The sequence below is a fragment of the Amborella trichopoda genome, chromosome 9 (assembly GCF_054954075.1).
Source record: "Amborella trichopoda isolate Santa Cruz 75 chromosome 9, AtrichopodaSantaCruz75HAP2 v2.0, whole genome shotgun sequence".
Lineage (NCBI taxonomy): Eukaryota > Viridiplantae > Streptophyta > Magnoliopsida > Amborellales > Amborellaceae > Amborella > Amborella trichopoda.
Window position 1 is genome coordinate 26,726,309 of NC_142344.1, and position 72,089 is coordinate 26,798,397.

The 72,089-nt window shown below is 39.4% G+C and overlaps 1 long non-coding RNA gene across 6 annotated transcripts; it reads left to right on the forward strand.

Annotated features, from left to right (window-relative positions):
* The first annotated feature begins 1,378 nt into the window (after window positions 1-1,378).
* LOC110006919 (uncharacterized) lies at window positions 1,379-50,602 on the forward strand. Of its 6 annotated transcripts, none has more exons than XR_016041709.1 (6): window positions 1,381-1,849; window positions 34,871-34,932; window positions 36,280-36,399; window positions 37,854-37,953; window positions 49,960-50,230; window positions 50,352-50,602. It is a non-coding gene; the product is annotated as an uncharacterized LOC110006919 (long non-coding RNA). The 6 variants fall into 6 exon arrangements; XR_002280303.2 differs by having other exon boundaries at window positions 36,287-36,399; XR_002280304.2 differs by lacking the exon at window positions 37,854-37,953 and having other exon boundaries at window positions 1,379-1,849; window positions 36,287-36,399.
* The last annotated feature ends 21,487 nt before the right edge of the window (window positions 50,603-72,089 follow it).

Genomic DNA, 72,089 nt, shown 5'->3' on the forward strand with positions numbered 1-72,089 from the left:
CTTCTTCTTTTGTGGAGAATTTATCTGTGTTTCACAAAAGCATCCAAGTTTTATGTCCCTCATTTAATCAAATAATCAGTAAGAAGCAAGAAGAGACCACCTCAAAGAAGAAGGCAACCTCCAATTTACATTGTTCGCAAATATGGACTACAACTCTCTATTTATAACACCTGGTGGAACTGATATTCTAGAAACCAAGAATTTGATGTTTTAAAATGAGTGCAATTATGATTTGTAATTTAAGTCACTTATAGGATTTGCTTCTTTCATTTTATTTATTTAATCATAGGGAAATAAAAGGTCATGATATATTTTTGGAAATTATTTATTTTTTTATTTAAATTTAAGGCATTTGAAAAATAATTTACATTAACGCCATGTTACTAATAGATAAGGTCTGTTTGCATGCACGTAAAAGATAAATATTAACTTAACAAATGATTTTTTTGGATGTCAAAATTTAACCATTTAAAAAATATTTTCTAGCGATAAGTGATTGGTAGGGATATCTCCTTATATCATCATGAATAAAATTTACATGTGTATAGGACTAGGATTAAATTACTTTTATAAATATTAAAATAAGTCTATGTAACTTCTTAATTTTTTTAATTTTCTACCAAAGAATTTTAATTTTAATGAAAATACAATTTTATACTAAGGGATTTGAAAAATATTCTCTCTATATAAAGTAGTAATTTTTGTTCACCAAAAATTTCGATTTGCATTTTGTTAATATTATTATCCCATAATAATAAAATACAATCCTTCCCAAATGGCCCACAGGGCAGATTAAGGAAAACCACGTGAATTTTGTGTGTTGTGGTTTTTGGCTTATGGTCCGTAGAGAGTTGTAAGTTTGCATATTAAATTTTTCTTGTTGCAATTATGTTTCTTGAGATCTAACTTTAAGTTGGTTAGAGATGTCGAATTTGTTATGCCAAAATAATTCATCCTCTTGGGGGAATATATTGTCCATCTACCAGAGCAAAACATATACCAGAAAAATCTTTTGGATCACCAAATTTGGGGATATAATCTCAAAAGCCCTGTGACGAACCTCAAAGAAAAAACAAAAAATTAACATACCTAAACTGTATTTTTGAACTTTATGCCAATTTAAAGTTATCTAATTTGAGAAGTGAAATGTAACAACGGTTAATGATCTTGTAATAATGATAAATAGGGTCAAGGCACACAAACCCTTTGGATTTTAGTGGATTTGGAGTATGCTATCGTTAGAGACATCTTAACCATTTTTGCCCTTTAGAGATGATAAGGACAAAAAGTACGTACAACACGTATAGCCTCAAGGCACACAATCCCTCTCTCTCTCTCTCTTCCGATAGCCTCTACTTTAAACATAGAAAAGAGAATTCAGGTCAAATGCATTTGTCTCATCTTTACGTACGACCCCAACCACTCTCTCTCTCTATTCAGTCGAGCTTTCTTTATACAAACCCCTCTTTTCAACAACACAAGAACCCAACATCTTCCCTGAAAGCATCTAGGGTTTACCTTTCAAGCAAGTCGCCTTAATTTCCTCAACCGATTCTTCTGGTTTAAAACTGAGCTTTTTACTATAACTTTTGTTTCAACACGAATCGCCGATGTACCGTCGACGGTCTCCATGGCTGCTATTTTATCCACTGATCGCTTGTTCTTGGAAGGGCGCATGCACATTGGGGATTCACTTTGAATCCATGGGCTTTCTATGTGAAGGAGCGTGTTCTTCTAACTATTTTTGCAAATGCAGGTGCTGAATCTGTTTTTGCTATACATATTGTGAGTGCAGTGAAGATATTTTATAAGGAAGCCCTCTTGTTTTTTCATGACCATGACAATACAGGTGAGTTAAGGTTTTCTTTCTTACATTTTCTTACTTTTTCTTTATCTGGTTTTAAATTGCTAAAATAGGTATTTATATATGTGTGTATGTGTTTTTTTTTCCACTTCTCTCAAGAAAATGGGGTTTTTCCTTGTCACTATTTTACCTTTTATAGTGATGGTATAATATGATCATATGGTCATCACAACTCCATTGCTTAAGTTGAACCGTAATAGAAGCACTTAGTCTACCTCACACCTTAATTAAATGAACAATTGAATTAAATAAATTGTTTGTCTATCCCATTTATTTGAAAGTGATAAACCCCATGGTCGTGATTAGGGCTGCTAATTAGGTCGGGCCTACGGCCAACAAGCTAGGCTCGGACTGGGCATACTGGCCGAAACAATTATCTGTCTGTGCCAAGGTCATCCTTGGCCCGCCAAGATATCTTATGTAATATTCACTTTTGCATTTATTAGCAGTGAAACGGGCTTCGCAAGTTTTAAGCCACGTATTTTTTCCTTAGGTGAAAATGATATATTCTCAAAAATTTATTGTTACAGAGAGATTCAAAGCCATATTCTTTGTTCACTCTTGTGCTCTATCAAAAGACAAAAAGGTTTTAAGAAAATGTTTTATGATGTAAATTTGATGTTCTTCATGTTAACTAGGAAGTTGTTGAAAGTAGGTTCCAATATGATAGCAAATGCTTGTACTGAATCTATTAAGAGAAGGTCAGGTTAACAAATATTGAGTGTCTCGTTGTACGAAGAAATATAAATACACTGTTGGGATATTGTGGGACTAAATTAGAATACACTGAGTAAACATTAAAAATTGGGCCCTCAAGTATGAGGGATGATTTGATTATTGTATAAATGAAGATTTTTCTTTTTTTTCCTCCTTTTTTTTATTTTATTTTATTCTGCAACTTTTGTTTTTAGTAGTACCCTCTATAAAGTACAACTTTATAAATTACATGAGAGAAAAGTCTCGGGATGGAACTTCTATAAAAAAATTAGGGAAAATTACATACATATCCGTTATACTTTGCGTTATTACAGATGTACGAAATAGTTTTTGTTATTACATGTATGTCCATTTTTTACCTTTTATAACGTTATTTTTTTAAAATATTACAGAGTAGATCCACATCGTGCTCTCATGGGAACATAGAATTTTTGAACAGGGTAGCCCTGATATTAGCTTTGGTTTGAAGCTTTTAAAGTATTACGGTACTACTCCCTTGCTCAAGAACCCTTATTTAAGCATGTTTTCATTCTAAATTGTTAAGAATCATATAAAAATTATGTAGAGATTATATCCTAAAAGTTTGAGATTTGAAAAATTAGAGCTAGCGTGGATATTTGTCGAGGGAGTAAATAAATAGTAGGCCCGAGAGAGTAAAAAATCTTTCGTGTTGAGTTGGGCAATATTACGGTACTTAAATTACCGTAATACTACTTTAAAGTATTACGGTGTTTTAGTTACTGTAATAATCAATGTTATTATGGTAATTAAAGCACCGTAATAGATGTTTATGTTATCACAGTACTAGAAGTATCGTATTCTATCTCTATTTACAATAGTATTTTAATTATTGTAATGGTCGCAATGCATTATGGTAAAAACACTACCACAAAAGCTATTTTCATCCAAAAAATGACGAAAATGGGGAAAAGGGGTGTGGGTAAGGTTTTGGGAAGTTTAAGGTTTTTTTGTGATTTTCTTAAAATTAAGGTATATTAGCAATAATTTCACATTTTTTTTATATGGATTACCTTTTTTATATTTTAATAGGTGGCGGCTTGATAAGAAGAACACACGCCTAAAATTTAAAGTGATTTGGATTTGTAGAAAATAACTAAAATTCAAATCCTATCGGCCATCCATGATCGTCAGATCAACCCAGATTCAATTTGGACCCTTGGGCTCATTTTTACTTGTGAGCCCACTGGCTCACAGAATCATTTTATATATATATATAAATTTTTTTTTTTTCAAACCAATTTGTAAAATGAATCGATTTAGGGTATTTTTAGGGTTTAAATTTAAATTGTTTTTCAATTTGGAGGTTTAGAATACCACAAACACCTTTTTTGGCATATGTTTTAGGTCAAATTGACCCAAATTGCCCTTAGGACTTTCTTTATCTGCACAAAAAAGGGCCCAGGCTCTAGGCACTCAGCTTGTCCACTTGGGCAGGCACATCGGTACTGGCGCCCAGGGATGGCTGCCTAGGCCTAGGTGCTTAGCGGTCAATTTTAGAAAATGGACATGATGGAAAGCTAAGCTCTCCCTTTCTCTCTAAAATAAGGTAGATTTTACTTTTCTTCCTCTCTCTGATTGAGCTCTCCTATTATCTCTATGATACAAGAGCCTCTCTCACAAATGCAGGGCCCTATTGAGCTCACCCCCTCTCTAAACCAACCCAAGACTAAGTGTGCAGCGTAAGGCCCTTTGGCCGCCTAGGCGTTGGGCGGCTTGATTTTAAATAATGCACATGATAGAAAGCTTAGCTATCAATTTCTCTCTGTAAAATAGGGTAGAGTTTGCGTCCCTTCCTCTCACCAAGATACGACTGGTTGAGCTCTCGCATTATCTTTCTAGTACAGGAATCTCTCTCACAAATAAGGGACCTGTTGAGATCACCCTCTCACTAAAACCACACACACTCTCTCTCCCACCAAACCACAATAGAAACCCGATCTATCCTTTCTTTGAAATAAGGTATGTTGAACAAACCACATCTCTTTTCCAAAAAAGGAAAATTTGAGTTCTTCCTTTGTTTCTCTAACATTGAGCTTGCTCATTCTCTCTAGAACCACTCTCACCCTCTTTATTTGTATAGTGGTGTGGAGTTGGCAATCGACGTCACGACTCTGACTCTTCATACTTTATGTTGTCTCCATATGGGGTGCTCACCATTTCCTCTGAATTCTTCATAAGAAGAGGTTTTTGAAATAGTGGAGCATGCTTTCAGGGAGAAAACCATAGATGAAACAACTATGTAAGTTGTAAGTATATAAGAGTTATCAAACAAAGTGGAGGCTCGCTAGCTCTACTCTTGTAGTTAAAGAGCTTAGGTACTTTTTGTTCTCATTGTTATCTCCTCATCGTTTTTCACATTGGTGTGTTGGAAGGTATTTTTCAACATGGGGCTCCCGCTCAATAATGGCCTAGCAAGTAGTGGAAATTCAGACTGTCTCAGAACAGCCCGAGAACTGGCCAAGATCTTCATGAGGTCTCTCAAGAGTCTCCTGTCCTATTTTTTTGCATTCTGACATGTCTAAGGCAGTGTAGACTGAGAACACTTCCGGCAGAATCGGCCTCAAGCATCCTGAAACGAACCCTTATAACTAGAGCTACATTTTCAGCATCGCAAATTGTTGTGGTACCACCACCATTGGATCCTACATGGTTGAAAACCCCCAAGGGTCAAGCTTCATCTCAAACGAATATTCCAATAAGAAGTTATAGGTGAAAGAGTGAAACAGGAGAAGCCGCACGCTATTCCTGTGTGGCCACCCTGCAACACTATACCATTGAAGGGACATTCACGACTAGTAACATTCGATGCTCATATCTCACTCATCCTAAGTCGGATCGCACTCAAATTTGGTGAGCATGTTCGTCTAGTCAAGACGAGCGATTCGATATGTGGCACGCCCTGTGATGATACCCGAGAGTGAAGAAATGCTAGAGAGAAATTGTTGATTTGTGAAGAAAAGTGCAAGAAATTCAGCCACGTCGTGCTCGCTTGAGTGGCCAAATCATACCGCTCGTAAACCCGATTGACACGAGACCAATTCTATTGTCGGCGTATGATCTCAGGCTATCTCTTACCAGAACCCCGTGCATGATTAACGGTCGGATTCTGTACACAAAGCCGACGAACATACTCCATATTCTAAAGTTGAAATCCTTGATTCCGAGCAAAATTCCAAACTTACAAAATCTTCGTTCGTTTATGGAATCAAGCTGTGTTTGGTGCCTTGTGATCGTAGTGTCATGCTCAGTGTGATTCAGCAAAGAAAACACAGAAAAACAATAAGGAACGCACACACTACTGATCCAAAGTTTCAAGATCTACTAAAATTTCATGTCACATGATCGTGCACCAAAAGCACGATTTATGGCTCGAAGTTGGTATCAAATCGATCGCCATGCTGAATCCTAGAAGATAACAATCATCTTACGATCAACCGAGCATCAGAACGACGCCGGATCAGCCATGCAAGATCACGCAAGTCCTACGGTAATACAGGGACTGTTATGGAATTCCACGACTTGTGAGAAACAAGAAAATCTCTCATTTTGCACCCTATAGTTTCTTTTAATTCAATTTAATCTGAATTTTCAGCAATTAGGGTTACTTTTGATCATCCACCCATGTTTGGGGCATACTTTTATATATACGTAGCATCACTATACGCAAAAAAAAAGAAGAGACATAGGCATACACAAACAAGAGGGAGTTTTCACTCAATATAAGTTTTTCTTTCATACCATTGTGGTGCCACATTTGAGAGAGAGAGTGAGGTGAGAGAAATATTTTAACCGGTACCCCTAGGGTTGAGGTAAACCATCTCTCTCTTATTTTTTTTCTTCTTCTCTCTCTCTCTTTTCCCCTCTCTTCTCCCTCTTCTTTGTCTGAGTTCCTTGCAAAGGTCATGCATAGCAGTGGCAGTGTCGTGCATGACTCTCCCTTGGTCCCACAGGTTGTGTCTGGCAACGACAACACCATGCACAAGTCCCCCTCCCCTTCTATTCGTCAATCTCTTTCTTCTAGTGAAGTTTGTAGATGACATTTCCTATCGCCACCCATAAACGCAGCTGTGATTCTCGGCGAAGAACTTAGACGGCGAAGCTTGTTGCTGCCTGCAGGGGTTCTTCCTTTACTGCATGTTTAGTGAAGACGTCGATACCTATCGCTGCCTGCTAGAGGCTTTGGCAACACCTATTGCCGTCCGCGAGCCTCCTCCACGTGCCCAGTGCTCGTCGTTGTTCCCCTTGCATCCTGCGCCTATCATTGTGCGACCTTGGAGAAGTTATCGTCGTGTGCTTCGTCAGGAGTTAGCGCCATTCACAAGGGATGTGTCGTCTCCTTACAGTGTTCACCGCAATGCCTATTGATGCTCAGACTTCCCCTTCTTGTTATCGTCTCGTTCTCTCCTCTTCACCTCTTTCTCCTCTCACTTGATTGAGAGTAGACCTAGCTTATCACCGGCACGTCAATCTTGGTTTGGAGTAGTATTGCCGCCGTGCTAGTCTTAAGAACCATGACCGCCTTGCTACCACTCCGAGTCGGTAATTTCTGGTTGTCATGCTAGTCTCACCCCCACTTCAAGCTCTCTTCTCTTTTATATCTTTCACCGAACCTTGCACTTCATCACCTTCTCATTGAACATGCATTGCCCTAAGATAAGGGTGGGTCCCTTTGACCCACTTGTCTTACAAATTAAACATAGAAGTGTTGTGTAGAAAAAACTAAAGGATTACAGGTCAAGAGAAGCGATTCCGAACCAGCTCAAGCAGCTGGGGGGCTTTCTTCGTGATCTAAGAGGGCGCCTACGCAAGCTAGCTCGAGTAAGTCCCGAGCCCACCTAAAATTCCTCTCTCATTGGTTGGTATACTTGCCCTTGCCCTCGTACAAGGTTCTGAGAGAGCAATCTCCAATCCTGAGTTCATCAGAAACCCGAGACACGTGCCGCCAGATCAACTAGATTCGGAGGGTGAGATCGAGGTACCTAACCAGCTTGGCGACTCCCCTGGGGACTTAATACCCCTTAGTCGGTTCGCTCATGTTTGACCAATTTCTTTTTTACTTTTTGCACCATTTTTTATGGCACCTGGGTTTTCAACCCATTCATCTGGGTCGGGGACTTCCTTATCCCTGCACTCTTGGCTCTCCCAGGGAAGCAACTCGCTCAAGCCTCCTTTCCTACTCTCCTTCTGAGTCAGGACTCACGATCCAGCTCCCCGGTTCTCACCTGGATCGGTACGAGAGGGGACTTAAAGGTTCTTGCCTCCCCACTTTCTCGCCCTGGTGGACTCTCCACCATGGCCCCTTGCTTGGGAAGCACTCCCGCTGTCGCACGCCATCCTACTGGTAAATCTCTTGCCAGTCATACTGTTGTGATACGTCGGAAGGCTGCCCGTCCATCCCTACGAAAGGCAAGCAAACTATCATCGCTCCTAAGGTTCGCATCAAGGCAACTCCCTATGCTCCTTCATTACTCCGAGCCTCCGCACTTAGAGGGTCGGTACAAAGAGGTGGAGGTCCTGAGGTCTTCACCCCTCGCACATACTCAAAGGCTCATTGTCTATCCACTCGAGCCACACCGCAGGGAAACCCTCATGTTGCCTTGAACTTGCTTCTAGGACCGGGCCTTCTTTGGTCGAACCCTAGTCATGCATTCACTTTCCACAACTCAGGGCATCGCTAGCTTTATGCCACCTCGAGCACATGAGGGTCGACCATTCTGTTTTCCTTCCCAGCACACACAGCTTCACCTTGTGAGAGACAAGCTCCTGCCTCGTCCCTCACAAACACAGGCTCGTGGGTCTCTGCCTCCTCAGGTAAAACCCATTGTCCGGCCCCGAGTTGACCCCCAAGTCACCCTGACGACTAACCCTAAAGGTGCACATGCACCATCTTTGCATGTCCCTCTAGGATCCAAACTCAGACAGAGTCATGAACCAGCTTCTTCCTTTGCCGCTTCTCTGGCATCAGGCAAGCACCTCGAGGCCTGGTATTCAAAGATCTTCCTTAAGAGTACCATCTTGAGCTAGCCCCGAGTCAACCGAACACCCGGGCCTCACAAAGGAAATCGGGGCAACGACTTGATGTCAAACAGAGGCCTCTAGCCACCAAGACAAGAACCCAAGCTGCCCTCCATCCTTAGACCCCACTCCCTGCTTCAGCTCAGAGCCATGACCCTCACTTGTTCGAAGAAAACGGGGCAGTCCAGGTCTTAGGCCCGGTTTTGGAATGAGGTCCACAACCGCCTCCGGATCAAGCAGAAAAGATGCTTGCAAATCTTGACAGGGGAAACCTCCAAGGCAGTCGTGGTCACCCCTGACGACCTCCTGCATTGTAATCCCTTCTTCCCTCTTCAAACTTCGGATCCTGAGCAAGTCCAAGAATACTGTTTTGTGATCACCACTCAGAAGTCACGGTGACCGTCAATAACCGGTCCTCACAAGATCGGCATACAAAGCCCAAGTCCAATTGGAGGAAGTTGAGCCCTTGCAAACTGACTTGCTACGCATGGCTTGCCAAACTCAGCAATCCGTTGCATCACCTGACTCAAACCTCCTAAAAATGAACAATGCAGTCTTGCCTCCTAAAAATAGTAAGCGGAATGACTACTAGACCCAGCACCAGAACAAGGTCTACGCCTTTGACATGGAGTGGACCCCTGCACCACTCCAACTGTTGTTAGAACATAACATGATCTAGCTACCAGAGGTTATACCAGAGGTTATAACATGATCCAGCAGGCCCTTGCCACCCCCTAGTCAACCAGACAACCTAGGTGTCTTGCCCGGGGCACGAAAAAACTCTGGTGCCCCTATTACCAAGTATGGGGTCACGAACTCAACGAGTGCACTGGATTTGAGGCCATAGTTGTGGAGAAAGTCTAGTAAGGCCACATCATCTGTGCGATTCTCTCAGGACACATCCAAGCCCTCGCTCCCATTCAAGAGGAAGCCCCGCTACAAACCCTTCATGAGCATCCACCAAACCTTTTAGAGCCTTGGGAAGTCTACCATGGGAGAAGTAGGATCAAATCCCTAAAACGTGAGGCAGTCTACCAAGCTAGGGCCACTCACCAATCTGATGGCATGGTCCAAAGACCCCCTCAGGGATCCTGAAGGAGACAGCGAGCACCTAGGTGAGCCTGTCGAAGGAATCATCTTCCTCAGCCACTAGTAGAGGAAGAATTCCTCAGGCCCCTTTCTCCGCTGCTGACCTAACGGGACTTCATCTCATGCGCAGCTCACCTCATCTTATTGTCCAATCAAGCAAACAGCCCTGAGTTATCAATATCTCAAGAGTCGGCCAAAATGGGTGACGACGTTAAAAGCACCCCACGACAGTCAAAGCCGAGGCATGACCTAAAATACCCCCTGCAAACGTCCAATTCCGATGATGACGTAAAAAGTAGCTCAAAATGTTCTAACTCTTCTTCTCCTATCCCCTCCTCTATTCCCTTAACAGGTATCGCTCGGTGTTGCCCAGATTTAGACACTCTAAACAAAGAGTTCGGAGGCACCAGCCTCACCATGCCGCAACAAGAGCGCCTCATAAAGATGCTAGCCCAAGCGACTGGATTTTCGACAACTATCGATGCCTTGTCAACCCGAGCAAAGACCGAGTCATCCTCGACCTACTCTTCTAAAGAAGCCTCCCACATGGTGCAGATCTTGGAAGTACCAGCTAGAATGGGGAAAATGAGCTTAAGATCGGGAAAGAAGCTACAACCCACACCTCAAATGATCAAGATCCTCAAATTTCCTGATCCTTCACTTTCCCCTAAGACTAAACCTCAAACCTCTTCATCCCTAGTACAAATTCCTATTACTACCCTATCAACCCAGACCGCACCGGCTAAACAAAGTCAACCAATGTCAAAAACCAGAACTCAACCAAAGTTGTTCTTAAGCCTACCTTACCACCTACACCAGTGACTGGATCAGGAACACAGAAGACGAATGAGGGTAAAGTATAATACGACGTAACTGGGCACTTGAGAAAGCTTCCAGTGCTTTTAAGTATCTATGATTCCCTCCTGTTGTCTAGAGACTATCATATGGCTCTGGTCCGAGCTCTTTCTAACCCAGAGGTGTACGAGACCGAGGTGGAACCTATTGAGGTTGACCCAACCATGCTGAGTGGGTGCCTAGCAATATCCTTTTCCGAAGATGACCTTCAGTTGGGAGGCAAATTCCAGAATCGCCCCCTCTTCGTGAATGGTGAACTGGATGCTTACTCCCTTGATCGGATCATGCTGGACGGAGGGTCAGCAGTTAACCTGATCCCAAGAAGGATTCTCATCCGATTGGGATTAGGGTCAGACGACCTCACACATACCCACATCACCTTGCAAGGGTTCAACCAATCAGGAGAAAAGCCAGCTGACACAGTGCATCTTCGCTTGAAGATCGGTGATCTCAATGATTATGCTCATTTCCGCTTAATCAACATCAATACCTCTTACAGTGTCTTGCTTGGTCGTCCTTGGCTTCACGATCAGGGGGTGGTTCTGTCCCCACCAATGTTTCAAGTACAGTCGAGATGGAACGCAACATATGGTCTATGCTGACGACATACCATTCCCTATAGCTAAAACCTACTACGCCGACGCCAAGTACTATTTCACAGACCTTTCAGCATCAAAAAAACCAAAAGGTTATGATCGGAAGTTTGTACGAGAGATAAGAGCTTCGTCTTATGATGACGTTGAGGATCTGGGGCGAATGATCATGGATATGTTCAAAGAAGAGGAAAGACAAGGCAAGATCCTCCCTTTGACCCCCATTCACCTAAGTATACCTTGCCACCTCTCCAAGCTCATGGTATCCTCTCCTGAAGATGAAGCTTCTCCCTCTACTTCTAATTCGCCAGAACAAAATGATGAGATAGAAGTAGCCCCTGAGATCAAGGAAGCCCCAGAGGCAGACCTTCCAACACCAAGGGTATACATCAGGCCAACAAAAGGTTCTGCATGTCCCCATCGCTCTCCTAGAGGTAGAACTGGCGCACCAACACTACGGAAGGTGCTCCAAATTCCATCCTCCTTGAACAAGGAGATCACTGGTAGCCAAAAGAAGGTCTTACACTTCTCCGGGGTTGTCAAGGAAGTACAGGCTGACAAGAGTCAACCCTCTGGCTCTCAGGGACAAGACCCCATGGTGGAGCTGTGAAGCAGGATGCATAACCTCCATAATCATCTAAAGGCTATGCGTGTCGCTTCAAAGCACTTAAAGAATTTTGTCCCTAAGATTAAGACTTATGACGAGATCAAGACTAATACACCTCGAATCGAAGCCAAAACTCCCCCAGACTGCAGCATTTACAGCGAGCAGACCCATCGAATCATGAGAACCATGAATTATGAGCCCCTCTCCAATCAAACACTCAGAGGTGAGGTAGCAACTGCTCCCCTATTCGAGGTCATTGAAGCCACAATAGGCTGTCACAAGATGAAGTAAAGAGTGGACTACTCTTTCTCGTCTCAAACCATGAAAGGGCAGAAGCAATGAAATGAGAAGAAAAAGAGGGAACAAAAGACATGTCATGCACTGGGAAGAGAAAAGAGTCATTTCATTCATCAAAAATGGTTCCAGTTATTAGTGAAAAGGAAAAAAGGGGGATTCTATCGCTATTTGGGTACAAAGAGCTATGAATAGAAATATCCGCTCAAATCCCAAAGCTAAGCCTATAATGGTCCTGTTGCACCCACTTGATCCCGTCCTTCAAAGTGGCCACCTGGAGGAGTGCAAACTTTCTAACCAAAGGAGGATATTCCCCACGCACCAACTGAGATGAAAATGGGTCCTTTCCCACCTTGCTGGCCGCAATAATCAAGCTTTACAAATCATCAATGTTACGTTCAAGAATCGTCATGTCCTCTTCATTTTCAAAACAAACGATTTCTTTAAATATCAAAGGAACCTCTGATGGAAAAATCTCGAAATTAGGGTGAACGAACTGACGCATGAGCACGCTGGTTCTAAGGTTACCCAAGTGTGCCACCGTAGAATCAGTGATAGTTAAATGCCCGAGAAAGAATCCAAGTAAAGGTCTGATAGAGGGATATTCCTCAGTAGAAACTGATTCTTCAAAATACATAACTTCCCTAGCTTGATGAGCCATCTCAATCATTTTCGCTTTGAACAAGTCTGCACAAGGAACATCGAAGTCTAAGAGGTTGTCTATCAGCCTCTTCGCCAAAGAAGAGAACATGATCAACTCAAAGAGAGATTGGTTCCCTTCGAGCAGAAGGTGCGCGGCTCCCTCTCAAGGTGGCAAGAGGGATCGCCTTGTTTCCCATCATTACCAGGTTGTACTCGCTCTCACCTCCGGAGGCAGGATGTTGAGGAGAGGGATGCAGTTCATTCCCAATAATAAGGGGCTCTTTATCCTCAATAACAATGAGGCCCTGTTTGAAGAAACCTGCAACCTGGAAGCTTTAAAGACCTTGGCTGATCGTCGAGAAGGCATTTGTGGGAGGGATTTTATCCAAAAGCACTAACGATTCATGCTGCCATGAAGAAACCGCTCTCACCAGGGCAGGACTTGCGCTGTCTGCCCACTAAGATGCTATCGTCGTCTTGTAGACAAGGGGAGGGCTATCGTCGTCTGCCCACTGAGATGGAATCATCATCGCCACCAGGAGGGAATCGCTGTCTCACTATCAGCCAAGGACTATCGATGCCCCACGAACCAAGGCATATTAATGCCTCGCTCTAGCTGTCAGCACTCGCTGCACGTGTGACCCTTGAAATCCGGACACACCGCCTAATGCTTGCGGCGTGGCCTGTCGCCACGCGTGCGGAGGATGAACGTTCACTGCTACACAACCCTCCATCTTCGCGACTGTTACGGTCCCATGACCCTTTGGGCTCCCACCTGTTTTTCCCCTCTCCGTTAGGAATCCACTCCTGTTCACCAGGAAAATCCTTCCCGCCTTCTGCTCGTTCCTGAAGTTAGCGAAAAACTATTGAAAATCCTCTAGAGCTTTCCTACGACCCTGTGAAGTGCCCTTCTCCCTGGATTCCCACTTCAGCAGTTCACCAAAGCTCACCGGAATTTCGTTAAGTTTCTAGTGAAGTCAATGCAACACCGTCTCCTTCTCCTTCAACAACCAAGGACCTGACAAAGCCCTCTGAACTCTTTGCGACCTCCACTTCAAGCAGCCAAACGGCCAGAGCAGCACTGGAACCCCGGCAAGGTGCCTCTACAAATCCTGTTAAGGCCCCAATAAGCATTGTTCCTTGCTCAGAAAGCCTTGGCACTTTCTAGAAAGGTTTGCAATCATGCTGTGAAGCTTCACTCGTCCATAAGCTTGCTAGAAAAATCCTTAAAGACCTGACCCTACAAGTTTTGGCCAGAAAATGCTCGTCGAAAAATCCTCATCAGAAAGCTTTGACTGTCTCTCTGTAAAACGCTTTCTATTGTTTTACCCTTTGGTAAAACAGTAAATTGCGGTTTCTCCCCTTTTTATACCCCGTAATATCGAGAATTGCCCTCGGCAAACTCAGAATGATGCTCCAGTCCTTAGCTCTTGATGGTGATAAGACCATGCCGGTGCAGGCTAAGCGCGAGACCCGAAGCATCATCATCACGTGCCTCGTCAAGACTTGTGTTGCGTGGCTCATTAGAAGGCTAGTTCTGTTTGCCCCATCAAGACTTTTATCGAGCTCCTCGACCATGAGAATATCGCCGCACATCTCATCCAGAGATTATCTTTGTGCGTCTCGTCCAGGGGTCATCATCGAGCGTGTCTCATCTAAAGATCATTCCCGCATGGAGCATTAGGGCCTACTGCCTTGTGCTTCACTAAGGGACCTAACGCATCACCTAGGCTGACTAATGCATGTTCCACTTCACCATTGGTGCCACACGCATGCCTTAGCACTCCCATCAGGACCATCATCCCTCATCTTCAGGAACTTCATTCCCTGCATGCCAATCTCACTCCTCGGTGAGCCCAGTCTCCGGTCAGGACTCTATCCCCCCACGGAGTCACATCCCCTCACCGCTACCGCCAATTCATTTTGCACGACCTTAAACTACACTGCCACGGTCCATGTTTCACTACCTTAAACTGCACTACTACGGTCTTTGCTGCACGACCTTAAACTGCACTGCCTCAGTCCATGCTGCATGACCCTAAATTGTACAGCCATAGTCCTTGTCACATGACTCAAAACTGTACGACCATAGTCCGAACTATATGACCTTAAACTATAGCGGAGGTCTAGTTGCACACCCTCAAACTGTAAAGACCTTGTCACATGACTTTAAACTTACAACCACGGTATGTGCTGCATGACCTTAAACTGCACTGCCACGGTCCGTGCTAGACGACCTTAAACTGCACTACCCCGGTCCATGCTGCATAACCCTAAACTACACAACCATAGTCCTCGTCCCATGACTCAAAACTGTACGACCATGGTCCAAACTATATGACCTTAAACTATAGCGGAGGTCTAGTTGCACGACCTTAAACTGCAAAGTCCTTGTCACATGACTTTAAACTTACGATCACGATCCATGTTGCATAACCCTAAACTGCACAGCCATAGCCCTTGTCACATGACTCAAAATTGTATGACCATGGTCCGAACTATATGACCTTAAACTATAGCGGAGGTCTAGTTGCACGACCTCAAACTGCAAAGTCCTTGTCACATGACTTTAAACTTACGACCATGGTCCAACTATGCGACCTTAAACCATAGTGCACTTTCTGGCCGCATGACGATAAAAGGCTTAACACCATGGTCCAAACTATCAAACCCCAAACTGTAGCAGAGGTCTAGTTGCACGACCACAAACTGCATGGTTCTAGCTATATGACTTTAAACTACATAGTCATGGTCTGAGCTACAAGACCCTAAAACAATAACGCATTGTAGTCCATACGTATAACTCCAACTAGACCCCCAGTGGAGTTATATGTATACAAGGGTCGTTCTCACCTTGTCATCTTCAGAGAGTTAAGGCCATTCTTACCCCTTCAACCCACGGTGAGGTTCATCTATGCTTTGGCCCGTCAGAGTTCCATGCACACTGATATTCATTATCCCCATGGAGTCACACTTTCCCTCTTAATCCTCAATGAAGCCTCTCCCATTTACTACTTCTCGTAGGGTGACCACCTTCATCTACATCTCTTCACATGTGTATAGACTTAACTACCTTTATTCCCAAGGAGTCAGATTGCTATCCACATACCTACCCCCCCATGCATCCCTACTAACATGGCGATTCTTACTAAGTCCATACTGCATGACCCTAAACTACATAGCCATGGTCGAAACTATATGACCTTAAACTATAGCGGAGGTCTAGTTGCATGACCTTAAACTGCACAGTCCTGGTTGCATGACCTAAAACTGCATAACTACTGTCCAAGATATATGACCTTAAACCATTGTGCGTGTCTTAGCCGCATGACATTAAACTGCCTTGCCCAGGTCTAAGAGGAGCGACCTTAAAACATGCCCCCGTTAATCGCACACCCCTGCCACGTGTATTTTCGTGCATGCTATCTCTAACCGACCCATTTGTGTGCATGTACCCTCTTCTTCTCCCCAAATAGCCTACTTAGGCACACATGCCCTCTACCTGCATTTCCACACATGGCTTCCCTAGCCGGCCCATTCTTGTGCATGAGCCACCTTCACCATCTTTCATCATCCCCCAGTGAGTCTTACCCATGCTCACCAAAAGGAAAGCCATTTTGGCACCCATATTCTCCGTCAGCTAGTGGGTCACCACCTTTTACCTACCATCTAATCAACGCTCCACAGGCAGCTTCATGGCATCCTCCCAAGTGAGTCAAAGTCATCACTAGACTCACTCTGCAGCCTCTACAGACTGCCATTCCTTACTGCTACGGTCCAGCTGTATGACCCTAAACTATAGTGTGCGTCCTGGCTACAAGATGTTAAAAGGATTTGCATAGGTCTCGAAGGCCCAACCTCAATGTCATGGTGATCAACGAGCCGAATGATGCCTAAGCAGAGTGTCTGAATAAGTTTGAGGTGATGATGCAGTCCATTCTCAAAAAGATGGATCACTTGGAGGCCTCCATGTTCCTTGCTTCTCCTCCTCACCATGAGGCCAACTCCCAGCCTGGAGAAGACACAATTCTCAAGTAAACTCCCCCACCAGTCTCCCAAGATAGCTCTGCTCCCTAAACAGTCTCGCAAGCTAATATAGATGCCATGGTGGCCCACAGTCTCAAGAATAGGGTCCCGAGTATGTAAGAGGTGCCACTTTACCAAAATTTGTACCCCTTGTATATCGACCAGGCGTCGTTTCCCCCAAACTATAAAAAAGGGAAGCTCCCCTTGTTCAATGGTACTATATCCTTGCACCAGCATACCGCTCACTTCCAAGCAGCTTGTCGAGAGACAGAAACTGATGGGCGACTCCTCCTTCGTCAATTCGTCACGACTCTCGAAGGGCTATCCTTCCAATGGTATGCTTAACTGCCTCAAAACTCGGTACACACATGGCAAGAAATGGAGTAGTTGTTTTACAAATGCTTCTATAAAGTCTAGAGGAACGTCGAAACCATCGAGCTCCTCACTCTAACTCAATACCTTGGGGAGCCAGTCGATAAGTTCATCACCCGATGGAGAGAGTTGGCAACCTATCATGCCACTCCCATGACTGAAAAAGAAGCAGTCTAGTCCTGCATAAGAAATATGCTACCTGGGATCACCCTGCATGTTGATGCCTCCAACCCACCCTTCATGTCAGAGCTCATCTCTAAAGTGGTTCGTATAAAAGGTCTGTCCAGCACCATGGTGGATCTCATCAGCAATCCTCTAGGTCCTGAAACGACTGGGGCAATACTAGTTCTCGCTCCAACAATTGGGGCAATCAAGAAAAAGCGGTGATTATGCGGCCGTCACCGTGACTGATACTAAGAAAGCTGCCCCTCAGACCTTGGACCTCTCTAAGGCTCTGACACCTCAAGCTGGAGGCAAACAGTAATAGTCCTAAAACAGGGTCCCGCCTCCTAAGAATATTAATCGAAGTGACTACTAGATCGAGCACCAGAACAAGGTGTACCCCTTCGAGAAGGAGTGGGTTCCTGCTTTGCATCGATTACTACTAGAGCAAAACATGATCCAGTTGCCGAAGGCCAAGACCCCAGAACAAGCTAGATAGAAGACACACGAGAGGTACTGTGCCTTTCACAAGAAAGTAAGCCACCCCACTCAAGAGTGTTATATGATCAAAAACATTATGGAAGCCCTTATTAACAAGGGCCCGATAAAGCTCGAAGAGTTAATTCGAGGCAACTGAGGCCTCCCACATAGTGACAATTCAAGAGGATGACGAATCACCTATCGTCTTTCATGCAATATTCTCCATAATGCTCGAAGAAAGACTTATCACGTCGAAGCTGACATGGCAGCCCAAATTCCTGCCCCCAGGAACTGAGACCCTTTGGTGCCCGTATCATTCGATACGAGGCCATGACCTGAGTGTATGCACTGGTTTCCACGAGCTCTTGGCAAAGAAGATGCAGCAGTGCCAAGACATTAGTGGTAACCCAGAGGGACATCCTCAAGTCCCTGTTCCACCAGCACAAGAAGACCTCCAGACACAAGCCCAACAAAGTGAGCTAGACCCTCTGCAGGCCCTCTTTGAGGCGATGCTCCAATAGGGTCTCGTCACTCCCTAACCCGTCAGACAACCTAGGAATCTTGCCCAGGGCACAGAAAATCTCTAGTGCCTATATCACCAGGTATGGGGCCATGAGCTGACGGAATACTCGAGGTTCGAAGCTGTAATCACGGAGAAGGTACAGAAAGGCCACATAGTTTGTGTTGTCCTCCCAGAACGTTTCCAAGTCACTACTCCCATCCATGAGGAAGTCACACTGCAGGTCCCTTACGAGAATACCTCCGACCCTTCAGAACCCTCGACTTCTCAGCCATGGAAAGTCTACCATTGACGAAGTAAGCTCAAGTCCCTGAAGTGTGAGACAGTCCACCAAGCCAGGGTTACTCATCAGCCCGATAGGACGGTCCAAACACCCCCCAAGGGGTCAAAAAAGAGACGAGAACCTAGGTCAGCTCGCCGAAGGAATCATATTCCTCTTCCACCAGTCGAGGAAGAATTTCTCAGGCCCCTTCCTCCACTGCCAACCTTACAGGACTTCATCCCAGGCTCAGCTTGCCTCATCCCTTCGTCCAATCACATGGACATCGCTGAGTCATCAATTGCTCGGGACTCGTCCAATACGGGTGACAACACTAACAGCACCCCACAACGATCAAATCCAGGGCAAGACCTAAAATACCGCCTACAGACATCCAATTCTAGTGATGATATAAAAATCTACCCCAAACCAAACTCTGATTCTTCTCCTCCCACCTCTTCTATTTCTTTCGCAGGTGCAGCTCGACAGTGCCAAAACTTCAACGCTCTAAACAGAGAGCTTGGAGGAACCAACATCAACAAGTCGCAGTGAAAACACCTAAGAAAGATGCTAGCCCATCTGACTGCATTCTTAACCGTTGTCGATGCCCTAGCGGCCCAAGCCAAGACCGAGCATTCTTCAAGCTCTTATTCTAAGGAGGCCTCTCATACGGTGCAGATCTTGGAAGTACCATCCAGCATTGGACAAATAAGCCTAAGATCAGGGAAGAAGTTACAGGCCACACCTCAAAAGCTCAAAGTCCTTAAGTTTCCGGATTCTTCACATTTCCCTAAGACTCAACCTCAAACCTCTAAATAATACAAATTCCTATTATTTCTCCATTAACCCAGACTGCACCGATTGAACAACAAAGTCAACCAGTGTCACAAACCAAAACTCAACAAACACCTGCTCTTAAACCTACCCTACCACCCAAACCAGTGGCTGGATCAGAAACATAGAATGCCTATGAGGATAAGGTGAAATATGATGTAGTCGGGCACTTGAGAAAGCTTTCAGCCCTTCCAAGTATCTATGACGCCCTTATGTTGTCCCGAGACTATCGTATGGCTCTGGTTCAAGCTCTTTATATCCCAGAGGTGTACAAGATTGAAGTGGAGCCTATTGAGGTGAACTCAGCCATCCTGAGTACGTGCTTGTTAATTACCTTTTCCAAAGATGACTTCCAGTTGGAAGGCAAATTTCACAATCGCCCCCTCTTCGTGAATTGTGAATTACACGCCTGCCCTATCAACCGGAATATGCTTGATGGAGGTTAAGCAGTCAATCTGATCCCAAGAAGGATCCTCACCCGATTGAGATTAGGATTTGACAACCTCACTCCTACTCACATCACTATGCAAGGGTTCAACCAATCGAGAGAGAAGCTAGTTGGCATAGTACGCCCTTGCCTCCGCCACCGTTATGGCCTCGTAACTCATCGGGTTCTCACTGGCATTTCCTCTCCTCATTGAGAACTCACTCCTACTCGCCAGAGGCCCCTTCCCCTTCTTTTCCCTCTCTTCCACTGGAAACCAAAGTTAACGGAAAAATGCCCTGAAACCCCTGAGAGCCCTCGGTGACCTCTCAGTTTCCTCTTCTCTTACTTTTGTTGGTTCCCCATGACTCACCGGTATATCATTATGTCCCCGATGAGCCCATTGTTGTGCTTCCTCTAACCACAAAACAACAGGAAGATCATTGGAACTTTGGCAGAGTATCACTGCGACCCTCGTAGTTTCGCCAGAAGTCCACTAAGAAGTCCCTGCAACATTGAAAATAGCTTCAATGGCTATTGTTCCTCACCGAAAAAGACTCGGTGAAGCCCTGAGAATCCCTGTTCCCTACTAAGAAGGTCCCAGCACTCTCTGAAAACATCTGCAAGCACGTCGCGAAGGTTCCTGACTTGCTCAAGCTCGTTGAAAATCTCCTTAAGGCCTATGTACTGCGGGTCTTGACTTGAAACTCTTGTCAAGAAACTCTTTGACAGAAGCTTCGGCTCTCTCTCTCTAAAAACTTCCTTCACTATTTTTTCTTTTCGTAGAAAAGTAAAATGGTTTTTTCCCCCCTTTATACTCAATAGTGCCATAAGGTGCCACTCACAAAGTTCGAAATGATGCTCCAGTCCTTGTCTTCAAACGACGATAGGTCCAGGTCGGGGCGGGTCAAGACCGAGGCCCGAATGCAAGCCATTGCCCCCTGTGCCTAATGAGCCCGTTGCTGTCGCTATGCCCTATCACCGCACGCTCCATAGAGAGGCTATCGCTGCGTGCTTCGTCAGGGAGCTATCGCCATGAACCTCATCAGGAGCTATCACCGCGCGCTCCATCAAGGGGGCCTCGCACTTCATAAGAGGCTATCGTTGTGCGCACATCACCTAGGTCTAACGCCGCGTGCGTCATCCAAAACTTAACGTCGTGCACATGCCATGGCACTACCATTTGGGCCATAATTTTGCATCCTTAGGGAGTTTGTTCCCAACACCTCAGTCCTCACTCGTCAGGGAGTCGAGTCTCCAATTACGGCTCTATTCCTCATGGAGTCACATTCCCTTGCCACAAAAAATGATCTAAGTGCATGACCTTAAACTGTATGGTCCAAACTATATGACCTTAACTTGTAGCGAAGGTCTAGAGGCACAACCTTAAACTACATGGTCCTAGTTGCATGACTTTAAACTGTGCAACTGTGGTCCAAGCAATATGACCTTAAACCATAGTGCACATCCTGGCTGCATGACGTTAAAAGGCTTAACACCATGGTCCAAACTACGTGACCTTAAATTGTTGCGAAGATCAAATTGCACAACTTTAAACTGCATGGTTTTAGTTGCAGAATTTAAACTGCATGGCCATGGTTCGAGCTGCAAGACCTTAAAACTGTAACGCATGGCATGACAAAAAGTCGATGTGCATGACTTTAAGCTATGGACACCATTATCCCCAATGGGGTTACACCTGTGCTCCGACTGTCATTCTAGTGGAGCTACATGCAAGCCACCCTTCCTCATTCCCAGTAGGAGTCACATCCTTATTGCAACCCATTATCCTCAGGGAGTTAGAGTCATTCTTATCTTTTCAATCCTCAGCAGGGTTGCATCTGTGCTCTTGCCTGTCGTTCTTAGAGGAGTTATACACATGTGATTGCCCATTATCCCTGTGGAGTCATGATTACCCCTTTAACCCCTGTGGGTCAGTCGCACACGAAGCTATCCTATCCTCAGGAGTCGAGTTACTTTTCATGACCCATGGAGTACCATCTTTAACCTAAGGGAGTCATATTTGTTCCTTAATCCCCAATGAAGTCTGCTTCTCCATCAAAACCCCTTGTTATTTTATCCCCAAGGAGTCAAAAGACCTATCCACCATGGAGTATCACTTACATGGAAACCCACCTAAATGGTCTAGATGCACGATCCTAAACTGCATGGTCCAAACTATGTAACCTTAAACTATAGCGGAGGTCTAGTTACACGACCTTAAACTGCATGGTCCTAGTTGCAAGACTTTCAACTGTATAGCCATGGTCAAAGCTATTTGACATTAAACCATAATGCACATCCTGACCGCTTGACATTAAACTACTTTGCACAGGTCCAGGAGGCATGACCTTAAAGACGCCCCCACACACGCACACACACCCTTTACATGTATTTTCATGCACGTCTTCCCAAACTGACCCGTTTGTATGTCCACCTTCATTACTTCCCTAGTAAATCCATATCCCTTCATTACCATCTTTCACCATTCCCCAGTAAGTCTTACCTGTGCTCACAAAATGGTGAACCATTCTGCCATCCATACTCGCTGTCAGCTAGTGGGTCACCACTTTTCACACATCATTCATACATCATCCCTATTCATTAGGAAGCCTCGTGCCATCTTCCCAAAGTGAGTCAAAACCACCACCATACTCACTCCATGGCCTTCACAAACTGCCATTCATCACCACCACGGTCCAGCTATATGACCCTAAACTGTAGTGCACATCCAAGCCACGTGACGTTAAAAGGCTTTACATAGGTCTCGAAGGCATGACCTTAAACACACCTTCAGACAAAAAAAAAAGAGAAAATAATGGGCATGGTCTATACCTGGATAAGGGGACGCTATGAGTAAAAATGATGGACGAGCATGGTCATGAAACCATGAGTAAGAGAGTTCCGTGAAAATAAAACCCGAGCACGGTGAAAACCCGAAAGGGCGCCGTGAGTAAAAACGGATGAAAAGGATGGACATGACCGCAAGGTCATGGGTCAAAGGTGAAAACCTGAAAAGGACACTTGGACCAACAAAATGCAGGTTGATGCAGCATCATAGTCTCGACCGGCACCCAAATGCTAAACAGACGTAATGTTGTTCACACAAAATCCTCAGCTGCCAGCATCCAATCACAAAACAAAAAGGCTGACCCGGGAGTGAGACCTCATAAGATCTCTCCCACTTCAACACCAAAAGCAATACGAGTCCCTGATGGTGGGTGTGATGAACGATAAATCCCTCAAAAATAAAAACGAGTCCCTGAGGGGTGCGGGTGATGAACAATAAATCCCTCAAAAAATGCTAATGACACTCAACGAAGGCAAGAAATTGACAAAGCTAGGGCAGAACCTGCCATAGACTTAGGGTGATGCCTCGCCATGAGGCCGCCTCGCCAAAATCCCTCCCTAGCTGACAGGCCTAGACTTTCAAGACAAGCGAACAAAAAGCCCCCCACTATACGCGGCAAGAATGGGGCCCATAGAGGTACCCTGATTGTCCAAAGAAAACTTGGTGTAGCAGCAAACAACGACAACTGAAGGTTCATAGCACTTGGCCGCCAGTTAGGCCTGATTCTGACCAACGAGGTCCACACAAAATCCTCAGTTATTAGAATCGTAAAAAGTTCCTTGAGGGTGAGGACTTCAACATATCCCTCAAAATCTCTTCTCCCCCTAAAGTCTCCATGGATGGGCCTGTACATTGCATCCAAATGTCTGAGCATCCTAGTTCAACTAGGAAGAAAAAAGAAATAAAGCCAGAGGAAAATTTTTGAATGTTATATTTCTCTCTTCTCTCAAAGCACAACATTCGGTGGGGCATGCTGGTTGAAGAAATTTTTCAACACCATGGGTCCCTAATGCAGAATAAAATAGAGAAGCCGGTCAATAAAGCCTGACAAACAGTGGAAATTTTGACAGTGTCAGAATGAGTCCAGAACTGGTCAAGATCTTCGTAAGGACTCCAAAAAGTCTCTTGCCAAGTTCGTTACATTTCGATAGGTCTAAGGCAGTGCAGACTGAGAAACAGTTTCGGTAGAATTAGCCTCTAGCACCCTGAAGCAGACCTTGTAGCTAGAGCTCTCTTTTTGGCGAGTCAAATAGCTGTGGGACAACCACCATTGGATCTGGCACAGTTGCAAACCCCAAGGTAAAATTTTATCTTAAACGGACACTCCAAGAAAAAGTTATGGGCAAAAGAACATAACAGAAGGAGCCGCACACTATTCCCTTGTGGCCACCCTGCAAGTAATCACCATCAAAGCGACAATCATGAATAGTGACTTGCGACACCCATATCTCACTCGTCCAAGAATGGATCATGCTCAAAATTTGTGAGCTTGTTCATCTTGTCAAGACGAGTGTTTTGATATGTGGTACACCCCATGACGGCACCCCAGCGCGAAGAAAAGTAAGAGAGAAGTTGCAAACCCGTGAAGAAAGTTGCATAAAAATCAACAGCGACACACCTCACTCGAGTGGCCAAATTGCGACGCTCGCAAACCCGATCAATGCAAGACCAATTCCATCATGTGCATAAGGTCTAGGGTATCTCTTGTCCAAAACCCATGCATGATGAACGGTCGGATTTTACACATGAAGCCAATATATTGACTGTAAACTCCAGCACCAGAATTTTAAATTAGGGCAAAAACTCAAAAGTTGTAAAATCTTCGCCTAGGCACGAAATTGAGTTGCGTTTATTGCCACGCGATTGTGACGGCATGCGTGTTTATGATGCAAACCTGACAGATCTTCGGATGTTGAAGATCTCTCGGATCTGACAACTTAAACTAATGAAAATGGAATAATAGAGACGGTGGGACAAATCGAATTCAGATCTGAGCCTAGATCTGCCTGAAAACAAGTTGATCTATTCTTAGATCTATGGCAGAGCCAGCATGATCCAGGACATTACAAAATACATTGTTAAATAAACAAACATATCAAAATAAAGTGAAAACAATAAAAGAAAAAGAGATAAAATGGAAGAAAGATACCGAGCTGGCTCGGGACTCCAGAGCCTTCTGGGTCTCTCCCGCATCAGAACCAATCCTCCTTTGTCTCTCTAATCCAGATATTAACCAGCAAGTTTATTCAGTATAGGGTGGTTGTGCCCTATAGATGGTTGTCGTTGTCTTAAATCTATGCTCTCTCGGTCTTAAGGGTTGAGGTTCCACGGGGTTGGGGGTTTCTTGAAACTATCCCTAGGGTTTCTCATTTCTCTGAGTTTTTTATCTATATCCTTAATCGTTCTCTCTCTATCCCAGGCTCTCTCTCTCTCTCTCTCTCTCTCTCTCTCTCTCTCTCTCTCTCTCTCTCTCTCTCTCTCTCTCTCTCTCTCGCCTGTCAAATGACCACAAAAAGAGGCCTTATAGAGGTCAAAACTCGTTGGTAAAGATAAGCACGCGTAACAAACAAATCGTGGTCAAAAGGTGAGAATTCTGAGGGTCACGGATATGAGCGACACAAGCCGTGTTGCCTAGGAGACACGTAGTGTCGCCCCAAAAATAGGGTAAAATTCATAAAGGCAAAACAAATAGGTTCGAGGCAAAATGGTTTGAGCGACATGGGCCATGTCGCCCAAATCTGGGTGACACTTGCTGTATCGCCTAAACCAAATGGTCTCCAAATTGAAAATTTTTTTTCAGGCATTTTCCTTAGCCTCTTGTGAAGCTATTAGAAAACATTTGGGTCAAAATGGATTTTTTTACTATTTTTAATGATTATTTTCGTAAAACAGGGCATTTTCAAGAATCTGGGTTAAAACAGGGCTTTGGAGGGTTTTGGGCAAGCAGACTAGTTTCAGGTCACAAGATAGGCTATGTGAACTATGGATTTGGATTTACTTGGTTACGTGTGATCCTACAGGCTCAGGAAACCATAGAATTTATCAGTTTTAAAATGGGGTGTCTACAGATGCCCCTCTTTGGCATTCCCTGTCCTTCAGGGGATAGGCGAGTGGCAAAGAAGTAGACACTTTGGCGTTCCCTCTCCTTCGAGGGGCAAGTGAACATCAAAGATAGAGCAGACATTTTAAATTTCGTCCTGAAGTCATTTGGTTAGGGAGCACACCTACTATCCCTTCAAGTCATTGCGCTCACCGAGCTCACCCACCTAGGGCATTTTTCCTCCTAGGGTTTTCAACGTGAGATGTTGATGAGTTACACAAGCTTGAAACTCGAGTTGGATTTTTTGGTAATGCCACTTAACTTCAGGGGCTTTCACAATCTGAATTTTTGTTAACCCTGGCATTTTTTTTTATCTCCTTAGGATTTGCTAAGGCTGTCTATAGGGAAAGGCCTTCTATAAGTAAAGACTTGTCTGACCGAATCTGTTGTGAGATACGAGGAAGCTACACGACAAACGTGATAATCATCATGTACGGGTGTCCAAGCTCCTTCAAATTTTAAAAGTCTTTTAGCAATTTTGAAAGTAGGGGGAGATTTGAAATAGAACGTGGAGTAGGGACATGTAACGATTTTAACAAAGAAATTAAAGTTTTGGAAAACACAAGACATATAGTGAAAATTTTGAAATAGGAAAGATTTTGAAAAACAAGGTTGGTTAGTAATTTTAACTCCTGCAACCATAGATCCCTCTATGTAGTTTCATGCAGCGATGGACTATACACTCGACCCTTTTACGTCAATATGAGGATAGACAGAATACACCCGACCCGTTTACGTCATATAGGGATAGATGTTTTTCAATGAGCAGGGTGGTTGTGCTCAGAACACACCCGACCTTTTGCGTCATACAGGGCTAGACGGTACCTGCCTCGACTCTTTTACGTTGCACGAGTTTGATGTTGAACTGGATACACCCGACCTTTTACGTCGTATGGGGATAAATGTTTCTTCAGGGTGGTTATACCCTAGATACACCTGACCTTTTGCATCATATGGGGCTAGACGTTACCTATCTTAGCTCTTTTACGTCGCATGATTTTGACGTTTTTCCTATCTCGGCTCTTTTACGTCGCACGAGTTTGATGTTTTTCCTGTCTCAGCTCTTTTACATCGCACGAGTTTGACGTTTTTCTATTGAACAGGGTGGTTGTGGCCTGGATTGGACTTTGGTTGGCAGTATAGGCTTATGCCACCAAGGAGCGATTTCCATTTTATTTTATTTTTTTTGAAAATTTTATTTTTGAAAAATTGGTTGGCAGTTTAGGCTCATGCCACCAAGGAGCATTGTCTTTTTTCTTTTCTTTTCTGAGTTTTTGAAATTTTTATTTTTTTTGGGAAAATTGGTTGGAAGGTTAGGCTCATTCCATCAATGAGCACTTGAAAATTTTGAAAAATTAATTAAAATGTTTGAAAATTTTGAAAAATTTGTTGCCAGTTTAGGCTCGTGCCACCGAGGAGAGATTGAGATTTTTTAAACTTAATGAAATTGTTTTAAAATGGTCGTAAAAACATATGAAAACACCAAGAACCATACCAGAAGACCCTAAAGTCAAGTGGGGGCATGTTCGAGAAAAACGTTTTGGACGACATAGGTAGTGTCGCCCCGGCGACACGGGTGGTGTCGCTCATATAAAAAAAAAATTTCTATATTTTTATTAAGTAAAACATGGGGGAATAAAAAAACAGAAAATTTTTGGCAAAAATATATGGGAGACACCAATGGTGTCACCTAGGCGACCCGAGGCTTGTCGCCCTCACAGGCTGGGTGACATGGATGGTGTTGCCCAAAATATTTTTTTATTTTTTATTTTTTATTTTTTTATTTTTTATTTTTTATTTTTTATTTTTTATTTTTTATTTTTTATTTTTATTTTTTTAACAAAGGGATGAAATAGGGTTTTTTTTAAAAAAAATGTGTGGGCGACATAGGTGGTGTCACCCAAGTCTGAGTACAGAATTGGGTGACACGGGGTAGTTGCATAGATCTTCGACCCTCAAAATGTTTTTTATGATTTTTCTTGGTTTTAGGGTTATCTAAACCTGCTGTTTGCCGAAATGGATAACTATAAGAAGCGTTTTGTGTTGGGTTTCTTTTATTTTTTTAAAAATCATCCCCCTCCCATTCTTCTCTAATATTTCAAACTCAATTTTCATCCTCTCACCTTCATCCTCTCCCTCCTTCATCATCTTCCCTCTATTTTTACAGGATTTTATTGCACCCATCCTTAGGCTTTCATGGCTCCTAAGAAGGACAACGCGATCTCCAAGGGTAAGGGGAAGTTTTTTGAGCGGGTTGTCAACGGAAGAGAGGAGGAGGATTCCCGCCTTTTTCCTAGAGTTAAGTAGTTCCTTGAAGGTCTGCCTGCTTATATCTCGCAAGGCCTTCGACTGGGTGATGTTCCCCTACATTGCAATGGATTTCCTTTCATCGGACCCTAGTTCCGAGATTGGTTTCTTTCAGCTAGGCAGCGACCCGAGCTCATGGCCCTTCTAGCTTCAATTGCCTTGTGAACTTTCCACTCCTTGAGGCTGTTGCTGAGAAGTTCAACTATCAGATGAACACTTTCTTTCTTCCTACAGGCGAGACAACGCCCATTTTGGAGGAAGTTGTCAGAATTTCTGGCCTGAACTTAGCAGAGAATGCATATCAACCCTCCACTTCCACTGATGACCATTCTATCATGGGCACGGGACTGCTTATTCTTCACATAGTCAGTGGGTTGATATGGAGTTGCTGGTCTGAAATTGCGAGCAATCTCGAGCTGCTGAACAGATCCTTGTTTTTCTTTTTGTGCTGTTGGGCTCTATTCTCTTTCCGAGTGGTCATAAGACGGTTCGCAGTTCCCTTATTCCCGTAGTCCATGCCTTCTGAGAATGAGCAGGTTACACCATTGTTTCGACTATGTTGGAGGGCATATATCGGGGTCTTCACGACCGGGTCACGCGAGGTGACCGATTTATTGAGGGCATTATCATGATTTTGCAGGTCTATTTTTTAACATAATTTTATTTTATTTTGCCCTTGGAACTCAGTTTTTTGTCTGGTTTTTGGTTCTGGAACTCATGTTTTTGCAACAAAAATTTACTAGAAAAAAGCTCGGCTTTATTCGAGAGGGTCCCAGTTGGGCGACACGGCCTGTGTCGCCCAAGTCTGGGCGACACGCATAGTGTCGCCTAGTCTGGGCTGGGCGCCCAAACCAATTTTCCCCAGATCATTATGGGGTTTCAGACTTTTATTATGTGACCTTTAGGGACGCTTTGGCCTCCTTTTTTTTGTGGATTTGGACTTACAAACACATCGTTGTTGTCCACCCTCCTCAATCAACTACAGTTGTATTTGCTACTCTGGGACTAGCATATGTCAATGACACCACTCGACCCCGAGATGTCAATTATTATCGCAAGATTCTTGACGAGTTGTCGTCATTTGATTGGGTGATCAGGGGTCTTGAAAATGTTTCCCTATTGCTGTCTGCTATGGGGCGTTCATGTCTTGTTCTAGCAGGGCAGCACTTCACAGAGGGGTATTTCCCTCAAAGGGTTCTTCGCCAGTTTTGGCATACTCAGAATTATACTTCTTCAGGAGTGGTGATTGATTGTCGCCCTATCTTTCTGCTTCGACAACACTCTTCCACTCTTCTGGTCAAGGAGGGTGTCATGGAAGGGGAAGAAGTCTTCTTCTAGTAAGAGGTTAGCTAAGCAAGACAAGCCCACAAGTACTTCCAACTATGATTCTTGGTGGGAACATGCCTGCCCTCCTCCACTATGCCCCATATCTTCGAGACTCCATGGCGAATCTTCTGTTCCTACTTAGAATCTCGTGCTCATCGAGAATATGGTGCCTCTTGTTCAAATAAACGAATAAAATCCAATGAGGACACATGTGACATCAACTTGGAAGAGGTTGAAGTCGAATTGGCTCAATGGGTTGCCTTTGTGGCGGAACTCAAGAAGGATGTTGATCCAAAGTCAAAGACTGCAGAGCCAAAATATTTTATTTTCTTTATTTCTTTCTTAGCATGAGTAAGTTGATCTCATTATCAGCGTTATTTTTCTGTATTTTTTTTTTTTTTTTTTTTTTTGAAGTATGTTAAGACAATAGGAATTTGGGTCTAGGACCAAGTTTATTGGCGTGAATGCCTGTAATAAGCCCATTTTAATGGATGAATAAAATAAGAGTTTTGAGATACCCAAAATTTTGTTTTCTGTTCCACTTGATCTCTTTTTTTCTTTTCTTTTTTTCATTGCCCCTGTTAGAGGTCTTTTAACTTGTACATGTTCAATTGATTTACCGAGCATAACAGGATACTCTCTTTGCACACGTCTTTCAAACTGAATTTTTACAAACTCAGCCCCTTAATTGTAGGGTTTTTGCCTCGAATTTCCATCTATTGGGTCGTCATATACACACACATAGATGAGCTTGCCTCATTTTGCCTCAGGGGACCTAGTCGAGAGAAAAACGCTCACAAACTGGCCAATTTTGTCATCGACGAGGTTCACCCATTTCCTATATGTAGTAGTTGGTAGTTATACTCACATAACCATGGAATGCCTGACTAGTTCAAAGCCTTCATAACAGGCATAGAAAGTTGGCTTTGAGAACGAGGCTAGGTTGACTAACAGTTTAACCTCTTGTAGTTATGGAGGAAGTCCTTTCTAACAAGAGCTTTGCTTTTGAAAATGGATGATTTAAAAGTCAAATTGCAAAAGTACTCATAAAAGGGACGAGCCTTACAGTTTGCCACCTGTGGCTCCTTTGGTGGTCATTTTCTTTATCAAGTTTTACCCAAGGATGATGAGAGGATTTTCTTGTGGGATTGTGAGAACTCAAAAATCTTGAAGTTGTCCGTTTACGTTTGGAACTTTTATCCTGTGCTTTGTGGATCCATAAAGAGTTCTCTGGATTCTAGCCGGACTTCCATCTTGGAGAGGTCTCGATGTTATCTCAGGGTTCGTCAAAGTCAATTCGGTCTTCCATTCATGTTACCCTTCCACATCTTTCTGAGTTGGTTATGTTGGGAACCTGCGGGGTTTAGGAGGAGTCTTCATCCTCAGAGTCTGCCTGTGCAGTATTGTTGGAATTTGCAAGTACTTGTTTATACTTGAGTGCTTTGAATCGAAGGCTCCTTTTTGGAATTTTTTTTATTCTTTTTACCCATAATGCCATATCAGGTTTTCACCACGTCCATTTTTTTTATGTTCTTTCCTTTTTCCGTTGTGATGCCTTTTCAGGTTTTCGCCATACTTTTGAGCCCGTTATGGGTAGTATTTTCTGAGATGCATCGCATTAATGGGGTCGTTGAGTTCATACCCCTCTTGGTTTTTGATCTTGTAAGAATTACCTGCATGCACTCGGGTAACCACGAATGATCCCTTCCAATTAGGTTTGAAACTGCCTAAAGGTTGTGGATTTGCAGGAGAGTGGAAGATTTTCTTGAGTACCGTATCCCCTTCTTTGAACTGTCGAGGAACAACTTTTCTTTGGTATGCCCTCTCGATCCTACATTGATAAGCAACATTATTTTGTGTCGCTCATAGTCGTATTTCATCCAAATTAACGAGAGCAGCGATTTGTACTTCGATCTTTTGTCCCTCATCTAAATTTCTATGAATGAGTGCTTAGAGAGATGGTATCTCAAATTCAATGGGTAGCACTACTTCCATACCATACACCAATGAGTATGGGGTCATGTCAATAAGAGTCTTCTCAGTTGTCCGGTAGGCCCATAGGGCGTCGTTTAGTTTTTCGTGCCAATCTTTGCCACCTTCTATTATTCTGTCTATTATTTTAGAGAAGTCCTTTTTTTTGTGGCCTCTGCTTATCCATTTCCTTAAGGGTAGTAAGGTGTGGATAATTTCTGCGTTATCTTAAACTTTTTACACACCTTTTCATTTATGAAATTGGATTCATAGTCGGTAATGATTTACTCAGGAACACCAAATCTGAATACAATATTGTTATTTATGAAACAGGCAACATGTTGTCCTTCTATTTTGACAAATGATGCGGCCTGTACCCATTTTGTGAAGTACTCTGTAGCCATTAATATAAAACGGTGGCCGTTTGAGGCTTTTGATGATATCATTCCGATGATATCAAGATCCCACATGGCAAAGCGCCATACGAGTCGTGTTGAGTTGAGTGGTGCGGACGGCGGCGCATGGATGAGGTCTCCTTGAAGTTGACATTTGGGACACTTCTTGACGAACTTCCAACAATCTTCAGCCATGGTGGCCCAGTAATAGCCTTTGGCGCCTGATTTTCTGAGATAAGGGCGGCTGCCCCAGAATGGCCTCCTTCATTGTATAACTATGTCAGTACTTGGTCGATTTCTAGCTGATCGAGACACCGTAGAATGATGCCATCGAAGGATTTCTTGAATAGGAGGTCATCTCTTACCAAGAATCCCATCAAAAACCTTCGAAGGGCTTCTTTATCCTTTTTGGTGGCTCCTTCGGAGTATAACCCATCTTTTAGTAGGGATAAAACATAGTGGAGTGGAACAATGGTTTTTCCTTAACTAGTGCATCTGAAGCCACGAGAGACACTTTCCCATCGTTCTCATTTTCTTGCTCTATTTCATTTTTGATCCTTGGTGGGGAAGGGTCATGTTTGTTCCTGATGTAGAATGAGAGGGTGGTGATTTCTGGGAGAATATCAACTATTGAGGCAAAGGTTGCAAGGGTGTCGACGAACTGATTATTTTTCCTAGTTACATGCTAAAAGATGATTTTCTTAAAATATGGGATCATCTTTTCCACCTTTTCTTGATAAGGTTTAAGTTTTTCTTCTTTCACCTTCCAAATCCCTTGAACTTGGTTTATGATGAGTAAGGAGTCACCAATCACTCGTATTTGCTGGATTTTCATTCCCATGGCATTCTCGAGCCCAGGTATCAAGGCTTCATATTCAGCAATGTTATTGGTACATGGAAAATTCAATCTGATGGCTGTTGGCATTAAAATCTTCTCGAGTGAGCATAATATGTCTCCTATACCTGACCCGTACTCATTCTTTGCACCGTCAAAGTATAGCTCCCAAATTGAGTCCTCAATTGTGAAGAGGTACCCATCAGGGAGATCCGTGTTGACAGGAGTGTTATCTGGTAGTGCGTGTTTAGCTAAGTGATATGCAATGGCTTGTCCTTTAATCGATTTTTGAGTAACATATTCGATCTCGAACTCACTCAATAGCATTCACTACTTTGCCAAATGCTCATTAAGGATTGGTCTCTCCAATAGGTACTTGAGTGGGTCTATTTTTTGGATGAGCTTGACTGTATGAGATAAGACAATGTCTTAACTTCTGCATAGACCACACAAGTGATAAGCAATGCTTCCCCACATTCGTGTATCTTGTCTCATAGTCGACCATGGTTTTGCTGATGTAGTATATCGTTTGTTCTTTTCCATGGTCATCGTACCATCCTAACATTGCCCCCATGGTCTTGTCTTTCATAGATATGTATAGGAATAGGGGTTTATTTGGATTAGGAGGACTAAGGATGGGAAGTTTGGTGAGGTACTCCTTGATTTGGTCGAATGCTATGATGAATTTCATCATATTAGTGTGGAGCCATTCATTCAGACCATAGTTACCAAGAGCGCCCATGTGGGGTCCACTTCTACCCCCGAATCGAGATCCCGTGCACTGATCGGATCTCGATTCCAGATGCTTCCTTGCATATTAGGATCTCATACCCAAAGTTATGGGAATTGGATTCTTATTATTTGGGATCAAGTTCCCTAGCAAGTGGGATCCAAATCCGCATGCGCAAGATCATGGCTCTAATATCACTCCGAGCCACGATTTCATCATACCAAGAACCAAGTATCCTATGAGCGAGCTACTCTTACAAAGTTTATTTTATTCATTTATAGTATTCGATTTTCCTCAAATCATCTAGCAATTGCTATATGGTTCCCACAATTTTAACTTAAAGCAATCAACCTAGTGTGTTATTTTGAGCCTTTTGACTGAGGGAGGAATGTACAATATGCTTGTGAATGAGCACAATACATGTGCTCAATCGTCGATTACAAACTTAGTTGAAATGGGAAATCTAGCCCATCATTAAGTGTCAATAGTATAGACTTGAGAAGGGTAATTCTTGCCTCAGCATTGAGTGCCAATTTAGAGAAGGTATTGTATAATTAAGGGGTAGCTATGCATAGTATACCACAAGACAGTTTTTTACTGAATTTGATGTGAAATCATGCTCCAATGCATCACAATAAGGTTTTTCACTGAATTCGGTATGAAATAATGCTCCAATGCACCCTAATACTGATATTTGCTGAAATTGGTATGAAATAGTGCTCCAATGACAAAAAATTCAAAAGAAATCTCAATGCCATGATTTTTTATTACATTGATGCCTTGGAACCACGTATTTGCAAAGAGTTAAACATGATATCTAATGGAACTCGCTCTTAGTTTGCAATATACGGAAGTAGTGAACTCCAGAAAACCTCGATCCTAAGGAAGGCACAATGTGATCCCTTTTGGTTGGGAACCTGCTCCTATCCTGATAGTACTGTGCTCCGCTCTCTATAAGTCATGAAACTCACTCCCATCCCCAGGCCATGTACGGAGTTCGCTTTGCTGCCCATGGAACTTTGAGTTAGACTCACTCCGTGCTCTCGTTTCTGTTCCTGTAACTTCTCACTTTTCTGCTCTCGGTAACTTTGATTCAGACTCTTAATTTTTAATCAAGTCCTATGATAGAGCTACTGTGCATCAGAAAATGATGTTAGTAATGGATTTTATGACGAGGCGGTATTTCTTACCAACAATTGTGAAATAACAATGATATAAATAAAGTTGTAAGATACCAAATAAGAAAGTTAAATTAACTAATTGAGTTATGCTAGTCCATTTGCCTCATTTCATCCTCACCTCACATTCACGAGTAGCCCATACGTTTTCTGGTGTGAGTTTGAAAAACAGTTAAAAAATGTTACATTATCAGGCTTGCATTGCTTTTCTTCATCCTTTCTAAATCTCCTGCACTGCCATATGTACTGAAGGTGCCGTCGAAAAGTGGGTTATCTTGAATAACCCAGAAATTATAACTATCTCAATATCAAGCATCTATTTCAGATCGTCCTTTACTCCATCTGTTGACAAGATAGCTAAGTGATACAATTGGGTTTCACACCATCCATTTTCATCATGCAGAAAATACCCTCCGATGCATTCAATGTTTCAAGATTAGCAGTAACAAAGGAACTCTTGCTCAGGTACCTGATATTTATTTATATCTACAGATAAGATTTTAACAGCATTGATAGTCACATATTGTGATGCACATGCAGTGTTTAAAAAATCGAACCAAAACGGTTAACCGAATATGGGTATGGAAGAGGTTTAACAAGCCTAACCAGTAAATCGGCCGATTCAATTGCTCTAGCCGGGCAAGTCTTGGGCGGTAAAAAAAGTGTTGAGAAAAAATAAAAACTACAAAAAAAATCCACTGAAATATACAAAACATATAAAGAATGATTAAAACAAAACACATTCAAATGAAGTTGAAAATTAATGGAAAAAATGGATTTTAACCCATTTTATATTTTCCAAGGGCTATTTTAAAAAAATTTCTAAAAAAGATGGAAAAATATAAGAGCAAGTATTAATGACCAAAGAAATTTTTAAGTTTTACCATAATGTAAATAATATTTTAAAATGTATTACAACTCAAATTCTTTATTTTTGAGAATTTATATACATTTTTTAAATTTGTTTTTCAAAAATACCGGTTCATCACCCTAACCATCCAAAACCGGAACCGGCCACTGGCCGGTTCCATTCTAACCGGGCGATTAGTGGTTAGATCAGGCAATTTTGTAAAGAATATGAACATGCATTCTCATGTACCATTTTTACTTTTGCTATTTTGTGTCAGTTTTACATCTTTATTCCTGGAGCTGTAATCAACAATTGATTTTGTCATTTGCTAAATTGGAAATTTAGTTGGGAGACTTTGTGTTGAGAATGAGAGTCTGGTCAATAAATTGCCAACTAGGGAGCTGTGAAATGCACGTGAGTTAGAACTAGGAAATGAAATATAATTGCTTTCAAGGAAGAAACAACTTTTGAGGTTTATAAACGTCTAGTTCTAGGTGTTACTCTTTGTTCTATGGACAAAGAGTAGGCGTTCTTTGGGTAGATTTTAGGGTTAAGCATCATCATGTCCATTGTTATTATGATTGTCTATCCTATGGAATATTTCCAATCATTGTTTGCTAATTTACTGCACATATGTGTTCCAAATCAAAAAACAATTGTCTTCTTTTCTGACGATAGTATTTTGTAAATATTTTTCTCGTTGCAGTTTTTAATAGTGATTACTCAAATACTGGATTGAGAGTTGATTAACATAATGGATGGAGATGCATTTTTATAAAACAAAGAAAGAAAAACAAAAAAGGGTGGAGATACCTTGAATAAAGAGTTTCATGTTTGGTTAATGACGAACTATTGTTGTGCGTAGTAAGTAGTATTGAGCTTTATAACTCACTTTATAAGAGGATCTTGCGTTTGCTTTCCAAGCATATGTTGCTGAAAAAGAAGGGTTACTAATTTATAAGATGACAGAGCATAAAAGACAAATTTGTGAGGGATACAATGTGATGTTACCAAAAGCTGACAACCGTTTACTCTACTGCTGCCTGGTGGATTGGCAATGCCATGTGAATTATATGTTTCAGGTAATTTCTTTTCCCTGAGCCTTAGAGTTACCATTGAATGTAAATTTTTCCAATAAATGTACGATTCTTATTGAATATTTTCTCTCTTTTTCTCCGTATCTTTAAAATTTAGCAGGTTTTGTTCTATATTTGTTGTGGCTTCTTGGTAGCAAGGCTAAATAAGTTCAATATCTAGGTTTCTTGTGGTGGATTACGTGAAAGCTCAAGATCTGGGCCATTTTTGTTTTTTGCTATGTCAACACAAAAGAATACACTAATAAGGAAAGTAAATATGTCATAAAAACTAAGAGCCTCCTAATGAAGGATTGCTATTGTCAGGCCTAAATTGCCTAAACCAGATACTACACCGATAACTCAAAACCTATGCAAGTTTAGCCATCATGTTCTGCTCATAGAAATTCCTTGTAAAATTTGGCACGGATCCTATCCATTTGTTACTCGGACGCCATGTCTTAGCGAGGCATTTGATACTATATTGCTCCTTTGATACACATGATTTGAAATTTAGACCATACTGGCATGAGTTTCCCAAAATATAGTTGTTGGATCACGCTCAACCTAGCTATGTATTATGAAAGATATAATCCCTAGCAAAGTGTGCTTTCTAGTAACAGGAAACTGGTCTTCCATGTGTGTCAATAATCGCCACATTGAGTTCCTTTCCCAGCCAATGTCTAGCTCTCAAACATTAATTGCCACCTGTTTGTCCCTAGGTTCCATATGTGGGGTAAGCAAGAAGGACATGATCCATGCCACCTTATCATCTTGGCAAAATAGTTTGCTAAATAGTCGAGTCCAAACTGCTCTTTGCTCAAGCAAGTTTGTTGCATTGTAGATGGTGTGGGTACTGACCTAATTTCAGATCAGGTCTCCATTATTGGTTTAATAATGGTTATCTTTAGGCGTTATTATCGATATCGAAATATAAAGTATGAAGCTACTCATAGGTATAGTCTCTCTCTCTCTCTACTAATTCGTTGATGGTTCTTCTACGTAAGGGTTGACCATTGGGCCCTTATGTAGACATAAATTCAACCAAAAGAACTTGAAACCAATATATTTTAAAGAATGTAGAACCGGATATAATATTGGCATTAGATTTAATGCTAATCGATCTGTATCCAGGAAAATCATTATTCTTTCAAGAGACATAAGATATTGAATTACATTGGAAATACTAGTGTACTCGTGTTTTATTTTGAAATTTCAGTTAGATTATATTTCCTCCTTTTTATATATATATATATATATATATATATATATATATATATATATATATATATATATATATATATATATATATCTCTCTGTATATATATATATATATATATATATATATATATAGTATGTAGAATAGTAGTTAACAACACCTTAACCGACAAGTTTTAGTGAGCATGGTGAAGTTCGATTGATAGTTTTCCATATTTTTTGGTTTATTTTTTCTTTTATGACAGCAAAAAATATATACAGGGAGACACTAGCAAAAATTGGAGACAAGAAGCAATAGAAATGGGAAATTGAACATCGTTTCAACTGCTTTCAACAACTTAATTGGTATTTCCTCTTAGAGTGACTTAGTAAAATTTCCAATTTTTTTGTCAAGCTTTAGCAAGAAAATTATGTCATAAATCTTCTGATTTTAGGGTGGGTGGGGAGGGGGGGGGAGAATGGGAAATAGCTAAAAAGAGGAGAAAAAGAAAACCTACATTGTTTTCTTGTTTTACACACATAGAGAGATGTCATCATAATAATATCCTATCATTTTTTCTTCAAATAACAAACAAGCTTATTGACATGGATATAAAACTATGTCTACATAAACGTCAATGTTTGCATGTAATAAACAATGTTACTCACATATATAAAACTATGACTACATATACATGCATGCTTGCATGCAAATTTATTATCAATTTATCACACCCACAAAATAGTTATGAAATTTATCCTATATATTGTTTGGCTTGAACAGTTCTTTGCCCAGCATGTTAATAGGTTTGAATAATCCTCGTATCCTCCCTCATCATCTTGACATCTGCATGAAGCTCAACCATTCACATAGCAATAGATACCTTCACATCTCCACTTCGTGTAGGTTGGGTTTTTCTTCTTTCCATGCTATTCAGTTGTGATTTTTCTCATTTCTATAATGCTTAGGTGTGATTTTCCTCATTTTGACTTCGAAAATACCCCCAAATTCTCTTGGATCTAATGATTGAGTTCAAATCTTCAATCTCATCCTCGTTCGCCATCATAAGAAGTGATAAAAAAAGCAATAGGTGATGAATCAATAAAACGCTGAAGCCTTTGGCTGTTTTCTTGTTTTACACACAATAGAGAGATGTCATCATTCTAATATACTAACATTTTTTCTTTGTAAAACAAACAAGCTTAGTAACATGCATATGAAACTATAACTACTGATACGTGCATGTTTGCATGCAAATTTACTATCAATTTATCACACCCACAAAATAGCTACAAAATTTGCCCAATATATTGTTTGATTTGAACAATTTTTTACCCCGCATGTCATTAGGCTTGAATAGTCCTCATATCTTTCCTCATCATCTTCACATCTGCATGAAGCTCAACCATTCACATAACATTACATACCTTTACATCTCATCTTCATGTAGGTTAGATTTTTCTCATTTCCATGCTGTTCAGTTGAGATTTTTCTCATTTCCATAGTACTTAGGTGTGATTTGCCCCATTTCAACATTGAAAATACCACCCAATCTTCTAGGATCAAAGGATTAAAGTTTGGATCTTCAATCTCATCCTCATTCGCCATTAGAAGTGACAAAATTATTGTTTTCTTCTCTTGTTAGCAAACTAAAAGGATCAGTTTTATCCAAAACCTAAGAAAACAGGGATTGTTCTCTTAAGAATAATCAAAATCTCGATTCAACAAGGGCTTTTGGTAGAAATAGTCTATTGATATAGATCTCTACATGATGTGCCCAGTCCTGAGCAAAAGAATGGAAAAGGAAAAGGGTGGGCTGATGGGATTTGTGTTTTTCTCCTTACAAAGAACGAATAAAAAGGATGAGAATTAACTTATTAAAAATAAGCAATGGGAGATGAATCAATAAAAAGATGAAGCCTTTGGATGTGAGAGAGATGGCTGCAAGTTGTATGAGAGAGAGATGGCATTCTCTATTTAAAATGTGGGACGATGAGTTACTTAACCCACCAATTTAGCTGACCATGGTTAACTAAAACTGGCATTTATTAATTACTTTTAGATATTCCTCCTAATTTATTCTTGACATGCCCATCTCTTTATTTTAGTATTTGTTCCCTCATTTGGTTTAATCTTGGCATGCTTGTCTTTATCCATTATTAATGCCCTATGGAAAAAACTAACTCTACATTGTCAAATTTTAGCAATGTTGACTTACAACTAGGATACAGCCAAACTTTCTATAGTCTCTCTAAATGCATTGAGACATAAGTGAGTTCTAATTGAAAATAGCATTATCTTCTAATTTGTATTAATCCTCATTCCTGACTGATGCATTCTTTGCATATGTGATATGTTTCTCATAATAACATTGATTGTTTACTAAAATAGTCTAGCGGTGCCATTTATTTACATTAGGACATTCAAACTTTGTCTGTTTTACTTAATGCGTTTTCGAGATGCCCAAATTTTTACTTAACATTGATTTGGAGAAAAATATCTTTTGAATAATCAATCCACATCTCCCTAAAATTTTTGTTAAGCATGCTCGATTGCCCGTCTTCTAGTTTGTAATGTCAAAAAAGCATTGTCATTTTTAAGTAAATAGCATTTTTAAGTAAATGATGCATTTTCTAAAAGGCCTAGGCTTTATGAAAACAAAGTAAAGCCTCATCTCGAATCCTTTTCCAGAAAGCACTTTGGGCATTGGAAATCTCCACAATGGCTCTAAAATCAATTTTCAATAACGACTATAAATTTTGGAGCTAAAAAAATGGTACAGATCCTACGGATCAGTGAATGCTTATTTTTAGGGAAAAATAGATGGTCTAGAAAATGTGTTACAATTTTTGGCTTGAAATCTTAATTTTTTCACAACCGTAATAGTCAAAGCCGAAATTATGGATATGAAATTTTTCCAACATTGTAACTACAATTTTCGAAGAGTTTTGAGGTGAGGCTTTATTTAATTTGATAGGACTATGATCCTATCAAAACATTTTATTTGAGTAAAGTGATATTTTGACATGAAAACAACATTTATTTATTGGAAACTATCATTTATATGGTCTTTTAGACACGATATAAAGTCAACATTTTCAAATAAAAATATCATTTATATAGTCAAACCACCATAAAAGATCAATAGTGGTGTTAAATCAACTATTTTACTTATAAAGTGGCTACTTTTTAAAATGGATACCTCTCCAAGGATTTTGTTAACAATGCTTAAAAATGCCCTTCTTTGAGGATTGTAACCCCAATCTATCATGGCTCTTCAAGTAAATTGATGTATTTAAATTATTTGATCCAAATGGCATAAATACATTTTCAAAACTGGAATATCAATCTACATTGAAAACAATTTTATTCCAGATTTGGAATTTGGAACAAGTAGCTTCATTTTTTAGTTTAGCCCCTCTTAAGTCAATTGAGTCCAAAGATATGAATACCCTTGCCTTTTTTTAGGTTCCAAACTCAAAACATGATTTTTTAAGGAAACTTCGAGATCGAATTCAAGAAAATGACATTTGGTTCATTTGGCTTTACTCACTTATGTTGCCAAATTACCAAAATACAATATCTTGTTCAGAGTTCTAAATATAGAAAGAGGCACTTGGGTATTTTCATTAAAATAATTGAGGAGGTTCCCAAATTTTAAGAAGTAACCACTTGTTGGTAATTTACTTCATATTATTAACCAATCTAACCTTATTTTTTTTGATGTGGCATGACCATTCTATTCCCTTTGGTAGTATTTATGAATGTTAAATGTGGTGGCTTAAATCTAATGCAAACAGGGTAATTTTGACAAAAAAATGAGTATTTAATTCCAACTTCGTCCTTGCTGGAAAGGAATAAGAGCCATTTTCATTTCTCCAACAAAAACCTCCAAATAATTAACAACATAATTTAAGGACATTTTGTCATTACTAAACAACCAAGGGTGGCTTTCTAAGAAGTGAAGGGCTAGAGAAATCACTTATGGAAAACCGGATTTTTGGCTCAGCTAATGTTAATGAGCTTTAGTGGCCTAAATTAATGATAGTTAACTAATTCATAATAGAATAAATGCTAGCTAGATAAAAAATATCTAAAAACATGGGAAACATTTAATGACATTAAACATGCAACATTAAGTTTATACCCAGGGCTTTAAAATTGAAAAGCTTTAAACATGCAACATTAAGTTCATACCCAGGGCTTTAAAATGGCGGTGATTTGAACGAATTTGAACAAATTCTACTAGGTCAAAAACTTGACTCAAAACGATTGAAAGTTGCTACAATTTTCTTGCATCAGTGGGTAATGATGTACCCACACATTTCGGGGCGTAACTCAAATTTTACGAGAAATCTCAAAATTATCAAAACATACAACTTCAAGCTTATTCACTGATCTTTCAAATGGTAGAAGTTTGAAGATGTTTGGACACCGTTTAGTTGGCAAAAATTACGGCACAAAAAGGGTCACAGTTGTTGGAATTAACCACAACTGTGAGCAGTGATATTCCCCAACATTTTGGAGCATATATTTTGATCCATACAAAATTTTAAAAATAAGAAAGGAAAACTTAAAATAGACTTGCATATCTTTCATTAAAAACCAATTTGGACCCATTTGGGTGCCGTTTGGTCGTCGAAATATTAAGGCAAAGACCCTCAGTTGCTGGAAAAATCCCTTATCCTACGATTTAACAAGCTATCCACATGATACACACCATTTCACAAGCCTAATACAAAACCCAACACAAGCCTTATTCCTGTCAAGCAATTTAAGCAAGTTTTACAAGGAAATGACTCTATAAATTTATCAAGTTCATTACTTAATGCTCAATCACTCATTCAACCCCTTTATATTCATTTTTTTTTATACACCTCATTCTATCATCTTGCTCTTCATAGCAACTTAAATTTAGATCTTATGACGTGAAATGATGCACGACACTAAACCCACTTACCTGGTGTTCACAGTGTCCTAAACTCTCCCACTCGCGGCCACCTCGAGCTCTAAGCAATGGCTTCTCCAAGGCGTTAACTCCCACTGGTTCTAGAGAGAGAAAGTGCAAAAGAAAAGTGAGGGGAACCGTGGTTAAAAGAGGAGGGGAGAGCCCTTAAGTACTCAGGGTAGGTGAAGGTCATTGTATCTGACGTGTACGGCTTTGATAGACGCAGTGCTGACACGTACGGCATGGACAAGTGCGGCGCTGGCAGCGGTCACATCTTTTCCCCTTCTCTACCTTCATGTGTGGCGATACTCCAGTTCATGCGCGGCAATGCTCCAAATGCCACTACACTCGCAGCGATGCTCAAATTTTCACTCGCGGCGATGCCTTTTTGCACGCGGCATTGCTCTTCCTTCTCTCTCTTCATAGCCGGCCTTAGGTCTGTTCTACAGACGGTGTTGCTCATCCCTATCTTCATGCGCGGTGTTGACGTTTCACATGCGGCGTTGACTTTTGACGCACGGCACAGATTCTCTCTCTCTCTTCTTCATTTCACAGACGGCGCTGGGTCATAGACGACGCTGAGCTATTATTCACGTGCGACAATGCTCCAAACGGTGCTAGGCCTCTGTTTCACCCTTCACTGCTGTGCGCATCTCAGGACTGGAGAAAATTATGGTCCTTTCATCATCTCTCCCTTAAAAGGATTTTGTCCCCAAAATCACATTCGTGTCAATAAAAAAGGTGGGGGTATTTCTCACTAATTCGTCCTCCCGTTCCTACGTTTATTCCTCTCTTGAGTGATATTGTCATTGTACTCGGACCAGACGAATTTCTTTATTGCATAACACTTGTATTCTCCGGTCAAATATCCCAATTGGCCATTCAACATGGGTCAACTCCTCCTTGAGTGGGATTGGATTGTATTCCAAAACATGCAATGTGTTAAGTTGATATTTCCTCAGCAATGATACATGAAAGACATTGTGAATATTAGCCAGTTCAGGTGGCAGGGAAAGTCGGTACGCCATGTTCCCAACTCTTTTCAAAATTTAGAAAGGCCCAATATAATGCGGGCTCAACTTTTCCTTTTTGCCAAATCTCGTAATACCCTTGGCCAGTGATATCTTCAGGAAGACCTGATCACCTACTTTAAATTCGAGGTCTCTCCTGTGATTATTGGCATAACTCTTTTGTAGACTTTGGGTTGTCTTGAACTGCTCTCTAATTAAGGCAATCTTCTCAGAAGTTATCTGAACTACTTCGGGCCCCAGTAATTTCCTTTCGCCCACCTCATCTCTGATGATGGGTGATCTACACTTCCTCCCGTATAGGGCCTCATATGGTGCCATCTGGATGCTAGCTTGGAAGTTATTGTTGTAGGCAAACTCTATCAGGGGAAGATGGTTCTTTCAGCTTAGTTAATCAGTCCACAATGACCCAGATACTATCATGTCCAACATTTGATCTGGACAATCCAAAAAAAAATCCATTGTGATGTGTTCCAACTTCCACTCTGGTATGGACAAGAGCTGCAACAGTCCAGTGGGTTTCTGATGTTCCACCTTCACTTGCTGACACGTCAACCACCTAACTACAAACAGAGCCATATCCCTATTCATGTTGTTCTGCCATAAGGTCTTTTTCAAATCCTGGTACATCTTTGTACTCCTAGGGTATACCATGTAGCGGGAGTGGTGTGCTTCCTCTAGAACAACCATTTTTATACTCTTGTCATTAGGGACATATGCTCGATCCTTAAACCTTAACAAATCATCACCACTCATAGAGAAATCCTCTTTTCCACCCATCTTCTATTCTTCTAGAATCTTTACAAGCTAAGGATCTCCCTTTTGAGCCACTCGGATTCATTGAAATAATTGAGGCTCCATCCTCAGACAGGAAAGCATTCCTCCCTCCTCATTGAGGGGCCAAGGTGGGTACCACTCTACCCGCTCCTCTAACAATCTCATCTCTCGAAACATCAGATATGCCACTGAGACCACAACTTTCCTGCTTAGGGCATCTGCTGTTACGTTAGTCTTGCATGGGTAGTAATCAATTGTACAGTCATAATCGTTCAATAAGTCTACCCATCTTCTTTGCCTCATATTCAACTCTTTTTGGGAAAATAGGTACTTGAGGCTCTTGTGATCCGTGACACTTTCAATCGGGTCCCATAGAGATAATGCCTCTAGATCTTTAACGTAAATACTATGGCTGCAAGCTCCAAGTCACGCATTGGATAGTTATATTCTTACGGATTCAACTGTTTGGAGGCATAAGCAATGACCTTCCCTCATTGCAATGAGTACACACCCAAGCCCTTTGTGAGAAGCATCGGTGTAAATCACAAAATCCTCATTTCCATCAGGTAAGGTCAGTATCGCAACTGTGGTTAGTCTTTTCTTAAGTTCCTGGAATCTTCTCTCACAGTCCTCTGACCCCCCAAATCTTACATTCTTCTAGGTCAACCGAGTAAGGGGAAGCACAATCTTTGAGAATCCCTTTATAAAGCGCATGTAGTATCCTGCTAACCTCAGAAAACCACGAACTTCGGTCACATTTGTTTTGCTTTCCCATTTAATTACAACTTCAATCTTAGAGGGGTCAACCATGATTCTATGTTTAGAAATAATATGCCCAAGGAAAGCCACATTGGGGAGCAAAACGTGCTCTTACTCCACTTAGCATACAATCTCTCCGATTTCAATGTTTGCAAGACAATTCTTAGATGTTGTTCATGCAGTTCTCGACTCTCTGAATATACCAAGATATTATCGATAAAGGCCACTACAAAGTCATCTAGGAAGGGTTATTCATCAAATCCTTGAACACCGTGGGGGCATTTGTTAACCCCGAACGGCATCACAAGAAACTCATAATGACCGTATCGAGTTCTGAAAGCAGTCTTCAGTATGTTTCCCTCCTTGACTCACAACTGGTGATAACCAGACCGAAGATCAATCTTCGAAAACACTTGGTCCCCCCTGGAGCTGGTAAAAAAGATCATCAGTTCTAGGCAGGGGATACTTGTTCTTCATTGCTACTTGGTTCAACTGCCTATAGTCAATACATAGCCTCAGGGACCCATCCTTCTTCTTTACAAATAGGATCGGTGCACCCCAGGGTGACACACTGGGTCAGACGAATCCTTTATCTAATAATTCTTACAACTGTTCTTTCAACTCCTTCAACTCTGCTGAAGCCATTCTATATGGAGCTTTAGAAATGGGAACAGTGTTAAGGACTACATCTATCTCAAATTCAATTTCTCTCACTGGAGGTAGGAATGGTAACTCTTCAGGGAATACCTCAGGGTATACTCTTACTACTGGTATCCCTTCTAGTTGGGACTGAACATCCCAATTCTCTACTACATAAGCTAGATATCCCTCACATCTCTTAGCCAGGAGGCGAGAGGCCTAAAGAGCAGAAATAAAGTGCAGAGGTGGAGTATCCCTAGTGCCCTTAGAGTGTAGTTTATTTTGGTCTGGGCGTTTAAAGGTCACCGTCTTTTCAAGGAAATTGACGGTGGCACAGTGTGCATACAACCAATCCATGACCAAAATAACATCAAAATCCTGAATATCTAGAACGATCAAGTTCACAGGCAAGTAACACCCATCAATTGTGGCTCCACATTGTCTATACACTCTATCAGTTTCCATAGAATCCCCCACAAGAGTGCATATAATTAGAGTATAATCAAGACATGCAAGCTCAACATTATAGCAAGCAAAATGGGGTGCAATAAAAGAGTGTGAGGAACCAAGGTCAATTAAGGCTCTAGATTTAACAACACAAATAGAGAACGTACTTCTGATCACCAAGGTGGACACCTTAGCTTCTTGTTTGGTGAGGGAAAACACTCATCCTTGTGCCTCTGGTCGGTCCTCTGCCTTTGTCATAGGGCAATCCTTAACCCAATGGCGGGGCTTGCCACATATGAGAAACACGTTCCGTTTCCTGTAGCATTCAATGGTACTGAGGTTGTCTTTTCCATAATGAGAGCATACCGGGCATCGATCACTTTCCATATTACCTGGGTGATTCTTCTAGGTCCTCTGATTAAGCTGGTAGGGCTTTCCCCTAATATCCCTCCTCAGAAATTGTCGAGGCTACTTTCAAAACCTCCCCGTCGGCATAACCTTCATCTTTCATTCCTTCCTCGATCTATGGTCCTTGCAGTCCCTTTCAATCTTTAAAGTGAGGTCTACCAATGGGGCGTTAGCCTTCAGGTTGGGCGACAGTACTCTTCCTCTAATATCCGGCCGAAGGCCCCTCTCAAATTTGGCTTCCTTTCGTGGCTCGGTGTTAATAATGTGAGGCACGTACCTAGATAGGTCCGCAAATTTAGTGGCATATTGTTCAACTGTCACACTCCCTTGCTGGAGTTCAATAAACTCTACTTCTTTCCTCTCCCTGGCAGACTCTGGGAAGTATTTCTCATCAAACACCACCAATAAGTTTCCCCATGTGGCCTTGGTTCCTGACTCCCTCCAGGATTGCTTAACCGAGTCCCACCAATGTTCCGCCTCTCCTTCCATCATGAAGGCTCCTAATCTGACTTTCTACTCATCCGAGCAATGCAACACTTCTAGGATCATTTCTATCTGTTTCTTCTACCTCTTAGCTTTTTCTACTTCTCCTTGCCCCAAAAAGGTTGGGGGTGTCAGCCTTCTAAACCTCTCTATAAGGCTACTGTCATTCTGCTACGAGGTAGGCTGAGCTGGCATTGACTATTTCATCATCTGGGTTACTTCACCCAGAGTTCTATAAATTTCACCGAGCATCTCGGTTTCTCAATGTTGGAGCTCACATTGTTGGCACAAGCCCTCGGCATCTTCAACCTAGCACAGGAGCACCTAGTCACTAATCTATTCTAAAACTATTCCAAGGACTCTTTAAAACCCCTTAGGCCAAGAATCTTATCATGGTGGCTCTGATACTATATCTGTCATGACCCTACCCCCGACCCCCATTCTGTACTCAACAGAGGATGACGGGGTACAGATTCATGATCTCTATGTAGCGTACGTCACTCAGGTCAGAGTGAACTCAACGCTTTAGTAATGCGATAAATGGAGCAAACCATGGAAAATAACTAAATCAATAATTCTAAAAACAGATGAATATTTAAAACTTGGAGAATCCATACATCATTAAAAGGACATTATAGAAAGTTCTTCCAAAAATATTACACTTGAGTTTGGGGCACCAGAGCCCAAAAGTACATACATTCCGAAATAAACAACTAATTGCCCAATTATATACAAGATCTGGACTTCCTCACAAGCAGAAAGACTTCAGCTCCTAACTGCAACACACGAACTTCTGGCCCTCGACTTGGCACATTCAATCTACAAGTGGGGAGATGCAGGGGGATGAGCTAGAAAGCCCAGTAAGTAGATCTAGGTATTATGCATCATTAATGAGTCCATTCATGTATCATAAGCAATTCTTCCAATTATAGGAGGTCATCAAGCAATAGTTATGTATCTTAGAAATAAGATCAATATATCAATTACGTCATCATATCCAAATGTCAGGCATCATTCAATCATTACAATCATCAGCATTCACAATCACTATCATAATGTTACCCACCCATTCCTTAGTTCACCTACTCCCAAAGTAGAGGCCCTATCTATCAGGTTAAGCCAATCCCATTGCTTAGGACCTCTACCATCTTGTAGAAGGAGGGCAATGACAAGTGGGTGAATCCACTTCGTAATGCCCTCGTACTCACACACACGGTCCCCAACGTGCATTGGGGCTTTCGATATGCACTTACCTTGCAAGGCGTTAGTCGTTAATCTCATCTCAGTAAATCTCGGGGGTGCGACCCTCCCATTTCACATTCCCCTAACTGCATCTTATCATTCAGCAAGTTAGGGGATATAACCGGCATCACTTTCCTCAGTATAGCAATCCTCACTACCGATGAGTGCCCCATCACGTAACGAGCAGTACCAGTAAAACAGTATCTGCTACCGATGGATGCCCCAACACGTAGCGACTAGTACAAGTGAAATAATGGCCATTATCACAGTATTACCATAGAACAGGGCCCACTACTAATGTTTGTCCAATTACGTAGTGGTCATTATTATGGCCTCTTATAGTGCTCAAGCATCTAATTTCATTCATGCTAAATCAGGGCATTATAACAGATAAAACAAATTTTCATCATGCAAGAACGAAGTCTTATTCAGAATCATACAGCATTCACAAAACATTATAACATTTATGATGGAGCATCCATTGGATAAGCTATCACAAGGCATTTACATTTAGATGTCAACTATAGCGATTTGACACTTATCATGTAACATTCATCATAGAATAATCACATTAGTTTTGCACTTATCCATTTATAACATAGCACATATTTGCGTAGCACCAACCACATAACACTATGGCATTCGCATGAAAAACATTGCATACTACTCAAATTTATCACTTATCAAAGACGTTACATAGCTACTTGAATAGTTTAATGAGTAATTCCGAGAAAGGTGGCAGAAAACGAGCATAACACAAATTTTGTGAGGTGCAACCATGACATAGCCCTCTACTCGGGGGTGTAATTCCCCAATCTAGGGGGATTTTTGAAAAACTTTAAACATGCAACATTAAGTTCATAACCAGGGCTTTAAACTGGTGGTGATTTGAAGGAATTTGAACAACTTCTACTAGGTCAAAAACTCGGCTCAAAACGATTGAAAGTTGCTAAAAGTTTCCTGCAACAGTGGGTGTGATGTACCCATACATTTTAGGGCGTAACTTGAATTTTACGGGCAATCTAAAAATTATCAAAACATGCAACTTCAAGCTTATTCACTGATCTTTCAAATGGTAGCAGTTTGAAGACGTTTGGACAACTTTGGTTGGCAAAAAGTGCGGCACAAAAAGGGTCACAGTTGCTGGAATTAACCGCACTGTGGGCAATGATAGGCCCCAACATTTTGGAACATATCTTTTAATCCATACAAAATTTTAACATAATAAGAGAGGAAAACAAAAATAGACTTGCATATCTTTCATTCAAAACTGATTTGGACCCATTTGGGCACCGTTTGGTCGTCGAAAATCCCAAGGCAAAGACCCTCACAGTTGCGGGAAAAATCCCTTATTTCACAATTTAACAAGTTATCCACATGATATACACCATTTCACAAGCCAAAAAGAAACCCAGCAAAAGCCTTATTCATGTCAAGCAATTTAAGCAAGTTTTACAAGGAAGCTACTTTATAAATTTATCAAGTTCATTACTCAATGCTCAATCACTCATTCAACCCCTTTATATTCATTTATTTTCATATACCTCATTCCATCATCTTGCTCTTCATAGCAACTTAAATTTAGATCCTATGAAGTGAAATGATGCACGGTACTAAACCCACTTACCTGGTGTTCACAGTGTTTTCAAATCTCCCACTCGCGGGCCACCTCGAGCTCTAAGCAATGGCTTCTCCAAGGCGTCAAGTACTCAGGGTAGGTGAAGGTTATTGTAGCTGACATGTTCGGCTCTGACAGATGCGGCTTTACACGTGCAGTACGGACAAGTGCGGTATTGGTAGCGTTCCCCCTTCTCTGACAATACTCCAGTTCACACGTGGCGATGCACCAAATGGCACTACACTGGCGGCGATGCTCAAATTTTCACTCGCCGCAATGCCTTTTTGGATGCGGTACTGCTCTTCCTTCTCTCTCTTCACAGTCGGCATTAGGCCTCTTCTACTAACGGTGATGCTCATCCTATCTTCACGCACGACGCTGATTCTCTCTCTCTCTTCTTCATTTCCCAAATAGCGCTAGGTCACAGACGGCGTTGAGCTCTTATACACGCGCGACGATACTTCAAACGGTGCTAGGCCTCTGTTTCACCCTCCATCGTTGTGCACATCTCTGGACTGAGAGAATATTGTGGTCCTTACAGATGTTCTTTTTTAATAGGACTATTAAAGTGCAATCCATGTGCAGTTTAAGATTCCAAATGGTAGTCGAATATGCACAGGATAATTCCAATGGTTAATTATGAATTATTTTCATGCTAGGGAAAATACGGTTCCAGTGGTTAAAAATGGAACAAAATAGTATCAAAACTTTCTTGTTTATAGTTTTTTATAATCAAGGCTATATGCCAATACTTTCTATATCCATGACTATTTAATAACAATCTTCAAGCATAATGATCAGAGTAAAGTATAAAATGTGAAGCTACTTCCTAGTCTAGGATCTCTACCGATCTCTGATGCTTCTACAATAGGAACCACTATAGGGCCCTTTTGGCAACCATAGATCCAGCCGAAAGACCTTGAAACCTAAATAACTACTAGAATGTAAAACCATATGTGTTTTTGGCAATACATTTTTTTCTAATTTATCTATATCTGGGAAAACCATTGTTCCAAGAAGAGACATGATAGTGAAGTTCTTTGAAAATGCCTTTGTTATATTAGGTTTATTGTAGAACGTTGAGCTTGATCTTCATTTTTTTTCTTCCTTTTGGTTGTTGTTTAACAGTAGCACACAAACTCGAATGTAGTATTCAAACTTTGGATGGTAGTAATGCAATCGTCAAACCCAAGACTGGTTTCACCTTTATTCAAGAAAATATATCATTTAATTTCTTGAATTTTCACAAGTTTGATTGTGATGAAGATGGATTGATGATTATCGTTCTTTTTTTTTAAATTTTCTTTTTTCATTTTGTGGCAAGAAAAAAATATTGGATACAATGAGACACCGGTAAAAGCTGAGGACAAACAAGTAATGGAATTGTAAAAGTGCACGTCATTGTAGTTGCTTTCAAAAAATAATTGAGTATTTCCTATTACAATGACATAGGTTATCAAAATTTCTACTTTTTGTCAAGGTTTAGTAAAATTAAATCGTATCATATTACTACTGATTTAAAAAGAAAACATGCATTGTTTTCTTCTTCCACATACATAGAGCGATGTTATTAGAATAATATAGTATTATGTTTTCTAGAATATTGATGAACTTACTCGTGTGTATATAAAACCATGTCCATAGATGCATGCATGCCTACACGCAAATTTAATGTCACCCACATAATATCTATAAGTTTGTCTCATACATTGTTTGGCTTGAACAATTATTTGCGCTGCATAGACCTCATTTCCATTGGAGGATGGTTCACCTCAGCTTCTCTCTGAGTGGCGAATGCCCATTATAATTATTTGCCCTGTAAATAATCAGGCTTGAAACAACCCTCAAAACTTCACTAATCTTTTTTATTGCTCACTTTGCTTGTTGCAGCTCGGATTTTATTTTTCGATATCCTTTTGCGTTATTAGTTTAGTGGTGGGAATAGTACTTGAAATGTGGTGTTGCTTACATCAACTACTAACCACTCGATCCCAAGCCTGATTCTGAACATACCACTCTATTTTATACTCATCTTCAAGCCATGTAGGTGGGATTTTCTCATTTCCATATTGTTTGGGTGTGATTTTCTCCATTCCAATATCACAAATTCCATCATACTCTCCATGCTTGAAGAATTGATGTTCGGATCTTCAATCTCATCCTCTTCAGCCAATAGATGACAAGAAAATATTCTAGTCTTCTCTTGTTAACGAATTAATCAAAAACTATTTTAGCTAGAGACACCTAAGAGAACAAGTGTTAGGTCAATAATTTTCTCTCCAAAACCATACTCTGGTTTGTCTTTTAGTAGTAAGGAGACCCTATGGACTACTTGGGCTTTTGGTAGAAATATTCTATTGATATAGACTATACATGATGCGCCCATGACTATGCAAAAGACTATTGGACATCAAACTGGTAGGATACAGGTAAAAGTTATGTCAATCAAGAAATAGCCTTTGGACTTGGGCTGGATTTGTTTTAATTCAACAAAGAAGGAACTGAGGGGATGAGAAAGAACTACTCAAGAAAAAGAAAACGGGATGTGGTTAAACCTGTAGAAGACTTGAGATGTGAAGGAAATAGTCGCAAGGGATTGGGTGTGGGACAAACATGCCCTTTTATATTTATATTAGTGAAAGTTGGGTTAGTTTACTTAATAAATGACCAACAGTAGGTAGCTATGATTCACTAACTACCTTTGGATAAGACGCTCTCTCCATTTTTAGCATTTATGCTCTCCTTTTCTTTAATCTTGGCAAGCTTGTCCTTATTCAGTATTAATGCCATCTCTATTTGCCCCTGTATGACAAATCCAGTCTGTATGGTCAAAATTTGGTGGTGTCATTAATAGGGGTGTATTTGGGTCTGGTCTGTGTCCGGCCAGACCCAAAGTCACCGGACTCAGACCCAAACCCAAAAATGTAATGTGGGACTCAGACCCAGACCCTGACTTGACCTGACTAAAAAATTAAAACATCTATATATTTAAATATATTTCATAAACTGGGACCCAAAAACATAATGTGGGATTGGAAATTGGCAGCTGGATCTGATCTTGATCGGACCTGGACCTAGATCCAGACTCGAATAGTGTTCAGGTCCAAGGTTTGGACCCTCTCTTGACACACCGAGTCCAAAAATTGGACCCGTACCTCGTACCTAGTCGGGTTCAGTTCTATTGCCACCCCTAATCTTTGACATACAATTAAAATATAGGCAAATTTTGTGCATTGTATTCTAAGGCATTTGGACATGTCAGCCTTTACTTGCAACAACATTGATTTTCTTTTTTAAATGCTTGCTCATGTGTTCTTGGTGTTTATCTCCTAATGGCATTGATTTCTTTGCTAAAATTGCTTGGAAAATGTTTCTATACTTCTCCTACAACATAGAAGATCTATGGTTCCTCTACCATCTAGCCGTCCAATTTGATCACGTGAGTCGCTCACCATTTGATCTTAGATCCAATAGCACAGAATATTTAATTTTTAATTGTTTTTATACAAATTTTATGTTTATGAAATTTCGTATGTACCATATTCTCATTGGGGCACACATACTAAAAAATAGTAAAATAATTTTCTGTTAAAATAATGTCCAAAATACCCTTTGAATATTTTAGGAGTATTTTGGTTATTTTATTTTATCCAAAATATTTTTTTATATTTTTAAAAATTGTGAGTTTAATAGATGATTGGACAATCAAAATTTGGTGTCAAAATAATTTATATAAAAAAAATTAAAAATAAAATAGTGTAGAGACCTAACATTGTGATTGGAGCAATCGTAGCCCTCTATTGAGAATAGATGGTTGGATAAGGAGAAGTAGATAAGTTTTTTGTTGTGGGGGAAGTATACCTATTCTCTTTACTTACTGGGAATGGTTTCTATACTTCCCCTACAACATAGAAGATCTATGCTTCCCCTACCATCCAACCAGCCAATTTTGATCAAGAGAGACACTCACCATTTCATCTAAGATCCAACGCCTTAGACTATTGTATTTTTAATTTTTTTTACACAAATTGTATTTCATACGTGCTATGTTATCATTGGGGCATAACTAAAATAAACATTAAAATTAGTTTTTCGATAACATATATTGATCAAAATACCCCATGAATCTTTCAGGTATATTTTGGTCATTTTATTTTATTGATAATATTTTTTTTATATTTTTTAAAAGTTGGAGTCTAAGAGAGGATTTGACGCCCAAAATTTGGTGTCAAAATATTTTGTAAGGTCAAATTCAGACACGAGCTACATCTCGATGATACGCTCGTTTTGACATATGACACGCTTCATGGCGTGGCTCGAAACAGGGAAATTTCTAGAGAGGAGATGCGTTCGAAACATGAAAATTCATATTTTAAAACGAAGAACATTCAATTCTTTGAAGTGCTACAATTTGATTAATATTTTAAAAACTTTCCATCTGAATACCTCCAAGTTTGATTAAAAATACTTAAATTTCTTTCTTCTATATTTGTAATCTCAAACAAACTCATCATTTCCAGTGAGTAAAACTATGACTCAGCTACGTGGCTCGGCATATGGACGAGCTAAGTAACTGAGACCGAGTCTGAGTTAATCAGTGTCGAGTGAAGCCTGATCAAGCAAAAAAGTCTTAAAAAAAAAAAAAAATCTAAAAAATAGGAAATTTTTTTTTAAAGAAAATTATATAAAACACGTCAAAATGATGTTAAAATTTTTTTTTTTTTTTTTTTGAAAAATCTATTTGGGATGTGGATGGGGGGTTATTTTAGAAATAATCCAAAAAGAAGGAAATTGTAAAAATAAGTATTCATGGCCAAAAAGCGTTCCAATATTTGCCAAAATGATTGAAAATATTAAAAAATATATTGTTTTGTTCTTTGGATTCAAATCTTGAACTTATATTTTTCACTAAAAATAATCTTAATGAAGGTATAGAATTTGGAATAACCACAAGAATTCTTGGTTAGCCCTTTTTAGATGATTGAGTTCAAAAATGAAGATACCCCCGCTTATTCTTGGTTCCAAAAACCAAGAGCACAATGTTTTGATTGAATAATATGCTATGAGTTTGGAATTTAAAACAAGAAACATTATTTAGGTTATTTAACTAGGGTAACTTATGTGGCCGAATTATCAAAAATCTCGTCAATTGTTAGAGTTTGTTAACTCGAGCATTTTTGTAAAATATTTAAGGAATGGCCAAAGTGAAATAATTCTTAACTCTTAACCAATAGCCACTGGTTCAAATTTTGAGTGATTTAACCATTTGATACAGTTCGACTATTTTATCTTCTTCCAACAATATTTATGTCTTTTACCTGCGGTGGTCCACCATAAATTCTTCAAATCGTAATGTTCAGAAGGTAAATTTTGTACTAAAAACCCTAATAATTTTTTCCCAACTTTCCCATTGTCCCTCCCATCAAGAGCAAAATAGTCTTTGTTTATTCTTCTGCACTCCAATTAACATGTAACATACTTTTAGGATATTTTGATCATTATTTTTTGAAAGTGAAGGATATTTTGAGCATTGTTGAAAGTGAAGGGTGCCAAGGGGAGAAAACATTTATGGCAATAAGGTCTCAGCTTAACCACCCTTAACAAGCATTAATGACACCAAGTTAATCATGGTTAAATTAGCTCACACCCAATTTTTAACTTTCTGGTCAAGGTCGGGATGGGTTGGCCCAGACCCGACTGGACCTGGACCAAGACCGAACCCAAAAATAAATAAAAATATATTTAAATATTATGTTAAATATGTACATGTCTTATTTAAAACAAAAATTTTATATATAGTTGCATCCTAAAAATGTAGAATTAAAGGTGCACCTCAAAAATTCATCATAAAAAGCTGTTGGGATGATGGAAAACCCTGTAATTGTGCATCTTAATATCGAAATGTATGAATATGGAAAGAAAAAGAGGTTTCGAATTCATGAAATAGTGTCTTGCAACACATTATCAGAACCATTCATTTTCAAGGTTTTCTTGTGTATAGAGATCTTTTTAATTTGAATTTATTTAGAGTTTAAAATTTTATAATTACTTATGAAAATAGATTATTAAACCATCCTAAGAATTTTTTACATTAAAATTACATTTATGATCAAATTTAGAGGTGCGCCTTAATTGGATTGTTCAAGGTTGCAACCTATGCAAACCGCACCCTTATTTAAATATTACAACTAGTTACTAAAATATTGGTTAAATATTATCAAAAATTATACATTATATATTATTTAAATAATAATACTATTCGGGTCAAGTATACATAGACCCGGATCTAGATCCGAATAGTGTTCAAGACCCATATTTAGACCTGGACCCTACCTGCCAGGTCTAATTTTTGGACCCATGCTCGAAAATGGGTCAGGTCCAGTCATCGGGTCCCAGGTCGGGTTCAAATCCATTGCCCGGTGCTTTCAGGAGGATTCTCTTACCCTCTTTAAAAAAAAGTATCATCACTCTCTCTCTCCCCATTTTCTTCTCTCTTTTCAATAGTGAATCTAAAGCTCCAAACCGAAGGCAAGTGCAAGTTGTTCTATACATTTCCTTTTATTTCTCTATTACCTTGCTCTCTGTATAGTTTTGTTTCCCCTCTCTCTCTCTCTCTCCAATCTTTCATGATTACTCAAAGAAAGTTACTCATTTAATCCAGATGAAAGTTTCACTAATCCTATTGAAGATTATTTCAACTAATTTTCATAAACAAACTACCGTAATGAAATCAAACACGATGATGAAAACATTATTTCATGGGAGTATACCCCAAACACCCACCCTTTCTAATATATTTTTTGGGAAAAAATGACCCAAACTGCCCTTAGGACCTTCTTTATGCACAAAAAAGGGCCCAAGATCTAGGCAATCACCTAGGCCACCTGGGCGTGCACCTCGGTACTGGCGCCCAAGGATGGCCCCCTAGGCATGGACGTGCAACTTAGGGCCCTTGAGTGCCTAGGTGCTTGGCGGCCAGTTTTAAAAAATTGACATGATAGAAAGCAAAGCTCGCCCTTTCTCTCTCTAAAGTAGGGTTGATTTTACTTCTCTTCCTCTCTCTAAGATAGGGCTGATTGAACTCTCTTGTTATCTCTATGATACGGGAGCCTCTATCTGAAATGTAAAGGCCTATTGAGCTCACCCCCTCTCTAAACCAGCCCAAGACGAGGTGTGCGGCCTAAGTCCCTTTGAGCGCCTAGGCATTGGGCGGCTTGTTTTTAAACTACGCATATAATAGAAAGTTGAGCTCTCAATTTCTCTCTGTAAAATAGGGTGGATTTTACGTCCCTTTCTCTCACCAAGATAGGGCTGGTTGAGCTCTCCCATTATCTTTCTAATACAGCAGTCTCTCTCTCAAATGAGGGGCTTGTTGAACTCACCCCCTCTCTAAAACCACACACACTCTCTCTCTTCCCCCAAGCCACAATAGAAAGCTGATCTATCTTTTCTCTAAAATAAGGTATGTTGAAAAAACCACATCTCTCTTTCTAAAAAAGGAAAATTTGAGATCTTCCTTTGTTTCTCTAATATTGAGCTCTCTCGTTCTCTCTCTAGAACCACTCTCTCCCTCTTTATCTATGTCGTGGTGTGGAGCTAGCAATCGAGGTCACCACTATGACTCTTTATACTTTATGTGGTCTCCATTTGGGGTGCTCGCCATTTCCTTTGATTTCTTCATAGGAAGAGGTTTTTGAAATGGTGGAGCATGCTTTAAGGGGGAAAACCTTAGATGAAACAACTATGTAAGTTATAGGGGTATAAAAGTTATCAAGCAAAGTGTAGGCTCCCTAACTCTACTATTGTAGTTAGAGAGCTTTGGTACTTTTTGTTCTCATTGTTATCTCCTCATCTTTTTTCACTCTGGTGCTCTCTCTCCCCATCATAACCTGGCTCTATCTTTGATTCTTTTCTCATGATTTCCTTGCTTTTTTTGGTGCTTTCTCACTCATCATTTCTTTCTCTCTCATAATTTCTCCCTCCTAATTTCCTTGCTCTCTTTGGAACTTTCACCCTCCTCCGTTATCCCTCAAAAAAAAAACAATCAGAAAAAAAAGAAGACAACCTCTTTCACCCTAATTGCTGATTTACTGAATTAACCAGTTTTAATGCCAAAACTCTTTAACTCTTTAGCTCTCACAAACTTGGAAATTTCAGTCTTCAAATTTTAAAAAAAATTTTCAAACCCAAAAAAATTGTTGATTAAAATAAAAACATAAAAACTTAAGGATTTACGGGAAGTTTCTCAAATGGTCCTCATGCCAACCCTTTACCCATTTTGAGGGGAGAGAAAGACTTTTTTTTTTTGGGTAATTTAATACCGCGTTGGAGGAATGGAACTGAAGACATCATATTGTGCCAACCCACCACTTTGACCACCTAGTCTTGAGCACACTAGGAAAAGAAATTTTTCCCCGATCCTAATGCATGTTTGTGCCCTTTGAAAGGGGCTTGGGGGCGAGCACTTGGCGCTTGGTGCTTGGCAGCACCTAAGTTGACTAGTCTCATTCCTAGGGGTCCACTGCCTATGGTGAGTTGCCTAGGATTCCCCTGCCTAGTCAATCAATGTTGTTGGCTTTTAATACACTGAATAGGACTAGACCTATTAGAAAGAAGGTTTCCCTATTAGAAGAACTGCTTTTAAAGGTGACATGACCATTCTTACAAATATTCGCATTGTATTAGAGTGAGCTACATGGTTCTTATATACGATATAATAATCATGATAGAAGGATGAAATATTCATAATTAATTCCCCAATATAGATACTATACTCCGTACAGATATGATTTGGATTCCAGACTACGTCTTATAGCTTTGTAATCTTAAATATATCTTGTACATTTAATGTATGTCTAAATAAATGGCCTTGTTAATATTGGTAATACATAGTCAGGGAACATTTTATGATCTTTGATACTTGAATAAACTTTGATATGATGTAAACCAGGCGATTACCTGCATGTGAAGTTAACCTAACCGATCGGGATATTATTTTTTTGCGCATATTTGCAGATTTTTTAATTACTCCTTGTGGCAACTTTTGTATTATCCAAAATATCATGTACAACTGTTTTAAATTCTTGGCACATGTAAACGATGTGAGCAAGCAAGATCATTACACTATGAATTGTCTTATCTGAGCTTGCGGTAACTATGGGCCGATGAAGAAATGTAAAAGTGGTATGATGAATTTCATCATATTGGTGTCGAGCCATTCATTCAGACCATAGTTACCGGGAGCGCCTATGTGAGGGTCCGTTTCTACCCTCGAATCGCGATCCCAGCACTGAGTGACCGAATCTCGATTCCAGATGCTTCCTTGCATATTTGGATCTCGCATCCGGAGTTATGGGACCTAGATTCTTATTATTTGGGATCGAGTTCCCTAACAAGTAGGAACCAAATCCACATGCTCAAGATCATGGCTCTAATATCACTTGGAACCATAATTCCATCATACAAGGAACCGAGTATCTTATACCATGGGAGCGAGCTACTCCTACAAAGTTTATTTTATTTGTTTATAGTATTCGGTTTTCCTCACATCATCTAGCAATTGCTACATGGTTTTTAATGTTAACCTAAAGCAATCAACCTAGTGTGGTATTTTGAGTCTTTTGACTGAAGGAGGAATGTACAATATGCTTGTGAAGGAGCACAATACATGTGCTCAATCATCGATTACAAACTAAGAGTTTGAAAATAGTGCTCAATCATCGATTACTATGATTCTGACTCTTAATTTTTAATCAAGTCTTATGATAGAGGTATTATACATCAGAAAATGATGTTAGTAATGGATTTTATGAGGAGGTGGTATTTCTCACCAACAATTGTGAAAAGTAATGATATACGTAAAGTTGTTAGATACCAAAAAAAGAAAGTTAAATTAACTACTTGAGTTATGCTTGTCCATTTGCCTCATTTCATCTTCACCTCACATTCACGAGCAGCCCATACTTTTTTTAGTGTGAGATTGAACAATAATTGAAAAATGTTATATTATTGGGCTTGCATTGCTTTTCTTCATCATTAAAAACATCTTCATCATTTCCAAATCTCCAGCACTGCCATAAGCACTGAAGATGCTGATGAAAAGTGGGTTATCCTGAATAACCCAGAATTACCCAACTATCTCAATATCATGCATCTATGTTAGATCCTCCTTTACTCTATCCATTGACAAGATAGTTAAGTGATACAATTGGGTTTCACACCCTGCATTTTCATCATGCAGAAAATACCCTCTATTGCATTCAAAGTTTCAAGATTAGCAGTAATAAATACACTCTTGCTCAGGTACCTTTATATCAATTTATATCTACTGATAATATTTTAAGCGCATTGATAGTCACATACAGTGATGCACAAGCAGTGTTTCCAAAATCTAATCGGAACAGTGAATAAGATACGGGCCTGAAAGCGGTTTAACTTGCCTAACCGGTAAACTGACAGATTCAACCTCTCTAACTGTGCAAGTCCTGGGCGGTAAAAAAAGTGTTGGAAAAAATAAAAAAATACAAAAAAAAACTACTAAAATATGAAAAATATATAAAGAATGACTTAAACAAAACACATTCAAATGAAGTTGAAAATTAATGAAAAAAATGGATTTTAACCCATTTTATATTTTCCAAGGTATATTTTTAAATTTTTTTAAAAAAGATGGGAAAATCTAAAAGTGAGTATTGATGACCAAAATAATTTTTATTCTTTACAATAATGTAAAGAATATTTAAAAATGCATTACAAATCAAAATTTTTATTTTTTAGAATTTATATACATTTTTTTTGTTATTATTTTTAAAATACCGATTGATCACCCTAACCGCCCAAAACCGGAACCAGCCACTGGCCGGTTCCGATCTAACCAAGCGATTAACAGTTGGATCGGGCGATTTTGCGATCAATGTACACATGCATTCTCATGTACCAATGTACACATGCATTCTCATGTACCATGTTTTACTTTTGCTATTTTGTGTCAGTTTTATGTCTTTTTTCAGGGAGCTATAATCAATAGTTGATTTTGTCATTTGCCAAATTGGAAATTTTGTTGGGAGACTTTGTGCTTAGAATGAGAGTCTGGTCCACAAATTGCCAAGTAGAGAGCGGTGAAATGCATGTCAGTTAGAACTAAGAAATGAAATATAACTGTTTTCAAGGAAGAAACAATTTTTGGGATTTATAAATGTCTAGTTCTAGGTATTATTCTTTGTTCCATGGACAAAGAGTAGGAGTTCTCAGGGTAGCTTTTAAGGTTAAGCATCATCACGATCACCATTGTTAATATAACTGTCTACCCTATGGAATATTTCCAATCATTGTTTGTTGATTTACTGTACACTAGAATTTTTGAGAAGAAAATGGAAGCATAGGTTCCAATTTTATGTGTTCCAAATCAAAAAAAAATTGTCCGCTTTTCTTTCTCGATATTATTTTGTATATGTTTTTCTCGTTGTATTTTTTTAATAGTGGTTACTCAAATACTGGATTGAGAGTTGATTAATATAATGGATGGAGATACAGTTTTATAAAAATAAAAATAAAATAAAATAAAAAGAAATACGTGGAGATACCTTGAATCAAGAGTTTCACGTTTGGTTAATGACGAACTATTTTTATGGGTAGTGAGTAGTATAGAGCTTTATTACTCACTTTATAAGAGGATCTTGAGTTTGCTTTCCAGCATATGTTGCTAAAAAAGAAGGATTGCTAATTTATAAGATGACAGAGCATAGAGGACAATTTTGTGAGGGATACAATGTGCTATTACCAAAAGCTGACAACCTTTTACTCTACTGCTGCCTGCTTGGTGGATTAACAATGCAATGTGAATTTTACGTTTTAGATAATTTCTTTTCCCTGAGCCTTTGAGTTACCCTTGAATGTAAAATTTCCCAATTAATGTATGATTCTTATTAAATATTTTCTCTCTCTTTCTCTGTATCTTTAAAATTTTGCAGGTTTTGTTCTATATTTGTTGTGGCTTCTTGGTAGCAAGGCTAAATAAGTTCCATTTCTACGTTTCTTGTGGTGGATTACGTGAAAGCTCAGGATCTCGGCCATTTTTGTTTTTTGAAGTGTGAACACAAAAGAATACACTAATAAGGAAAGTACATATGTCATAAAAACTAAGAGACTCCTAATGAAGAATTGCTATTGTCAGACCTAAATTGCCTAAACTCACTACACCGATGACTCAAAACCTATACAAGTTTAGCCCATCATGTTCTGCTCATAGAAATTCCTTGTAAAAGTTGGCACTGATCCTATGCATGTTTTATTGGGATGCCATGTCTTGGCGAGGCATTCGAGACTATATTGCTCCTCTGGTACACATGATTTGAAATTTATACCACACCAGCATGAGTTTCCCAAAAAATAGTTGTTGGATCACGTCCAACCTAATTATGTATTATGAAATATGTAAGCCCTAGCAAAGTGTGCCTTCTAGTAACAAGAAACTGGTCTTCCATGTATGTCAATAATCTCCACTTTGAGATCCTTTCCTAACCAATGTCAAACAAAAGTCTCAAACATTAGTTGCTACATGTATCTCCCTAGATTTCATATGTGGGGTAAGCAAGAAGGACATGATCCATGCCACCTGGTCATCTTGGCAAAATAGTTTGCTAAATAGTTGAGTACAAACTGATTTTTGCTCAAACAAGTTTGGTGCATCGTATAGGGTGTGGGTGCTGACCTAATTCCAGATTAGGACTCCATTATCGGTTTAATAATGGTTATCTTTAGGCATTATTATCAACATCAAAAAATAAAATATGAAGCAACTCCTAGGTACAGTCTCTCTCTCTCTACTAATTAGTCGATGGTTCTTCTACATATGGGTAGACCATTGGGCCCGTATGCAGACATAAATTCAACCAAAAGAGCTTGGAACCAATATATTTTCAAGAATGTAGAATCAAATATAGTATTGGCATTAGATTGAATGCTAACCGATATGTATCCAGGAAAATCATTATTCTTTCAAGAGACAAGATATTGAATTACATTGGGAATACCTATGTACTCGTGATTTCTTTTAAAATTTCAGCTAGATTATATTTCTTCCTTTAAAAGCTCTCTCTCTCTCTCTCTCTCTATATATATATATATATATATATATTTCTCTTTATTTAGTGGCAAGATACGAACTTCGAATGTAGTATCACCGTTAACAACACCTTAACCGACAAGTTTTAGTGAGTGTGGTGAAGTTGGATTGATGAATTTCCATCTTTCTTAGTTTTTTATATTTTTTGATAGCAAAAAAGATATTGTTTGCAAGGAGACACCAGCAAAAGCTGAAAACACGAAGCAACAAAAATGGTAAATTGCAGATCATTTCAACTGCTTTCAACAACTAAATTGGTATTTCCTCTTAAAGTGTCTTCGCAAAATTTCCTATTTTTTTGTCAAGCTTTAGCAAAAGCAAATTATGTCAATGCATGTAACAAACAAGGTTACTAACATGCATATAAAACTATGACTACATATACATGCATGCTTGCATGCAAATTTATTGTCAATTGATCACACCACAAAATAACTATGAAATTTATCCAATATATTGTTTGGCTTGGACAGTTCTTTGCCCAACATGTTATTAGGTTTGAACAATCCTCGCAACTTTCCTCACAATCTTCACATCTGCATGAAGCTCATCCATTCATATAGCACACCAAACCTTCACATCTCCACTTCGTGTAGGTTGGGTTTTTCTTCTTTTCATGATGTCCAGTTGTGATTTTTCTCATTTCCATACATCTTAGGTGTGATTTGTCCCATTTCAACATAAAAAACCAAATTCTCTTGGAGCAATTGATTGAAGTTCAAATCTTCAATCTCATCCTCGTTCCCCATCATAAGAAGTGAAAAAAAAAGCAATGGGAGATGAATCAATGAAACACTGAAGCCTTTGGCTGTTTTCTTGTTTTACACACAATAGAGAGATGTCATCATTCTAATATACTAACATTTTTCCTTGCATAACAAACAACCTTACTAACATGCATATAAAACTATGACTATAGATACATGCATGTTTGCATGCAAATTTATTATCAATTTATCACACCCTCAAAACAGCTATAAAATTTGCCCAATATATTGTCTGATTTGAACAATTATTTACCCTGCATGTTATTAGGCTTGAACAGTCCTCACATCTTTCCTCATCATCTTCACATGAGCAAGAAGCTCAACCGTTCACCTTGTGTTAAATACCTTCACATCTCATCTTCATGTAGGTTGGGTTTTTCTCATTTCTTTGTTGTTCAGTTGTGATTTTTCTCATTTCCAAATTGCTTCAGTGTGATTTGCCCCATTTCATTATCGAAAGTACCACCAAATCCTCTAGGATCAAAGGATTAAAGTTCGGATCTTCAATCTCATCTTCATTCGCCATTAGAAGAACTGACAAACTTCTCGTCTTCTTCTCTTGTAAGCGAACTAATAGGATCGGTTTGATTCAAGACCTAACCAAATAGGGATTGTTCTCTTAAGAATAATTACAACCTCTGAATAACCAGGGCTTTTGGTAGAAATATTCTATTGATATAGGACTCTACATGATGTGCCTTCTCCTGAGCAAAAGAATGGAAAAGGAAAAGGGTTGACTGATGGGATTTGGGTTTTTTCTCCTTAAAAGGAAGGAATAAAAAGGATGGGAAATAACTCATTAAAAATAAGCAATGGGAGATGAATAAATGAAAAGCTGAAGCCTTTGGATGTAAGAGAGATGACTGGAAGTTGTATGAGAAAGAGATGACATTCTCTATTTAACATGTTGGACGATGAGTTACTTAACCCACCAAACCAAGGTTAACTAATATTGGCATTTATTAATTACTTTTGGATAAGACCCTCCTAGTTTATTCTTGGCACACCCATCTCTTTTTTTTAGTATTTATGCCCTCCTTTTGTTTAATCTTGACATGCTTGTCTTTATCCACTATTAATTCCATCATTGTAATTTAGTAATTTGCCACTTTGGAAGAAACAAAATCTACATTGTCAAATTTTAGTAGTGTTGACTTACAACTATTATACAGCCAAACTTTGTATATTCTCTCTAAATGCATTGGGACATAAGTAAGTTCTTTTAATTTGTACTAATCCCCACTCCTTACTGATGCATTCTTGAAATATGTGATATTTTTTTCATAACAACATTGATTGTTAACTAAAATAGTCTAGCGATTCTACTTATTTATGTTAGGACATTCAAACTTTGTCTGCTTTTTTTAATGCATTTTGGAGATGCCTGAATTTCTACTTAACATTGCTTTGGGGGAAAATATCTTTCAAATAATCAATCCACAACTCCCTAAAAATTTTGTTAAAAATGTTCGAATGCCCGTCTTCTAGGTTAGTAATGTCAAAAAAGCATGGTCATTTTTAAGTACATGGCTTTTTTAAGTAAATGATGCATTTTCTATAAGACCTAGACTTTAGGAAAACAAAGTAAAGCCTCATCTCTAATCCTTCTCCAAAGGGCATAGGAAATCTCCACAATGGCTCTAAAATCAACTTTCAATACTGATTATAAAATATAGAGCTAAAAAAATGGTACAGATCTTACGGACCTGTGAATGCTTATTTTAGGGAAAAAGGAATGGTCTAGATAATGTATTACAATATACACTACTTTTTGGCTTAAAATCCTAATTTTTTCATAACCATAATCGTCAAGGCTGAAATTATGGATTTGAATTTTTTTCAACATGATAACTGCAAATTTTTAAGAGTTTTGAGGTAAGGCTTACTTAATTTAATAGGGCTATGGTCCTATCAAAGCATTTTATTTAAGTTAAATGATATTTTGACATGAAAACAACATTTATTGATTAGAAAATATCATTTATATGGTCTTTCAGACACGATATAAAGTCAATAGTTTCAAATAAAAATATCATTTATATGGTCAAACCACCATGAAATATCAATGGTGGTGTTAAATCAACTATTTTACTTATAAAATGGTTACTTTTTTAAATGGATACCTCTCCAAGAATTTTGTTAACAATGCTTAAAATTGGCCTTCTTCAAGGATTGTAACCCCAATCTATCATGGCTCTTCAAGTAAATTGATGTACTTAAGTTTTTTGAGCCAAATAACAAATACATTTTCAAAATAGGAATATCAATTTGTACTGAAAACAACTTTATTCCAGATTTGGAATTTGGAACAAGTAGCTTTATTGTTTTTGTTTAGCCCCTCTTAAGTCAACTGAGTCCAAAGATATGAATACCCCAGCTTTTTTCTAGGTTCCAAACTCAAAACATGATTTTTTGAGGAAACTTCGAGTTCGGATTTAGGAACAAGCAATGGCATTTGATTCATTTGGCTTGACTAAATTATGTTTCCAAATTACCAAAATATAATATATTGTTCAGAGTTCTAAATACAGAAAGAGGAACTTGGGTATTTTCATTAAAATAATTGAGGATGTTCTCAAATTTTAAGAAGTAACCACTTGTTGGTAATTTAGTTGATATTGTTAACCAGTCTAACCTTATTGATTTTTTGATGTAGCTTGACCATTCTATTACCTTTGGTAGTATTTATGTATGTTACATGTGGTGGCTCTAATCTAATGCAAGCAAGGTAATTTTGTCCAAAAATTGAGTATTTAATTCCAACATTGTCCTTGCTAGAAAAGAATAGTAGCCATTTTCATTTCTCAGACAAAAACCTCCAAATAATTAACTACATAGTTTAAGGACATTTTGCTCTTCACTAAACAACCAAGGGTGGCTTTTTAAGAAGTGAAGGGCAAGAGAAATCACTTATGGAAAACCGGATTTTTGGCTTAGCTACTGTTAATGAGCTTTAGTGATCTAAATTAATGATAATTATCAAACTCATAATTGAATAAATACTAGCTAGATAAAAAATATCTAAAAATATGAGAAATATTAAATGATGATTGAAATGGCATTAACAATCTGTCATCTAGAGTTTTCTTACTGTGAAGTTTACTATGTAAAAATCTCAAAAAACAACTAACTAAAAGGACCACTTAATGGCCGTTAAATATTTTATAGATGAATAAGGTTTTAATGAGTGATGTGGCTCAATTTTTTGTATGCAACCCCCTCCAGAATCCATCTTAGATGTGTATTTTTCATCTAATATTTAGGGTTTGAGAATCTCAACCACAGTAAAATAAATTTTAAAAATTTACAATGATAATCTTTTGTTGTATATTTGTCAACACTATTTATTTTAGGTTTTGGTAGGGCCATCACTTTTTGAAATCTATCTTAAAGATAGATTTTGATATGTTGGGGGATGTAGACGTTAAACTATGCCCCTGACAAATACCTTCCCTTTATGGATACATACAAGTACTGCATACATGAGAGGGCAAGAACTATAAAATGGGACGTTTAAACAAACAAATAAATGCAGTATCGCAACATCAAGGGACCAAAGGGATTTGGATGTGCTTTTTAAACAGGACTATAAAAGTACAATAAATGTGCACCTTAAGATTCTAATAGGTAGTCAAATTTATCAACAAAGTTAAGAAGTTTTGTTTTGAGTTCGTGCAGGCAAAGGACAATTCCAATGGTTAATTATGAATTATTTTCATGGTAGGAAAAATACGGTTCTAGTGGTTAAAAATGGAATAAAATAGTATCAAAACTTTTTTGTCTATAGTTTTTGATAATCAAGGCTATAGTGCTAGTACTTTCAATATCCATGACGATGTAATGGTAATCTTCAAGCATATTTATTGGACTAAAATACAAAATGTGAAGCTACTTCCTAGTCTAGGATCTCTACCGATCTCTGATGCTTCTACAATAGGGCCTATTTTAGGGTCCTTTCTGCAACCATATATTCAACCAAAATAGCCTGAAAACCTAAATAACTTCTAGAATGTAAAGCCTTACATGATTTTGGCATTACATTTTTTTCTAATTGATCTCTATCCAGGAAAATAATTGTTCTAACAAGAGTCATGATAGTGAAGTTCTTTGAAAATGCCTTTGTAATCTTGGGTTTGTTGTAGAACGTTGAGCTTGATCAACATTTTTCTTCTTCTTTTTGGTTGTTGTTAAACGACAGTATACGAACTAGGATACAGTATTTGAACTTTGGATGGTAGTATTGCAATCGTCAACCACTCAACAATCAAGCCCAACATTGGTTCCACCTATATTCATGAAAATATCATTTAATTTCTTGAATGTTCACAAGTTTGATTGTCGTGAAGATGGATTGGTGATTCTTGTTCTTTTTGTTTTTTTTTTTCTTTTTTCATTTTGTGGCAGGGAAAAAATGATGGATACAATGAGACACTGGTAAAAGCTGAGGGCACAAGTAATGGAATTGTAAAAGTGCACATCATTGTAGTTGCTTTCAAAAAATAACTAGGTAATACCTCTTACAATGACATAGATTATCAAAAATTTATTCTTTTTGTCAAGCTTTCAAAAAATAAAATTGTATCATATAATTGCTGATTTAAAAAAAAAACATGCATTTTTTTCTTCTTTCACATACACAGAGCGATGTTATTAGAAAGATATAGTATCGCTTTTTCAAGAAAATTCATGAACTTACTCGCATGTATATAAAACCATGCCCATAAAGGCATGCATGTATACACGCAAATTTATTGTGACCCATGTAATATCAATAAGTTTGTCGCATATATTGTTTGGATTGAACAATTATTTGCCCCGTATAGTCCTCATTGCACTTGGAGGATGGTTTACCCCAGCTTCTCTCTGAGTGGCGAATGCACATTATAATTATTTTCCCTGTATATAATTAGGCTTAAAACAATTCTCAAAACTTCACTAGTCTTGTTTATTGCTCACTTTGCTTGTTGCAGATCGGATTTTATTTTTGGGGATCTTTTTGCATTATTAGTTTAGTAGTAGGAATAGTACTTGAAATGTAGCATTGCTTATGTCAACTGCTAACCACTCAATCCCTAGCCTGATTCTGAACATACCACATCATCATCTTTACATCAGCATGAAGCTCATTCTTACACATCTCCACTCCATTATATACACATCTTTATACCATGTAGATGGGATTTTTCTCATTTCCATACTGTTTGGGTGTGACTTTCTCCATTCCAATATCACAAATTCCATCATACTCTCCATGCTCGAAGAATTGATGTTCGGATCTTCAATCTAATCCTCTTCAGCCATTAGAAGAAGAGATAATATTCTAGTCTTCTCTTGTTAACGAATTAATCAAAAACTGTTTTTGCTAGAGACACCTAAGAAAATAGGAACTAGTTCAATAATTTTCTCTCCAAAACCATACTTTGGGTTGTCTTTTAGTAGTAAGGAAACCCTATGGACTACTTGGGCTTTTGGTAGAAATATTCTATTGATAAAGATTTATACATGATGTGCCCAGGACTGAGAAAAAGACTACTGGACATCAAACTGGTAGGATATAGGAAAAAGATATGTCAATCAAGCAATAGCCTTGGACTTTGGCAGGATTTGTTTTAATTCAACAAAGAAGGAACTAAGGGGATGAGAAAGAACTACTCAAGAAAAAGAAAACAGGATGGAGTTAAACCTCTAAGAAGCCTTGGGATGTGAGGGAGATAGTTGCAAGTGGTTAGGTATGGGATAGAGTTGCCCTTCTGTATTTATATTAGTGAAGGTTGGGTTACTTTACCTAATAAATTACTAACCATATGTTGCTATGATTCACTAACCACCTTTGGATAAGACCGTCTCTCCTTTTTTGTCCTTTATGCTCTCTTTTTCTTTAATATTGGCAAGCTTGTCCTATTCAATATTAATGCCTTCTCTATTTGCCCCTTTATGACAATTCCAGCCTGTATGCTCAAAATTTGGTGGTGTCTTTGATAGGGGTGGCAATGGTTCCGGTTTGTATCCAGATAGATCCAAAGTCACAGGGCTTAGACCCTAACCCAAAAATATAATGTGGGACTCATACTAGGACTCAGACCCGACCCAATCAAAAAATTAAAATATCTATATATTTAATTATATTTTATAAACTGGGAATTAAAATATAATGTTGGACTGGAAATTGGCACCTGGATCTGATCTTGATTAGACCTGGACCTAGATTCGGACCCGAATAGCATTCGGGTCCAAGATTTGGGCCCGAACGCTATGGATTGATCATTTAGTAGTGAAGAAACTTTATGGAAAAGTTGGGCTTCTGGTAGAAATATTCTATTGATAGAGTTCTGTTGAAGCTGAAATATGGCCCCACTAAGTGTATGGCTCTTGATAGAGCATATTGGCGGATCAGGATTCGTATAGCCAATGCTAAATAGTTTGGAAAAGGCTCTACGATGATGATCTAGATTTGTACATGATGTGCCTAGGATTGAGCAAGACTACTGACATCAAACAAATAAAATATAGGGAAAGGATATGTCAATCAAGAATTAGCCTTTAAGACTTGGATATATTTGTTCAACAAAGAAGGAACTAAGGGGATGAGAAAGAACTACTCAAGAAAAAGAAAAATTAGAATGGGGGTAAACCTCTAAGAAGCCTTGAGATGTGAGGGAGATAATTCCAAGGGGCTGGGTGTGGGGTATAGATGCCCTTCAGTAATTATATTAGTAAAGGTTGGGTTACTTCACCCAATGAATGACTAACTATAGTTAGCTATGCTTCATTAATAACCATTGGATAAGATCAAGTGGAAAGCAATATTTGAATTGCCTCCTCCATTACTCTTGGCACACCTCTCTCTATATTTTTAGTATTTATTCTCTCCTTTTCTTTAATCTTGGCAAGATTATCCTTATCCAGTATCAATGCCTTCTCTATTAGCCCCTATATGACAAATCCAGCATATATGTTCAAACTTTAGTAGTGTCATTGATAGGGGTGGCAATGGGTTGGGTGGGAGTTTGGCTGGACCAAAGTCACTAGACTTAGACCCAAATCTGAAAATATAATGTGGGACTCAGACTCAAGCCCAGACCTAGACCCAACCCAAAAATTAAAATATCTATATATGTAAATATATTTCATAAATTGGGACCCTAAAATATAATGTGGTACTAGAGATTGGAACCCAAACCCAATCTTGATTGGACCTAGACATGGGTCCGAACCCGACATGCTGGTCCAAAAGTTGGACATGTACATGGACCCCGGATGGGACTGGGTCCATTGCCACCCCTATTCATTTACTTACACTTAAGGTATATTCAAACTTTGTACAATGTCTCAAAATGAATTGGACTTGTCAGCCTTTACTTAAAATAGCATTGCTATTTTTTTTGTACTAGTGCTTGTTCATGTATCCTTGACCTTTGTGTTCTTTTATCTCATAATGGCATTGATTTTTGTACTAAAAGCGTCTCGTTGTGCCATTCATTTACCAACATTAGAATAACCCATCTTTGTCCGTCTTTCTTAATGCATTATGGGGAGATATTTTTGCTTTAGAAACTTATTTCTGGGAAAGTATCATTTAAGATGGTCAAACTTTCACACAAAAAAAACCAAAAACAAAAAAAAGAAAAAGAAAATAAAAATCAATGAGGTCGCTAAATCAACTATTTTGCCAATAAAGTGGTTAATATTTAAAAATGTTTCCATCTGAATACCCCCAAGTGTGATTAAAAATACTTAAATTGCTTTCTTCTGTGTTTGTAATCTCAAACAAACTCATCATTTCCAGTGAGTAAAACTATTAAAAATACTTAAATTGCTTTCTTCTGTGTTTGTAATCTCAAACAAACTCATCATTTCCGGTGAGTAAAACTATGACTCGGCTACGTGGCTCGGCCTATGGTCAAGCTAAGTAACTTAGGCCGAGTCCGAGTTTATTGGGGTCGAGCGAAGTCTGGTCAAGCCAAAAAGTGTTAAAAAAATAAACAATCTAAAAAATAGGAAAAATTTCTTTAAAGTAAAATTATATAAAACATGTCAAAATGAAGTTAAAAATGTAGTAAAATTTCTTTTTTTTTTGAAAAATCAATTTGGAATGGGGTAGTTACTATAGAAATAATCCAAAAAGAAGGAAATTGTAAGAATAAGTATTCATGGCCAAAACACTGTCCAATCTTTGCCAAAATGCTATAAAATATTTAAAAATATATTGTTTTGATCTTTGGATTCAAAACTTGAAGCTATATTTTTCATTAAAAATAATGT